The sequence below is a fragment of the Ichthyophthirius multifiliis genome, assembly GCF_000220395.1.
Source record: "Ichthyophthirius multifiliis unplaced genomic scaffold scaff_1120509251269, whole genome shotgun sequence".
NCBI classification, from domain to species: Eukaryota; Ciliophora; class Oligohymenophorea; order Hymenostomatida; genus Ichthyophthirius; species Ichthyophthirius multifiliis.
The window spans coordinates 3445-75175 of NW_004086039.1; the positions used below are offsets into that span (position 1 = coordinate 3445).

The window sequence follows — 71731 nt, forward strand, 5'->3', positions numbered from 1 at the left end:
TTATTGTGCTTTCTCCTACTTTGCATTTTATTTAACTTAATAAGCTGTTATAATAGTCTTTATTTTCATTTAATTCTTCTCCTATTTTGTTTATTATGGTTCTTCTTTCACCATCTATTTGATTGTATACGCCTTCAAGGTAAATTAAAAATTTATACCATTGTTCTTTTGTTTCGCCTTTGTATAAACCTATGGAAGGAAAACGGGAAAGCTCTTCTAGTATTTATTATTTGTATACTGGTTAATTTTTTATGATTTCTTTTAGTTCTTCTGACATATCGGCTGATTCCATTTTTTTTATTTTTTATATTTTTAATAAATGGAAATTTTATTTAATTTTGGTTTTATAATATTATAATTTATAAATATTAATTACAAAAATATAAAAAAAAACTATAATAATTAATAAGATATAAATTATATTTATATTTTATTTGAATGATATTTATTTATAATAATATATTTTATAATGACTATTTTCATAATGTGTTTATTATGAAAACAAAAAAAATATTGTTTTATTTGTTATATAAAAAAGAATGTTTTTTTTTTATATTTTAAATTATTTTCTTTGTTTTTTTATTATCTATAACATTAATTCATATATATGGTTTTTTATTTTTAGGATAGTATTTAAATTAATTATTAACTTATTTATTTTAATTATATTCAAAATTCTTTCTTAAATATTTATTTTTATTTTATTTTACATAAAAATTAAAAAATAATTTAATTATTTTTGAAACTCTATAATATCTATTTTCAAATATTTTAAAAAGGATTTATTTTTTCTTTTGGTTACTTTTTTTAGTTAATCAAACAAATTTAATTATTATAATATTTTCCTTTTATTATCTTTAATTTTTTATTCTGTTTATTCAAACTATGGACTTTATTTTTCATTGTTAAATATTGGAGAAATTTATTATAAAGTAGTTTTTTTTATTTACAAGATAAACTTTTATAAAATACTTTATTTTATTCACAATAATTTGATGCTTTTTTAAAAAATATCTAATAAAAAATTAAATTTATATGCATTTATACCTAATATTAAAGGATCTTCTTTACAAATTGGGCATAATTTTTGTTATGAATATTCTTCTACACATTGCTTATGATATAAATGCTTACAATTAAAAATAATAAAATCTAATTAATCATTATTATGATGTCCACAATATTAACAAATTTATAATTCAGGCAATTATTAGCAATTAATTCCTTAATTCTTTTTTTATATGAAAAATAATTATTTATATAAAAAAAAATTACTAATTGTTTAACATATTTTTAATGTTCTTTTTAAATTTCAATTTAAAGAATTAATTTAAGCGATTAATTAGAAAACTAATAAAAATCATTTTTTTATCCATACATCTATATTGTAGAATTAAAAGCTTTTAAAGGAAAATAATTATAATCGTCATTAATTTTCTATATTATCAAAATATTTTAATAAATTGATATTATTAATTTATATAATAATTTTTACGTCTATAAAGTAATCTAAATCTATATTCAAAGAAATATTTTAAATTATTATAGATGTAATCTCAGTTGCAATAACTTATAAAGATTTAAATTTTTTTAAGTTAAAGTTTCTATTTTAATTTCATTTAAAATAATTTAATCTAACATATAAATCCATAAACCCTTTAATTATTTATTTTAGTAAAAGTTAATAAATTTTTTACTTAATAACAAAAATTTTGAATTAAATATATAATTATTTACTTCAGGACATTCTTCATTTTTTTAACTTTCTTCACAAATTTAAATTGACTATTATAAATTTTTTATTAAATTTTCGTATAATTACTAACTTATAGATCCATTATTATTCATTACATAATTAACACTTTATTTCCATATATTAGTAAAAATTAATATCCGATTTTCTAAAGCTTCTTAAAAAGATCCACTTCTTACTTACAAGAAAACTAATCCATCTAAAATATTATTTTCTTTGAAAATTTTAATTGTTTCATCCAATGGATATTCATATTTTTATAAATTTTAAACAATACTTTCAGGATTATAACTACATAAAAGTTTTATATGTAAGAGTTTACTTGTATCATTCACTTTTTTTTGTAATTTTTTGTTAAATTGTTAAAATAATTTTGTTTTTAAAATTTTACTTTTGTCAAAATCAGATATAAGTTTTTGTAAAATACTTAATTAAATTTAAGGATATTATTCTAATTATTTCATTATTATATTTTGTTCATTAAATAAGTAATTTGAAATTAATGTATATGTTTAAAGTTGATCTAGTTAAATAAGTGCATATATATTTGATATAGTATATTATTTTATATCTTTAAAAAAATTAGAATTAGGATTTTATATTTAAAAAAATTATTTAGCCATTAAAATATTAAAACTTTAATATAAATATTTTAGCAATTTATATATAATTCAAAACATCTACTGTAATTTTTCAAGAAATTATGTAAATAACAGCACAATAACGCGCTTTTATAAAAATATAAAATAAAATAAATATTGTTGTTTTAAGTACAATTCTTTTTCTGAAGCTTTTTAAATAATTTAATCTATTTTTTAAGCCTCGTTGATTTCTTCAATTATAGGATCTATTAAATTTATCAAAGCAATGTTTTACAATAATTATGTTTAATTAATATCATTAGTTATTTCATGATTATTAGATAAAATGTTTAAATTTTCAATTAAAAAATAAAAGTTATCAATCTAGATTTATATAGTAAATGGAAATAACTTTAATGTTAAAACTCTACTAAAAAAATAATTAAAATCGTTAGATATTTCTTAGTTTATATTATTTTATATTTCTTTTTATTCAATATATTTTAAAAGTGATAAAATTTTCAAATATACACTATATTAAGGTATTATTTATTCTTTTTTGAATATTTACTATTCATATTATTAAGCTTTTTCATTTGCTTCTATTCTTATTTAGTTGTAATTATTTATTATTATCTCATAATTATATCTTTTAAATAACTCAAATAAAGTATCAAGAAACTTTTTTTTATCAATTTCAAATAATGTTAGAAAAATATCAACTTTGAAAATAAATAAACTTATATTAGAAATCATTTATACTTAATATTTATAATCAATTTTATTTTTATCTAATAAAATTCCTTGAAAACATTTATTTATATACCTTTTTTTAATAAAATATAAAAAGATTTTATGATAAATATATTAAATACCATAATATTTTATATCCAATATTAATATTTTTCTATTTATCTTATATATATAATCCATATAATTTCATTAAAGGGGTTAAAAAATCTCCTGTTTTTGTACAAATATAAATCAATGCATCATGTAATTAAAAATCTAAACAATTAACAAGAAGAGGAGAAACATCAGTATTTTACAAATTCAAATTAATAATTAAAGTTGACATAATTTAATTATTATTTTTATAATATTCAATAAGTTTTCTCAAAAAATTATTTGGAATATAGCTCAACTTTTTATGTAAAATGAATTTTTCAAGAACTTAAAAAAATTGATTTTCATATCCAAATCTGTTTATCCCATTTTACATAATCCCAAATAAATATTCTTCATTTTCAGTTTATAATAAAAATTCGGTTCCAAGCATAAGTATATCTTTAATCTTTTTATATTAATATAAATATTTTTTTGTTTTTAAAAAGTTACTTTTTATTCTTCTATTTACTCTTCTGAAACAAGACTTAATTATACATATGTAAGAGTTAAAGTTTGTATAAATTATTTCATTTGTTTTTTTCTTTCTTCTTTATTGTCGTCAATCCCACCCAAAAATTTTAAATTATCTAAAAAAAATATATAAATATATTTTTTTTTGTTAAATAACTTTATAAAATCATTAATGAATATTTCATAATTTAGAGCCACTCCCCTTTTCTGGTCAAAAGATCAAAATATTATTACCACTTTAACAATTTTACTTAAATAAATTAATTATCCTCACTCATAAAGCAAAAAGTGCAATCAAAAAATCCCCAAAATTTCATATTTTTACAAAACTAGATTTCCTAAATATAGTCCAACATTAAAAACTCACAAAAACTTTAATTTTCGTTTTCGTTTATTTAACCAAGAACAAACTAACTAGTATGAATTAACCCACATTCATTATTTTCAAAAATAATAAAAATAATACTATTACTAATAAACTTACATTAAGTAATATTTTTTTAAACAAAAGCATGAGCACTTTCGAAAAATTCAACACAATCATCAATTAATTAAGTTTTTATAAGACAAATGCAATTATCTTAACTTATACAAAGTAATCCAAAATTACTATTTGTCCCTTTAAAATAACCACATCCCCAACTAATTGAACTAAATTTGCACTGTTTTTATTAATTAAGTTGGAATTTATATCTTATTTAAATATTTTTTTAAGTAATAGTTAATATATAAACATATTCTTATAATAAAAAAGCTACTATTTTTAATTATATATTAAATAATTTTTATGTTTAAAAAGTATCTAAATACGAAATTTATTTTATTATTTGATTTTAAATTGCTTGCTTTTCTAAACTTGTTTAAGGGGATAAATATAGAGTATTTAAGATTTTTTCTTTAAATGAAATATCAGGTTTTTCTTAAAGATTATAATTAATAATATAAACATCTTCTATATAATTCAAATTTATTATTTCTTTATTTACACTTGTAAAATAGGTGTCCAAAATACATTTAATCCAAACTGAAATTCTTAAATTTATTCCATATTCGTCAATACTTAATATTTCAAATCTTTTATTTTTTTTATATTTTATTTATATAATTCTATACATATTTACTATTCTAAAGAATTTTTTTCTTCTGAAATAAATTAAAGACAAATAATCTTTCCTTCGTGATATTTTTTTAAATGCTATATCTTTTAATGGGGATATTTGTTTTCAAATAAACAAATATCGCCATTTTCATAACCTAATTTTTTGTTTTTTTTTTTAAAAACAAAAAAAACTAAAAAAAATAATAAATATACCAACTGCTATTATTTTTTCATCAAAACTAATTTGTAATGCCGTTACATTCCCTAAATTTTTCAAATCATTTGGCCCTAAAATATAAAATTATTTTTCTTTTTGCTTGTTGAACAAATAAACAATTGAATGCATAGAACCTACTACATAAAATTACTTTGATTCATTTATTATTGTCGGTTCTCCAAATACTAAATGGCTTTCAAAAATTCTCTCGTTTATATATTGAAGGTTTGTCATTACAAATTAATTTAATTATTTTTCATCAATTTAAGAATTTGTATTTGAAAGCTAAAAAAAATCTGTTTAATCAATTATTGGCTTATTTATGAATTATTGTAGTATTTCTTAATCTATTTATTAATATTAATCAAGTGGTTCTTATTACATTTCAAAAGTTCTTATATTATTATTATATTTATTTAATATTAAAAAAAAAAAAATATTTTATAATATATAAAATAAATATCTATGTATATTTTAAATAAAATTATATATTATTTTCATTAAATAATGTATTAATATATATATTAATATTTATATTTAATATATATAATTATTTTAAAAATTTATTTTTATATTTTTAATAATTTTATTTTCTAATATTTTTAAGGTTAACAATAAACAATCGATTTAAAGTTAAAAATAATAAAAAAATACATTTTATTTGATTAATTAAATAATTAAACAAATGTTAAAATAAAATTCAAATATTTTTTTTTTTTTTAGATTTTAATAATTTATCTTCCAACTTTATATTTAGAGATTAATTTTTATCTTAAAACATACTATTTTTCAACTCAATTAAATTTATTTTACTAGTCTAAGTCATTGAGAGTAATAAATTATTAATTTAATTTGATTTATTAATATTATCTACCATTATATTTGAATTTCTAATTTATTCTTTTACTTTACTATGTCTTAACTATTCAGAAGCATAACTTTCTTTTATATCTGTACGATTTTTAAAAGAACAAAATTAACAGCCTTATTATTATTAAATTTATATATTTTCTAATTCTTGAATTATATAGGCTTATTTTTCTTTATGCTTATTAGTTTGACTTATTTGATATTTCAAATTTTCCTTAATTTATTCAAGTCTTTTTTTTTTTTAAACTATTTCTTTTGCACTTAAACTTTATTAATTTATTAATTATTTAAGATAATCTGCATTAGAATTATATTAATCTTCATATATATATTATTGAACTTATTAAATATATATTTCTTCAGTAACTTATATATATTATTCTAATAAATCTTGCAAATTTACATTTTTAACAATATTGCAAACTCTTTTTTTTTATTAAAAATTAGAATTTAAAAAATGAAAAAAAGCATAAAATAATTTAAATGATAAATGAAATAAAAAAAGATAAATGTGTCTAAAATATAAAAATAAATTTATATGTAAATAAAAGAAAACCTTAATACAATAGCTTAGTATTATTCTTTAATTTTCTTAGAAATTTCGCATTCGGCTTAACATTTTACAAAATTTTAATATTAATTTTATTAAATTTTATTTTCAACCTGTGATTAAAGCTAAGCATTTAAAAACTAAATTTAATTTTTTAAAAGAAGAATTTCTTAATATTATTAATCTTCATTTTTTAAATTATTTTAAATAATTTCTTTATCTTCTGAATAATTCTTTTTAACTAATTCAATTTCTTATATTAAAGTAGCCTCTTTATCCTTAAAAACATTCAATTATATATTAAAATCATTATTTTATTTATTTATCAATTTTATTTAATTATTTAAAGCTTCTTTTTCTTCTTCCATTTAAATTAAATAATTTGTTTAATATTCTATCTATTAAAATAATACAATTACCCACTTTTCAATATATTCGAGTGCTTAAATTTCATTTTTTTAAAATCCAAAGAAAAGTTTCCTAAAAGTAATCCAAAATCCTCACAAACAAAGGATTTTAAATTTTAAATTTTGGAAACTTTTGAAAAATCACATATAAACTAACATACAATTTAAAATGATTCGCCTATAATATCTTTAATTTATATAAACCTATTTCTTTCTTATAAAAGTTTATCCCTTTATTAATTAAACTATTAAACCTCACTTTCATATTAAAGTTAAAGATGTTCTAAATTTGTCTCAAGAGCCTTTTTTTCGATTTCTAAATAATTAATTTTCCCTTCCAAACTTCCCTAAATCTATTCTCTGGACTACAAACACAACTAAATTTCGTTTAATTATTCTTCCAATTTATTAATTTTTTCATTCAAAGAAATATTGTTTTCTTAAATTTCATTTAATGTTTTATCTTTTTATTCTAACATATTTTCCATTTCATTTAAAAGATTTTCCTAATAATTTAATTTTTATTCTAAATTATTAGTTTCATATTTTAATTGAGTTTCACTTGCTGTTAAATCTATTATTTTTAATTTCAAATCTTCTTCACCATAATCTTTTTCGCCATCATTATTTTATTTTTATTCAAGCTTTAATTTTTATATTTATATTTCTTTAAAAGCTTTTTATAAATCTTTGTTTTTTTGTTCTAATTATTATTTTAATTCATTACAATATTAAAGGATTCCATCTTTTTCGTTTTTTTGTAGAATTGAAGATTTTCTCATGTTTGAATCTAAAATTATACTATTTGATAGTTTAGGGTTTTATAGCTATTTTATTTAAATTTTTATTTAATTTTTATTTTGTTTTTTTTTAAAAATAAACTCTTTGTAAAGCTTCAGTTCGATATTTTTTCATTTTTTGGTTTTTTAATTTAAATTTTTATAATTTTTTTTTTTTAATAAATTAATAAATAAAAATATTTTTTTTTTTGTTATAATAATAATAATAATATATATAAAAAAAAATATAAAAATGATATAATCAATTTTCAATTTAATTTATATTTTCGTTTTCAGCTGAATTATTAGAATTTGTTTTTTATTTATTAATTTAAATCTAATAAGTATCATTGTTATCCTAAATTTTATCTTTTTATTCTAAAATATGATTTTTATTTAAATTAATTTCCGTATTAGATTCTAAATCAGTAGCAAATTTAGATTTTTTATGTAGAGAAGCAACTGTATTAATATTATTATTATTATTAATATTACTATTAATATTCTTAACATTATTATTACTAATATTATTATTACTAATATTGTTATTACTAATATTGTTATTAGTAACATTATTATTACTATCATTATTATTCTTTGAATTATTTGCTTATTATTTTTCAAATATATTATTTTACCTATTTTTATTAATATGGCTTTTTATAATACTATCATTTAACTAAAAAGTGTCTATATCAGAAAAAAAAGGATGTTTCAACATATTTTCACAACTAATTCTTTTAGAAGGCATGAATTTAAAAATAGATAATCTTAATTATTAAAAATTTTTTAGAAATATACAAATTTTTTTTTAAAAAAAATATACAATAAATTAATTGCCTCATTTGATGCCTAAGGTATTATTTATTCTAATTTTATCCCTTTTTCTTATGGAATACTAATTTTCATTTAAGTTGCATAAGAATAAACCTCAGGCCATTCCTACATAAGTGGAGTGCCAAAAATTTTAATAATTTTAATCAACTAATCTTATTCACTGATTCCATTAAAAACAGGTCCAAGTAAACTAAAGAAAAATACATAAATTTAAAAAAATATTATATATAAAATTTATTTTTACAATAGTTCCATCATAACACATCCTATAGCCCAAATATCTACTTATTAATTATAATTTTAAGAATGAATGAGTTATTCAGGAGCCCTATACCATCTTGTAGTAATATAATCTGTGAATTAATTATTTTATTTTTGGTTATTTTCTCTAGTAACGAAAAACGAAGATATTTTTGCTTGAATATATGTATTATCTTCATTAGCAGTTACACATATATTTTCAGGACAAATGTCTCTATGTAAATATTTTTAGGAGTGTAGGTATTAAACCCCTTATATTATTTGGAACATTATTTATTTAATGATCTATTCGCTTATTTATTCACCTGATTCTCTAATTTATTAGTAATAATCAAATAAAGAAGACTCATAAAATTCGTATACACAATACACTTCTTCCCTTAATTTAATTATTTCCTTTATTTTTAATAATTGGGGGTGATATAAAACTGTTAAAACTTTTATTTCTCGTATTTTCATACATTCTTCCCATGTATAAAACTTCCTTTTTAACATTTTAATTATTACTAATTCTCGTGTTTCGCTGTTTTAAGCTTTTGCTATTGTACTATGGCCTAAATCACTAATCGTTTCTAAAATTACGTATTTTTGCATTATAATTTTATTTATAAATATAAATTTAATTTTTTAATATATTTGTAGTTAAATAAAATTATATTAATAATAAATAGTAACATATAATAAAATGAATTTTTAAATAATTAATTACTTTTAATAGAAAATATATATTAAAAGAAAATAATAATATAAATAAAAAAAATAATATAAATCAAAAATATGTGAGTAATTTGTAAATATTATAAAATAAAATTTTACTTGTGTAAAAATTAATAAGTTTAATAAATAAAAAATATATAAAAATATGTTAAATTAATTTGATAAAAATATATAAATATATTATTATAGAAAAAATTAAAAATATGTATATATATATATATATATATATATATATATATATATATATATTTATATATATTTATATATTTTATAAATATTTTTTTTTTAATTTTTTTTTGTTTCTTATCTTGTGTTTTTATTTTAAATATATTTTTTTTAATAGTGATATATACAATTTTTCATTTTTTATAAACTATCATTTTAACATTTTATTTAATAATATTAATCATTTTTCATCTTATTAATCATTTACATTCTTTATTATATAACTCTTTTCATTTTTTTTTTATCTTATTTTTCTTTTATTTCAAAATATCAATTGAAATTTATTTTAATTTCCTTATATATATTTTATCATTATCATCTTTTTTTTTTATTTATAAATTAACTTTCATTCTATTTTTTTAATCCATGCATTTCATTTGATACCTATTACTCTTCACAATCTTTTCTTTATTTCCATTTATATAATCAAAATACTTTTATATAATTATTATGAAAATCTTCTTCATAAACCGACTTTTATACAAAAATAAAACTTTTTTTTCTTATTATTTCCATCTAAAATTTTCCTTCATATCTGTTTCCGTCTTGGCGAAGTTTCTATTCCTAATCCAATCTTTTGATTTCTAAAATAAATCTTTTTTTATTAAAAATATAACTTTTTTATCCTTTTTTCATTCTTCTTTATATTTTTCATCATTTTTATGGTAGTAAATACCTTTCACATTAATTTTGTCATTAACTTAATGCCTTCCAAATACATCTGCTGTAGGGTAAGTTAAATTCTATATTCCATATATTATTTTTCTAATATCTCTCATTTTTTAATCATTTAACGATTTCTAGATTCTATAACTATTTTGTTTGCCTTAATACCGATTTTTTTCATATATTTTGCCTTTATCTAAAATTATAAGAAGTAATTTTAGCCTTTATTGAGTATTTTTTTTTGCTTTTTGGTTAATATTATTGGAATACTTGTTAATGTAAACAATGCAAACATTAAAAACAGTGATTTTTATAGTTTATATCATCTTAATATTGAATTATTTTGTTGGATTTTTTATATTCCATGGTTTTATGTAGTTATTTGGCAATTTTTAATATTTTTTTATTGCACTAAATTAAACCTGTGCTTTTAATTTGACATTATGACTTGTAAATACATAATTCCCAATAAAAAAAAACTCTATTTATTTATATAAGTATAATAAAAAAATTAAATTTAATTATTTTTTTTTATTTTTTTTAATAGTTATATTTTATTTTATTTTTTTTAAAAATAAACATTTTTTTTTGATAATTTTATATATTTCATTTGTATGTTTGTTTTTTTTTTAAAAAAAAATTTTAATTATTTCTTAAAATTATTATTATTATTATATTTATAATTTAATAAATTTACTTTTTAAATAAATATTATCAATAATTAATATATAATGATAAATAAAAATTAACTTTATCTATTATATTAATTAAAATAAATATTCAAAAATATTTTTTTAATTTTTACTAATATATTTTAATAAATTTATTAAATTATATATATATTTAATATTGCCACGTAATGTAAATATTTTCTTTAAAAGCTAAAAAAAATATTTTATATTTTTTTTTAATTTTAATATATACAAAATACAAATAAAAATTTCGTTTTTATAAAAAAAATAATTTAAAATAAATAATTAAAGAAAAAAAAAAAATGTCTAACAAAAAATCCGAAACCCCATAACTTCCTGAAGAAACTATTAAAAAAGAAGATACAAGAACTGACAAAAAAAGAGGTGACAAAACAAACCAACAAAAAACCCAAAATAAAGGAGACCGTGCTGACACTACAGGCTACAAAAAGCACCCTCATGGATAAAACTAAAGAAAAGGATCTGACTCAAGAAACATTAAACAAGATTTAGATGGAAATTTTGAAAAATATGAAAACAACGATTAAAGAAAACGCACAGACAGAGTTAAAACTGAAAAAGTAAGCATTTATAACTGGGATAAGTCTAAAATTACCCTCGAAACTCCACTTCCTGAAAAACCTAAAGAAAAAGAATTAATAAAAGAACCAAAGAGGGAAGAACTCAACAAGAAAGTCGATGAAGTCGAAAAACAAATGGAAAACTACAAACACAAGAAGAACTAAAAAATTTTGGATATTATTAGCAAAGACAAATCTTTAAAGACCAACCTTAATGAAAAATCTACTCCTTTATAATAATTGTTAAAAGAAGCTTTTGACGAATTAAAAGTTAGAAAAGAAGAATTCTTAAAATATAAAAATGAACATGAAGAAAAAGATTAATAAGTTTAAGCTTTGGTAAATATATATAAATTTTATATTTATATTTATTTATCTTTTTAAAAATTTATATTAGTTTAAGAAATAATAAGAATTAAGAAATAAAATGAAAAAATGTTCTAATGAAAAAGATATAATTACAGATTTAAATAATCTATAGAAAAAATTCAATAATGAATAATTAACTAATTAAGAAGAAAAAAGAGTTGTTGCTTAAATTGAAGAATTAAAACTTTCTCTACCTTTTGCAAAGTAAAAAAATATAAATTTATATAATATAATAATTATTAAAAAAGACCTCTTTAAGAACTTGAAGAATAAAAATAAGAAATCGAAAAAGTATCTAAAGCTTTAAAAGGAAAGATGGGTGCTGCTTATAAAAACATGAAATTAATATAAGAAAAGATCGACGAATATAAAAAAGACTTAGATGAAATTAAAAAAATAAGATTAGAAGGAGACGAAAAGAGTAACCCTGAAATCGCTTAAATAAAAGAAGAATACTAAAAACATATTGAAGAATTAAAAAAGAAGAAACATTAAGTTTACTATGACTATGATGTTTAATATAAGGCTTTTAAAGATTAATAAGAATTAATAAGATATCATGAATTTGTCAAAAGACAACATGATTATTTAAGAAGAATAGAAAAAGCTAAAAAATTTGAAGAAGAAAAAAAGAAAAGAGAAGAAGAAGATAAATAAAAAGAAGAAGAAAAAAAAAAAAACAAATATTTAGAATTCGTTGAATTAGCTGAAACCTTGATTAAATACTTAGAAAGATTATAAGGAAAAAATGAATAAGAACAAACACAATAAGAATAATAATAAGAAGAAGTTAAGTAAATAAATAATGAAGATATCGAAAAACTTGTAAAAGCAGAAAAAATGACTGTCTTAGTAAGCAAAAAAGATAGATAGATAAATACTGGATGTCAAAATACTAAAGGAAAAAATAATAAATAAAAATAATAATAGTAATAATAATAATTACCTGAAAAATCTAAAGAAATTAAAACTATTCACCACTCTTTTGATATCCTTTAAGGATTCGAAAAATTATCTGTTTCAGTCCCTATTTTCAAATAAAATATTGATACTGCTATTTAATAACTTAATGAAAAGAAAAAATATTTCGAAGAATTACCTAATAATGAATAAGGAGAAAGTTAAGTAGAAGAACACAAGGAAAAATAAGTTCATAACGTTAAGAACAAAAAGAAATAAGATATTGACTTCGATGAAACATCATTCCCTACTATTAATTGACCTTTGGTGAGGGGATGATCCTTTTTAATATATGGATATTATTTTATTTTATTACATCCATATATTATTCATTAATATATAAAAATAACTATAGAAATAATTATTATTTATTATTCAATTTTTTATTAAATAAAAAATTGTTTATAAATTTAATTTATTTTTATATATATTTTTATATATTATATTTTTTTAAAGAAGAGGGAGATTTTATTTGAGCCAGGGTGAAGAAAAATGCTATTTTTATAAAATAACAACAAAAAACATAAATTATTTAAATAAACGGTTTATTTTTTTACTAATTAAAAAATTAAATCTTTTATTTTTATAAATTACATTTTTCTTCGAAATTATTTTTTTATGTTTTTCCATTCTTTATTATTTAAACGTACAAAAATTTATCTATTTATTAATTATTAATTTTTTATTTAAAAATATATATATATAAATTATCAATTTTTTTATAACAAATAATTATATATTGCTTATTCTTTACTACTAGATAGCAAAAATAAGGTTAATAATTATTTTATTTTTTTCGTTCACAAAACTAAATATTTTAAAAAAGTATATATTAAAATTTACTTTTAAATAATTTATTATTAATAATTATAATCTTAATTAAATGTGCTAATACAAAATATTTATTAAAAGATTTTTTTTATAATTAATTAAATATTTATTTCTAAATAAAAATATTCAAATTTATATTATATTATAATATTTAAATAATTTTGAAAATTTATTGCTAATTACATTCATATAATTTAATTTTGAATATTTTGAAAATGTATAAGGAATTAGATTTGATTTTTTTTAATATTCAAAAAAGTTAAATTTATTTTATTTTTTTAATATAAACTTAAAAAAAATTATTTTGTATAAATTATAATATCAGGATATATTATGGAACCTAAAAAAAATAAATATTTTAATTCGCTTAAATTAAGATATTTTTGAAATAGAAAATTAAGAAATTAAAAAAAAAATATCACTAAAATTTAATTAAATATTTTTTTTTAGAATCTTAAAATATTATATATTTTTATATATTCCCCAAATAATTAAAATATCTTTATTAACTATAATATATAGAATATAATAATAATATATAAAATATAGAATATTATAATAATATATAAAATACAAAAAAAAAATACAGATGGGATAATGTTAAAGCGAAGTTAAATAATAATTACTAAATTAAAACTAAGCAGCTAATCTGCCTTAAGAAAGAAAAGAAATAATAACATAAACTTAATCTATTATATAGGATTCTTAAAAAAAATCTTAAGTTACTTATTAAAGAAACGATCCATCAATTAATTTAGATTAGAAGATTTAATAAAGCTAAGATTAATTAAGTCTTTTAAACTTTAATAATATGAATTAACAAAATAATTAATATTATAAATAATTTATATTATAATAATAAAAATTATAGACTATAAATAATTAAAGATAATAAACTAATACTTATTTATAATAGAAAAAAAATCAAGAATAAAAAGAACATAATATAAGAAAAAATTAATAAATTAATAAATATTCTTCTGATGATAGTTTTGAAAGCATTTAAGAAGATTAATATAGAAATAATAATAAAATTAATATAACTTAATAAAATGTTAATAAAAATTATATTATAGATACATCTAAAGAACTAGATGATTATAATGCTAAAAACATGATTTTTATTAAGCCAAAAAAATATTAACAATACAATGCAGGTTAAATATATGCTTAAGAATTTCTTTAATAAGACATTATAGAAAATTAAAAATTAGATAAAAATGAAAAAAGTAATTAATAAAAAATCGAAGAAGAAAAAGACATTAGAAAATATTAAATGGCAAAAAAATAATAAATGATATAAGAAAAAATACAAAAAAAAATAGAAGAATAAAAAGAATAAGAACCTCAAGGAAAAAATTGTATTTTTTTTTTTTAAAAAAAAAATACGTATATTTTTATAATATTTTTGTTAATAAAAAAAAGTTAATAAATATGTCAAACAATAATAATAACAAGAAGAAAAAAAAAAATCTTTAAAAGAACACTAAGAATTTCAAGAAAAAACTGAAAAAAAATACACTCAATAATACATTGAATAAAAAGATACTATTGATAAAAAAAAAAGAGAAAAATCCATAAAACTAAACAATCTATACTATGAAAAAATTAAATATTAAACAAAAATTTAAATTGCTTTAAAAGTATTAGAGAACAAAGTCCTTAAGGAAATGAAAATATGTTTAAGTGATAAAGAAAAAGAGATAGTTTTAACAAACAAAGATTAAATAGTTTTGGGCAGATCAGGAACAGGAAAAACAACTTCTTATGCAATAAGACTATCAATAATGTAAGCATTATTTAATTAAGAAAAAAATAAGTAGGAAAACTATAATTTAGATTTAGACTTAAAAATATGCTTCACAACCCTTTCTTAATTATTAAGTTAATAAGTTTAATAGTTTTATATTGGAATTACTAAAGATTAGAAATAGACTATTTTATAAAATGTATATAGTCTTAGTTAGGTTTAAACTTTTCCATTTTTTACTGATTTTAAATCTCTTATAAAATTAATTGATGGGAATTTAGTTGTTCCATTTTTTTAAAGAAAAAAAGATGGAAGAATTGAAGAAAATGAAAATATTGGAATTAATTTTGATGAAAAATATACAGGAAAAACTTACTTTAGTTAAGACTTTAGTTTTAGTGAGATTAATATTGATGATTTTTAAGGGAAATTTTGGAATTATCTAAATTAATATTATAAAAAAATAACAGAAAATATAAATCCTATTTCAGCTTATTCGGAAATTAGTTCTTATATCTCAGGTTTTTTTTTTTAATTTTTTTTTTTTATATATATAAAAAGGACATTAAGCAAGTTTTAAATATAAAGATTTTTTACTTCCTGAAAATTAATATATTAATATAGTAGGAAAAAATAAATAGTTTTTGTAATATGAATAGAAAGAAAGAATATATTTAATAGCTTAATAATATGTTTAATGGAAGAAATAAAATCGCTATTTTGATAATAATGATATAACAAATTATATTTTAAGCAAAATAACTTAAGTAAATTAATAAAAAAAAAGTTTAAATATATTTTTATAAATTCATTTTTTATAGGGTCATTATAATTTCGAAAAAGGATAATTCGATTATACTTTTGTAGATGAAGTTTAGGATTTAAATTATGCAAATATTTATTTAATATGTCTTTTAACAGAATAAGGTATATTCTTAGGTGGAGATACTGCTTAGACTATAAATAAAGAATGTAAATTTCGTTTTAAGGAATTAATAAAAATATTCGATTAAGAACAAAATGAAAAAAATGAGATAAAATTAGATTTTAAAATGCCTTAACTAATTTAACTAAATAAAAATTTTAGATCACACGGTTAAATAATAGAATTTAACAATATAATAGTAAGATTACTAGAAATATTTTTTCCAACATAAATTGATAAAATTCCTTTAGAACATTCTTTAAGAAAAGGACCTAAACCAATACTTATTAAATAAATTGAGGAAATTATAAATTTATTTAAACACAAAAAAAAATAAAAAGTAAAAGATTACTTTGGTAGACTGTAAATTGTTTTGGTTAAAAACAATGAATAAAAATATTAATTATAAAAAATTTTAGAGAAATTAAATAATAATGACATTAGAATTTTAACTATAGGGGAATGTAAAGGATTGGAGTTTTAAGATGTTATATTATATAATTTATTTGATATTACTTATAAAAATTGTTAATCTCTTGAACTGATAAATTATTTAATAATCGATAGTAAATATATATAAATTCATATATATATATATATAAATATATATATATATATATATATATATATATATATTTTTTTATTTTAGTTATTATTTTCATCATATTAATATTTACATATAATAAGTTATATAATTTAAATAATTTTTTTATTAAATAAAAAAATATATTTAATATTTTTATATATATTTATATTTTTTTAATTTTTTTATCTTAAAAATCTATTTTCTTTCTAGAATAATTAAATTAATTTAATGAAAATTATGGAAACGCATAAGCATATTAATTAAATAATAATTAAGATATCAAATATTAAATAGAATATAAATATCATAAAGATTTTGAATTATTATGTGGAAATTTAAAGGAAATTTATGTTGCAGTTAGTCGTTCGAGATCCAGAATATTTATATATGAAGATAATTAGTAAATTTATAGAAATCCTATGATTAATTTACTTTTTAAGATGGATATTATAGATAAAAGAGATTTTAATGACAATGAAATTTATAAATAAATTATAGTAATTTTTTTTAAAATCCACTTAATAATTTTTTTTTTTTTAGAAAGAACATTTGCATTATATATCAGAATTTGAACCTATTTAGAATAACAAGGATGATTTTATGAAATTAGCCAATTAATTAAAAGATAATAAAAATTATTTAGAAGCGGCTTAATTTTATAAAAAAATAGGAGAAGAAGATAAATATCAAGAGTAATTATATTTTTTTTATTTTGTTAAAAAAAAAACTTATATTTATATATAAATAGATGTTTAGTATTCATAAATTTAAAAAAAGCCCAAAATTTAATTGATTTAAATAAAGAAAAATATAAACAATAATATGAATTTTAATTCAAATAAAATTAATAGTAAGACAAGGAATTAACTATTTATAAATAAGTTTAAGATACTTTATAATTAGCAATTAACTTTTATAAACAAAATGCAAATTATTTAGAATTATGTAAGATATATAACACTTTAGGCTAATATAGTTAAAGTTTAGAATTTTTATAAAAAATAATAATTACGTAATAAAATAAAGAACAAACAAATTAATTCGAAAGAAGAACTTTGCTTACTTACGCTTATTATTTAGAAAAACATAAAAACGAGGAAAAACTAAAAAATCTTTATTTATAAATACTTAGATTTTATGAAAACTCAAACTTAATCGATAGCAAATATATTTTGTTTGTTTATTATAGATTGAATAATATTGAAAATTTATAAATAAAATTAAATGAATATAAAATAAATAATAAAATTAATTAAAAAGAATTAATTAAAACTCTAAATTATTATTATCCTTAAATATTATAAATGATTCTTTCCAAAATTGATAAAGAATTTTAAACTAAAAGGAAAAGTTTAGGAAAAAATTTAAATATAAAAAAAACTGAAATAAAAATAGATCTAGCTTAAAATATAATCAATTTAATTTAACAATTGATTATTCCTTTTAAAGAAGAATTCTTAAAAATAGCAATGAGTAGATAAAGTATTGAATATTTTTAAATATAGTTAAACAGATTTACTACTATATGCAATATTTCAGAATTTAAACATGTAGATAAAAATAAAAATTTAGATAGTTATAATCTAATGTTTGTATATATTATGTTAATTCATTTTGATTTTACTTAATTTTTAAAACGATTTTTTGAAATTGTAGGCTGGCATTAATAAATGAATTTGTTACTAATAGAATAACTACATTCTTAAAAAATTTCAAAAGAAGATTTATTTAAATAAATATAGACTGATGATATGTAATGGATGTTAGATGATAACAGAAAATTAAATGATAAAGATGCCTTGGTTTATTATTCGTTATTAGGTTGTTATAAATAAATGATTTAATAAAAATTATGTAATCAAAATTCTTATTATGAATATTAATTGGGTATTATTGAGGATGATTAATAACATTAGTATTATGATTTAAATAATTTTTATAAAAGTATTTGCAATTATAATCCTTAGGATTTCTCTAGAAATTATTAATAAATAAATAAATTTAAAAATGTGAATAGATTAACTGAATTATAAAAATAATACCAATAAAATTAAAATAATTATAAATCTTAATATGAAAGTTTTTAATAAAATTAATCTAAATACTTTGATCTTTTTAAAGAAAATATTAAATTTTTTAATGAAATATTTACTAAAGGATATATAAAATAATCAGATAATCTTTAAAATACTATAATTTAATTATTAGATTCTTTATTTTTTTTCAAATTAAACATTGAGTTTGTTTGTACTTAAACAAAACCTTTTAGGAATTTTTTTTATAGTTTGAATTGTAAAATAAAAGAAGACTTTTTTAAAATTATGAATAATATAATTAATTTTAACTAAACATTTAATTTACAAAAAAAAACGTAATAACATTAAATGATAATAAATTAATAAGTGATTGTATTTGTTAAATTTTTGGGTAAGAAAAAAATATTTAATATATAAAAATTTATATTTTATAATAAATAAAATAGGTTTATCCCACTAAATATAGATAATAATGAAAATTCAAATAATTAAGATAATAAAAATAATTCAAAATAATATTAAGATTTTTGGATGCATTACGGACAAGAATATTATTTAATATATATTAATAATAATATATTTTAAAAATATAGATAATAAATGTAAAATATTTCATTAAATTGCATATATTCAAATGATTAAATAAAATTAGTTGATAGAAAGTTTTGTCTTTCTTTGTGTCAAATGGAATTAGTAAATAGATATATATATATATATATAGATATATATATATATATATATTTATATTTATATATATATAAATATATTTTATACATATAATTTTTTTTTTTTATTTTTTACATATTTATTTTATATATTTAATTATTTTAGGCAAATCTTTTAAAATAATTTATTTCAAACATTGGTTATATTACAAAAAAAAAATTATAAGAATTTAAAACAGATAACATTTCTCTAGAATTGAAATTATAGTTAGTCTAATAATCTCTTGAAATACTTTATTTTGATAATTAAATATAAGAAATTATTTAAAAACAAGATTAAGTAAGCCATTTATTGACATAAAGAATACCTTAGATTAATTCCCTAAAATATTAAATATGCTAATTTAATCAAAAAATATAACAATAAAAACTTTATAAACATATTAAAAATGAAGAAAATGAATATTTATAAAAATAAAAAAATTTAAACACGTATTTACATTAAAAATAAAATGAATTACTAAAAATAAAACTAAATTCAATTAATATAAATAAAAAAACGCTATTATCGCCAGAAGATTATAAATTTTTTATAACAAATATTTATAAATATGGAATTTTCATATAAGCACATAAATATAGATACATTGCTTTTCTTAATAAAAATAACAATATTAAATAAGATGAAAAACAAAACAGCATATCTCCATTATAAAGCTATATTTTAAATTTGGCAAGAATTTTACTTAGATCAGTAACAAGAAATAAAATTGAATTGTGTAAAGATTTTACTGAATACGATAAAATATTTTTAGGATGTGTACTTTTAAATTTGATTGAAAATACAACTTTTGGAGAAGTATTACTTAAAAATGAATAGGAACAATAATAAAACTAAATATAATAAAATAATCTATTATTTAATGTTTTAAACTTCTTTAAATATAGAAATAAAAATTAAAAGGGATATGTTATTGAAAGTATATTAAAAATCTTAGAAATTACAAAAGAAAATTAAATAAAATAAAAAATAAGAGTAATAATATTTATAAATTTAGTGTAATTATATATATTTTTAAAATTAGGAAAGTTTAATAGAATATGGTTTTTTTGAAATTTATTTAGAATACTTTATTTAAAATTAAAAAAAATAAAAAGAAATGATATTAATTCCATAATTATATAAAAAGTTTATAGATGATTCTGATATAAAAATAAAGAAAACATATTATTAATAATAATAATAATAATAATAATAATAATAATAATAATAATAATAATAATAATAATAATATCTAAAAATTTATAAATATGAAAATTACAATAGTAATGTTTTAAGTAATTTGAATTAATAAAGTCAATTTATTTTCTTTATACTATTAAATTCAAAAAATATATAATTTGATTAAAGTATTCAATTAGTATCATTTATTATTATTATAGTACTTTAATTAATTACAAAGAATGATTCTAAAGTTTATATGCGAAAAGAAATTCATAATTTTCTTAATTAATATTTAATCAAAGATTAAAAAGATTTAATTATTTATTAAGAAAAACAAAACAATAAATTAATTTATATAGAAAAAGATCAATAAAATGTTGATAATTAATAATAAGAATAAATTAGTATATTAAATTAAAAAATTATAGAAATTCTGACTAATTTAATTCAAAATTAAGAATATCATACGAATAATTCTTAAATATCTATAATAAATTGCATTTAAAATATATAAATTGAACTAATTATTTAATAAATATAATTTATTTATTAAAATCATACAATTTTTAACATAATATATGAAAAATTCTAACTTTCGGACAATATAGAAATATTTTAAATGGATAATATGCAAAAATAATTTCTTTAAAAAATAAATAAATTAAAATTTAATCAATTATATAGATTATACTAATTAAATAAATAATCTTAAGAAATAATATATTACAAAAACGATTTCATAAATTTTATAAAACAGAACTTTTCTTGTGATTACTATAATCATATTTATAAAAGATTTACTTAATTTTATTAGATATATTTAGAATGTTATATAATCACTTAAAATATTAGATAAGCTTTTATTGAAGAAATGCATAAAAAATAAATAACTAGTGAAAATTTTATATACATTTTATTGAATCTTAAATAAGTTTATAATAGTGAATATATTTTTTAAAGAGATTTTAGAGACGTGATTAAGAATATTAATAATAATTATGAATTAAAAGATTTATATAATATAAAAGATTAATATTAAGAGAAATTAGATATTTTATTTAATAAGTATATTGATTATTTAACAGATCCTAAAATTGAAATAGAAAAAATTGAATAGATTGAACCAGAATAATTCTTGTAGGAATTTGAAAATAGTTGAAAAAAATAAATATTGGATATTCTATTTTTATATATAACATTGATTTTTTTTTTAATTATTTTAATATATTATATATTTATTAATTATATATATGAAGTTTAAAAATTTATTTTTTTAATAATTTATCTATTATTATATATTAAATATATTAGAATTATTTTTATATAAAATATATTTTTTATATATATTTAATATTTGCTGTATATTAATATAAAAATAGTTAATAATTTTTCATTTAAAAACACTATCACACTAAATAAAATTCAATTTAATTATTCTTAAATAAAGTTTTTTTTTAATATAAAAGTTTATAATAATATATAGAAATATAAAATTTTAAATTTCATTTAATTTTTTGAGAAACTAATTATTATATTTATTTAATTTTTTATTAATTATTTAATAAATTCCATTCTAATCTATTTATAAAAATAACTTAATAACCAATTTTTTCCAAACAATTAATTTTTGTTTACTTCATTCCACTTTCAAACATAATAACAACTGCAATTTAAATTTAATTATTTACATACAAGAAAAAATCTATATTAAAAATATCAATATTATAATTAAATTTTATATTCGGAAAATAATTTTTTTAAATATCTTTCAATTATAAATAATTTTCTTAAGAATACTCCTTAAATCTTAAAAAAGGTTAAAAAAAGGAATCTATATCTTCATTTGAATTAAAAACTTTTTACGAATAAATAAACAAACTTAAAGGTATTGTAATATCAATTGAATTGTTTTTTATTTTTTTTATATTTTAAAGGAAAGAATTATGCAAATGTTTTGTTTTTTAAAAAGAAAGTGCAAAAAAGAATAAAATTTAATATGAAAATTAAAAAATAGTTGAATTAAAATACTACATATAGGCTTTTTAATTAAATTTATTTTCCAAAATTTGGACAAAAATATTTTCCAAATTTTCATTTAAAAAATTAAATTTTGTAAAATAATTCAAATATATCATTTAAGTTTTAAATTCTAAATTTTTTTCTTATAAAAATTTTTTTTCAATTTATTCTAAAAAATTCTTGTTTATATTAAATTAATATTTTTCTAATAAATCAAAAACCAAATCTTATGGAATTATATCCATTTTTTTTATAAAAAAATCCATTAAAATCTTCTAATATTTTTAAGTTTATTTAGTTTCTAAAAAATAATCAAATATAAGTTTTATTTAATTCTCATTTATTATTTTTTCTTAATCGAAATTAACCAAAAAATCTAAAATAGCGTTTTCTTTCATATTACATTTATTTAATATATGTATACAATCAAATATTTGGTCACTTTTTACATCAAGATTTTATATTATTTTTTCAATTAGATCAGATTCTTAGATGGCTTTTATTAAATCTGGATTTTTTTAGATGTGAATGTCTACTTATTAGAAATATTCAGGAGTAAACTAAAAAATTTCTTGTTTAATTTGGGATAAATTATAAGTTGTAAATATGCTTTTTAACGATTTTGCTTTTTATAGTTTATTTTGCAAATATAATATTTATTTTATTATCATTTTTATATTTATAAATTATTAAAAATATTTATTTTATACTTTTATTTATTTAGTTTTTTTTATTTTATTTTTTTGTTAATTAATTTATAAAGAAATAAAAAATGAAAGTTAATTTATTAAAAATAAAAAATAAAAAAAATAAAAATAAATAATAAAAATTTATAATTAAATATAAAATAATACTAATTAAAATAATTTAAAAAAAATTAATTTTTTTTTATATTGATATAATAAATGTTTATATATTGTTATAATATTTTTTTATTTAAATTAATATATGACTTAATAACGATTGGATAAAAAATACCTAAAATTAATAAAAAAAATATTGCTGTTTTTATATTAAATAATATAATTAATAATTTTTTATTTTACTATTATTATCTAATGATGATTTTACAAAAGTAAAAAATAAATTAAAGTAAACTTAATTTTAATTATTAATTAATTTTTTTAAAAAAAATATAATAAAAAATATATATTATATTTATTTTTGCTATTTTATAATTTAAATATTATAGTATAATTTCTTTTTTTTGACTTCATTTACTAATTAATTTATTTGAAAATATTATACAAAAAAAGCATACATTTTTATTAAAAACAAAATAAAAAAAAATAACAAAATAATTTTTTTTTTTTTTTTTTTTTTTTAATAACAAAAATAAGAAAAAAAAAAAAAAAAAAAATATATATATATATATATTAAGTATAAATTTTATATTAATATATACCATTTTATTTAGAAATAAAAAAATTCAGACATTATCATTTAATTAATTATTCTTATTATCTACAACAATAATTGGAAATTACTAAATAGCTGTTTATTATTTTAATTATTATATATTTTCAATTTATGAATATTATTATAGAAGCGCATTACTATCTAACCCATATTCTTTTTTAATAGATAATTATTATACCATCGGGTTAAAAAAAAGGTTATTTTTTTATATTTAGGAAAGTAAGAATAAATCTTCACTTTAAAGTTTTTGCAATTATTATTATTTTTATTTTTTTTTAGCCTCTCTATCTGTTCTTTAGCAAGGCGCAAAAGGATGGGATCTTGCTTTATGTCCTCCTAACTATTACCTTGTAGCGAATTATTTACTACATACAAAACATGAATAAGATTTAGATTATTTAGGTTCACTTGTTTAAATATTATTATTAATAATATCTGGATTTGCCTCAATTTTAATTTTACTCTCTTCTAATGATTATTAATTTGTAATATCCTAAGCCTCAGTTTTAATGTTATTAATTTCAGGACAATCTAAAATTTTGCTAATATTATTAGTTTCAGCGCTTTCAATAATTTCCTTTTATTAATTTTTATCATTCGAAACATCCTATTGTATCCCGCCATTTTTAATGCTCTAACTATCTTCGATTGCAGATTTGAGTTTTTATAAGGAAGTTTTATATTTTTTTGGTTTATTTTTCTTCAATATATTATTAATGTTTAATTTAGGGTCAGATATTTGCTACTTTAACGTCTCTATTTATTAAGCTAAAGTTAATTTGTATTATTCTTGTTAGTGAAGTAATTAGTTTATATTATTAATTTATGTCATATAATAGTTTATTAATGCATCTGCTTCGTATTACATTTATTATAATTCTTGTATTCGGTTTATTATTTAGATATTATTTTTTATCTAATTCTCGAATTCGGTTTAGGGAAGATTTTGGGAAGTTTATTAACTAGGTTAAGACGGGGGTTATTATGGAGTTGTTTGTGGTTATTATTATATTTCTTACATATTTTGTTTTAATTTTTTTGTTTTTTTTTTTTTATATTTTCTCTATTTTTTTTTATTTTATTTTTTTCTCTTTTAATTTTTTTTTTTTTTTTTTTTTTTTTTTTTTTTTTTTCGTTGTTTTTTTTTTTTTATTTTTTTTTATTAAAATTAAGTATATCATATTTTTTTATGTATTTTATACAAAATCAAATCTAAATTTGTATTTTTTTTAGTAAAATCCTAATTTTTACTATATAATTTTAATTTTTTTTTTGTATAAAAATTAAAATTTATCAAAAATATAAAATATAATAAGTTATATAAAATTATAAATAGCATTTATCTATAAAAATTATGCTAATTATTTATAAACTCTATTGTTTCATATTTTCTTTTTTTTAAAAAAAAATAGTATAATTATATATTTAGAAATATTTCAAATATTATTTTTAAATATCTAATGTTTTTTTTTAAAAAAAAAAAAAAATTTTTTGTCATTATTAAATTATAATTAATTATAATTTATTTAAAATATAATAAAAAATTATAAAAATGAGTGGTTTTTAACCTTTTTTATAATCATTTATAAATATTTTTAAAAAATTTAGATTTATTATAATTCGTTATAAAAAAATATGATTAAGTTTATAAAAAATTTATAATATTTAAAAATATTATTTTTATAAAGATATTTAATATTAATTTTATTAAAATATTGTTTCATTATTTATATTATTCAGTTAGTAAATAAGTTTATTTGAAATTAAGTCTTTTTTATAAATATAATATTTCTAATTATCCTTTCCGATTTTTTAAAAATAAATTAATAAATCTAATAAAAATGTTATTTTATTTTAAATTTGTCAATTTTTTTACTTATTTAAATAATTTTTTCGGATAAAAAGTTTACTAAAAATAAAACAATTTATAAACTTTATGTTTTTTCATTAAATTATATATATATATATTTATTAAATAATTAATTTTTTATTTAAAAAATATTCTAACATAATATAAATTTTTTCTTTTTATACTTTAGTGTATAATTATTACTTTTTTTATTTTTATTTATTTTAGATAAAAACTCACTTTATATCTCCACATATTTTCTTATATTCCTTTTCAAGTTTTTTTTAGTATTTTTCTATTTTTCTTTAATAAGCTTCCTATAATTTTTTAATGCCATCACAATGTACATCATTTACTATATAATCTTTAGAATTCTAACTCTAGTATTATCCTTTGTAACTAGGAACTTAATAAATGTAAGACTTTTTAATTATATTTTTGATAAATAATATATTAATTTAAAATATAAAATTATATATTTACTGCTGGTTTCGATGACTATTCTACTTTAGGAATTTATTCAACCAAATAGTTAAATTTATAATTAGTATCATTAAATTTAGCCAATCTAGGAAAAGGACTTTAGTCTTTCGGTTTTTCAGATTTAATTTTGTCAACTTTTTAAAAAAAATGATAATCTTCTTTTGCTCTTGAATTTCCTTATAATTTAATCCCATCAATTATTGTCTTAAAATTATTCTAAGGAATTTTACCACCCATTTTAGCTTCCCAATCAACATAATTATGCTAAAAAAATATATAACAAAAAATATCATATATATATATATAAACTTTATAAGTAGATTTTCCAAAAAATGGCAAAGAAGTAACTTTTTATAATTTATTTTGAAAAACATAATCAGAACTAGATGGAGATTTATAATCGTTCTTTTTAATATTTTTTATTTAAAATAAAAATATATATAAATTAAAATAAATATAAATAATTTATAAATAAATATATTTATATATATATATATATATTTTATATATTTTTTTTTATTTTTATACATATATATATATGTATATTTCAATTTTTTTATATAACTTTTTTCAATAAATTATTTAAAAAAAAACAACTATGAAATAATGTAATATTGTTTTTTTTTTATGATTTAATATTTTAAAATTAAATTAATAAAAAAATTAGATGTTTTTTATAATAATATATGTATATATAATACTTTTTAAGTTGAAATATATTCTTAAGTTTATTCATTTTACGGTATATAGGATTTTCTGACAACTTTTAAATTATTTTACTCAAAAAAATTCGAATCTTAAAGTTTACATTAATTATAACTCCTTTGATAAAGCGATGCCCATTTAACATCTAAATAATTAGGCCTTCTTATTTACTATATACATTTATTCATACATTTTCCACATCTACATTATCCACAGGCACAATTTCCTGCCAAATGTTCATAATATTCTTGATTTTCTTCCATTATAGACTCTAATTTAATTTTATGACTGTTCAATTTAGAATTTAATTAAGATTTTAAAGTCTATTGAAAAATATCTTCTGGATTTTTTTCTGATATATTTATTTAACTATCTTCTTCAATTTTATCTTCTTCTGATTTTTCTTCGTTTTCTAATTATGAAATAACAGAATCTGTATCTTCGTATGATTTATTATTTTGATAAAAAGTAGAACTAACTAAAGAACTTTTCTCATTTTATAAATGATCTTATAATAATTTTTATTTCTATTCGTCAACTTAACCGTCTTATTTTTATATTAAAGGAATTATTTTTTCCATTTCTTGTAATTAATTTATCTTTTATTTTAATTTTTCTAGTCGCTTTAATTTCTTTAATTTCCTTTCTATTTTTTTTTTCTTTTTCTTTTAAATTTTCTCCTTAGATTTCTTTTTAGATATTTATTTAATCTTGTTTTTCTTCTTCTTTTTTTTATTTTCTTAATTTTTTTTTATTGCTAATAATCTTAATTATATACAGATTTAAAAATATCATCAAGGGCGGGAATATTAGACTATTATAAAACCAATATGTCCTTTTTTCCTTAATTTTCAATTATTTTTCCATTTTTATCTTTCATATAAAAAACTTTCTTAAAATTCAGCTTTTCATTTTCAATATGTTTATCTTAATTACTTTTTTAATTGAAAAAAGTGTTTTTGGAATGTGTGGATACTTATAATAAATTATTTTTAAATTCATCTAATTTTTTTTTTTATGAATTTTCGTTTTATTATTAATTTTTTGTTGTTGACAATAAAGTAGATTAGGTTCGTTATAATTAAGTTTTTCCTTTATATTGGTTTTTTATTATGGGGTTGTATTATTGAATTTTTTAAATTTTCTTGTCTTTTTAATAATAATTTCTTAACTTCGTTTTTTATATTTAAACCTTTTTTCATGCGTTTTTTTTTTTTTTTTAATTATTTTATAAATAAATATATAATAAATTTTTATTATATTTTTATTAATTTTTATTTTTTTTTACGATAAAATAATATATTTAATTTTATTATAAATAAAACTGAAAAAAAAAAAATATAATATAATAATATGTTTATTTTTATTTATTAGATTTTCTTGTTTTTTCATAAGTATTTTCTTTTTATTTTCTAAAAAATAAAAATATATAATTAAAAAAATTATATTTTTTTTATATTTTTATAAAAAAAAAATATAAACGAATTTTTATTTTTTATATATATTATTTTATATTATTCTATTTAAATATTTTTAGAAGAAAAAAAAAAAAATATCAAAAAATTTAAATTATAAATATTTAAATTAAAGTTTCTATTATTTAAAATAACTTTTTTTTTTTGTTAAACTAGTAATTAAATATACAATGATAATTAAAAAAAATATATATATAAATTTTTCATTCTGAAACAATCATCAATCTCATAGATTCGAAAAAGTTAATTATATCAGATTATATTTCTGGCTTATAGTTAAGATCTTAAACCGTTAAAACAATTAATTCTTTAAAATTATCGAAATCTTTATTACTAAAATCCATTTTTTAATGAAAATCTCTCACATTTTCACCATTATATCTAAATAAAAAAAATTAAAAAAATATTAAAAATAATTATAACAAAAAAATACTTTTTTCCATGTCCACCCATCCCCATCCCAAGAAATTCTTTAAAATGAATTTTCAATTTTTTAAGATCAACATTAATAAAATAATGTTTAATTTTTTTTTCAGCCATAACCCTTGTAAAGAATGTTTCTGTAAATATATTCAACTATTCTTCTCCACCCATTTTTTCGAATAAAGAAGGTGATTTTCCTCCCATTACTTCTATTTTAATAGTTTCTAACAAATTAATGAATTCCAAAATAGCTTATTTATTTTTACATTCAGCCTCCAAGCATTCTTTTAATAAGTTTTTATAAACTTCAAATTAGAGATATGTTATATAAAATTTTTAATGTGCGTCCTTTACATTTTTTCCATTATATCTATAAACATAAATATATATATATATATTTATATATATATATATTATATTATATATTATAATAAAAATCCTACTAATAAGGTCCTCCAGTAATCATAGTATAGAAATCGCACATTTTTTAAGCCAATTACTACCTATTAACACTTTTAAAAAAATCTTTTATTTTTTCATTTTCTGGAATTTTTTAATTATATAGCATGTTCATAGAATTTTAGAAAACAGCATTTCCTCCCAACCTATCAAAAAGTGTATTATTCTTTTTCGGTATTTCACTTCTTAAACATTCTAAAAGTCTTCCGATTTCATTCGCAGAACTTACATCTGTTCCATTATCTTTAAATGCTTATTAAATTTATAAAATACAATAAGAAAATAATTTATCATGTATATGGTATGGAGTATGTACTGTTTTCAATTATTTTCCGGTATATCTATTTTATACATTAAATAAATAATATTTATTCTATTAAAATTATTAATTATAAATAATATATATAAATTTATATATATTTTTTATTTAAAATTCAATAAAAAAATAAATTATAGAAACGTAAAATGGATAATGCAAATTTTTTAATTGAAAAAAAATTATAAATATAAGATATACTTAAAAAAAAAAAAATATACATATATAAATATATTTATATAATAAATATTAATATATATAATTAATTTACTAATTATCACTTACTTTTATTATCCTCCAAATGACAATGCTAAATATTAAACGTAATTCTCTTTAGTTTGTTCCATATCAGTTTTATTAAAATATTGCTTTATTTCGTTTATACTTAATATTTTATCAAAATAACTATTTACAGCTTTTTTTATACTTTATTCACCTCCTACCCTTATAAATAAAGAATTTTTCGGTATTTAAACTATTTAGGATCTTAAAGGTTCTATATAGCATAATGTTTCTTAAATTACAGAATGATTAATATTTTATTCTTTTAAAATTTTTTTAAAATAATCAATAAATTTATTAAAATGATCATCATTTAATTATAAATTTTAATGAGCTTCTTTCATATTTTTACCAATATATCTATTTTTTTTTATTTTTATGAATTGATTTTAATTTATATTATTACTATTCTGTTCCTCCAAAATAAGTTATTAAAAAAGAATTCAAAATTAATCTATGTTAATTTTAGCTAACATTATTTTTAAAAAAATTCTTAAATAAAGGATCTTTAAATAATTAAGTAACTAAATTTTCTGATATTTCTTATATTTTTAATACTCCACCTAATCTATCAAATAGTGTTTAACTATTTTATTAAAAATTTTTTGTTTATTTTTTCTTAGTGCTTTAATTATTATTATTATTATTATTGGTGTCGGCTTTATTTTGTTATTTAAAAATTTTTTATTTTTTTAATTAATAATTTTTTTTTAGAACATTTTTAATTTTTCTAATATTTTGAAAAAGTATCGATTTCTGGATAACTTTTAGCATTATTTTAATATGGACAGCCGGAAATAATAGGTAAATTAGCATAATTATCATTATCATTTTATTAAAAAATTTCAACTAATCTACATATTTCAATTGGGTTTACACAAATAGAAATATCATTTATACTCATATGTCGAAGAATTAAATTTTAATCAATAATAAATGTAGATCGAAAGCTCGAACCTAAAAAAACGTTAATAATTATATATTTAAACATATATTAATAAATTTAATATATAAAAATAAATTTTAATATTTATATATATATATAAATATATATAAATATATATATATATATATATATATATATATTTATATTTATATATAATTTTTTTTTTTATATACCTTATTCTTCTTAATTACCATCTTCAATAATAACGCCATAACAAGTTGAAATATATTTATCGAAATCTGATAATAAAGGAAAATTTAATTCTCCCAAGCCATTATCATCTATTGATTTTTAGCAATAATTCATATGAACAAATTAACTGTCGGATGAACAACCAATTATTTGGCAATTTATTTATTAAAATTTATGATATTAATTTTAAAATTCAAGAATAAATTCTCGACATATTTATTAAGTAACAGAAGGAAAAAAAAACAATACAATATACTTATCTTTAAAGTCTTTTAAACTAATCTTTTAAAATTAATTTTAATAGCTTATTCCTGTAAAATTTGGGGCAGGCCTGCGTATAAATGTATATGGACTATCATATTAACTCTAAAAACTTGATTTTTTTCTGTTTATTTAACTAATTGCTATATAATATGTATATATATATATATATATATATATATATATATATATGTATATATATATTTTATAAAATTTTTTTTTTATATTTACATTATGCAGTTTTGGAATTGTTTTCTTTTTAATCTGGCTCTGTATTTATTGTAAATTTCGAATCTTCCTTAATATGTTAATTAATATTTTATTATTTTTGACAATTACCCATTTATATTAATAAATTAAAAAATTTATAATAAATATTTTATTTAATTTTTTTATATTTAAAATTAATATAAATATAGTAAAATATTTAAATTATTAATTATAAAAATATAAATAATTAAATTATTTAATATTTTATATAAAATATATTTTAATATAAATAAATAATTTGTAAATAATATATATTTTTTTATTTAAAATTATAAATATTTAATAATTTTGATACAAAAAATATATAATATTAATGACTTTTTTTATTATAATTTCATTAAATAATGCCTTATTCAAAATATGCTTTGTATTTATTTGCTTCCTCTTACATTTCTTCTTAACCTCTCGGTTGCCTTGCTATATTTGAATATTTTTTAATTAAAAATAATTAATATATATATATAAATTTATTTATTTATATATTTATTTTTTTAACTTAAATTATATAAATACTTTTCATCATCATTTAAAAATAATTAATTATTATTTGGGTTTTTAGGAATAATATTTATATGTGCATGTTCTATTTATTATCCTTTAAAGACATAAATAATAAAATTTACAATAATTTATTTAATTATATTAACCTGCATTTTATCCGTCTGCAACAATAACAAAACATTAAGTTTTATGAATTTATTCTAAAACTTTTGTTACTTATTGAACAGTTGTCCAAATGTCAAGTGTTTCTATTTCTGTTAATTCATATAATCTTTTAGTCTATCTTCTTGGTATTATTAATATATGCCCTTCTAAAACTGGTTTTGAATGAACTGCTGCATATACATTCTTTCTTTAAATAAAAATTTACTAAGAAGGAATCTAATACTTTCCAAATTATGATGCTTAATTTGTTAAAACAGTATTATTCATTGTTATGAATATTTTTTTTATTTTAAATAAATATATAATAAAAGAATTAAATAGAAAAAGAAAAAATTAAATTTAAAATAATAAATGATATATTTTTATAATATTAAAATGAATTTAGTATTATTATTTAAATAATATAGTAATATTTATAATTCTTTTAATATTATTAATATTTTTTATTTATATTAAAATATAATATATATATAGATTTTTTTTTATAATTATATATTTTTTCATTTTTGAAATTAATGTTTTTTCTATATATATAAAATAATTATTATGAAATTATATATTATAAATTATTTGAATCAAATTAGCTAAAATATTATTAAATAATAATTAAATAAATAATTAAGTATGATTAAAAAATAATTATTAAAAATTATATAAAATATATATAGTAAAAAATACCTATAATATATATGTATATATCTAAAATGTAAATATATATATATATATATATATATATATATATATATATATATATATTATTTATTAATTAATAATAATAATAAATAAATAAATAAAGTAAAAATAAAAGTAAAATTAAATAATAATAGTATATATTATATATATATATATATATATTAATTATAATATAGTTATTAATTATTTACTTTATTATTATTATTTATTTTATTTAATTAATAATAATATATATATATTTAGTTTATTTAATTAATTATTTATTTTATTTTACTTTTATTTAAATTAATAATTTAGTTTACTTATATATAATAATAATATATATATATATATATAATATATANATATATAATAAATAATAATAAATAATAATAATAATAATAATATATAATAAATAATAATAATAATAATAATATATATAATAAATAATAATATATATATATATATATATACTATATATATATATATATATATATATATATATATATATATATATATATTTATTTATTTTTGTAATTATGTATATTTAATTAACTTATTATTAATTTTAATATCTTAATTTTTTCTTAAATATAAATTATTTATGTCAGTTTTTATTTCAATGTTTGCGTTTATTTATTTTTATGTATAAAAATAAATTATATATTTTTTATTAATATATAAAATTTATATAATTTTTTTATTTAACTGAAAAAATGTTTTCTATAAAGGAATTTTTTTTTATTTTATTTTAAAATAGAGAATTATTTTAATTTTATTTTATTTTAATATTAAAATCTATTTTTAAAAATTTGAATTCAATTATTATATTTATTTAACATTTTTATAAATAAAGAAAATCACTTTATATATTTTTTTTTTTAAAAAAAAAAAATAATATAAAAAATTATTTTTTAATTTAATATTATTATAAATACTTATTTTATTTAATTTATAAACACACATTTTATAAAATATTAATAATATTTTCTTTAATTATCATATTAATTACACTAACATTTATAAAAAAAAATTGTGTTTAATAATTATATATATTTTTTTTTTAAATAAAAAAATTATTAAAAATTATTAAATTGAATTTATAATAATAAATATAAATTAAGCCTAATGAATATATGACTATAAAATTTATATCTTTATATAGTATATATTTAATAAAATAAATAGTTACAATTAATATTTAAATAACATAACAGAATTAAGTTTTTTGTAATTTAGAAATTATATTAAAAAAAAATAAAAACCAAAAAAACAATATAATTAAAAAAAAAATATTTTTTAAATAAAAATATAAATGTAAATATTATTTTTTCTATTGAAAAAAAGAAAAAAAACTAATTTCATAAAAAAAAAAACTATAAATAATTTTTAAACAAAAAAAAAAGTAAAAGAAATATACTTAAAAAATATAATTACTCTAAATATACAAATATGAGTGGAGTATTTTAATAAAAAACTATATTTGACATTACAGAAGCCGAAACTCCTTCTTTGAATACAAACGCAATAAAAGTCTAAATGGAATCCTTCATTAAAAGAAGAAAATTAAAAGACCACCAATCTAAAAGTTCTAAATTTTCTATGATTCATTAGCAAAATATTATTAGTTCACCTAAAAATATATTCGGACATTAGTAAAGACTATCAAATGAATCATTTAGTATATTAAAAATTTTAAAAATTATAAAATAAAATAAAAAAAAATAGTGTCAGACTTTTACCATGATAGTAAAAAAATATACTTTCAAATTTTATATATTATATTTGATATATATAAGGCGATAGTGGAACAAGTTCTTTTATAAAAACGGAAGTTTTAATAGTAATTTATGTAATTCATTTAGTTCTAAAAGTGGTAAAAAATTAAATATAACTATATATATAAATATATATATTTTTTATATTATATTTATAAAAATTCATTTTTATTATATAAATATATTAATATATTTCTACATTAATATTTTTTTATATATTCATATATGTAACTATTTTATAAAATAGAAAAAATGCTTTCTGAAATAAATTTAAGCCCCTAAATATCTAAATTTTCAGATAATAATAATATGGATAGAATATCGAATTCTACTACATAATCTCAATAATCTTTATTAATTGAAAAAGATTAATTATCTATTTCTTTATAATAAATTAGTAATTTAATTGGTACATAAATTTTTATTTTAAATTATATGATTTTTCTTTCTTTTTTATTTATATATATTATAGAATTAGATGTTGATATATTAAATAGTTAAATGAAAATATTTTTATAATAAATGGTTTAAAGAAGTAATAATATAAATAAATTTTACTAAAACTTACTTTTTTTTTTCCAAAACGATTCCGAATTTATTCCTTTCTTTACAGATTCTTTTTCTCATTAATAAGATTAATTTATTTAGAGTAATAATTCTTTCCTAAATCATACATAATTGTCTAATACTAACATTTTTAACCTCTCTACGAATTTGAATAATAATATATTTTTTAATTCAATACATTGTAATAATAATTATACAGAAAATATGATGTTCAATGAGTAATAAGATAATGAATTCTAAATTTTTTCAGGTAATTATTCTTATATGGGATTAAATGTCGTTACTGCCTTATCTTCTATAGTTTTTAAAATTAAACCAAGAAACTTTAGGATTAGTATTATATTAACTTTCGATTATTATATGACTCCTTTAACTTTTTTATTATTTATTATGAGATGTGTAATATCATATATATAATTAAAAAAATAAAAAAATATAATATAATAATAGTATTATATTCCGTTTCCTTTAGGAATGACAGAAAGTGAAAAAGATGAGTTTTTGAAAAGAAAAGAGGAAATAAGTGTAAATATATGGTAAATAATAAGAGATTACATAGAACTTAGAGGAAACGAATTTCTATAAAATAATTTAACAAGCCTTTTATTATTAAATTTTTTTAAATAAGTTTCCACAAGTAATTCTAAAAATAAGGGAATTCGATAATATGATGCTCTACTCGAAAAAGTTAAAATAAAATACACTTAATATGAAATAAGTAAATTTTCAAATAAGAAAAATGAAAGTTCATCTCAAAAAGAAGAAGAATAATTAAATACTAAAAGCATTTAAAGAAAAAAACTAGATATGCTTATTTTAGAACCTAAAAGCATACTTTTATATGAAGATTCGGTTATTATTGAAATTTTAACTAATATCGAATGTAAATACTTTATTAGATTAAACCTTACTAATTTATTATAAACAAAAAAAACAATAAAACAAAAGAACACTTTTGTATAAAAATACTCTAATAGATTTAATTATATAGTTTATTGGTTAGTAAACCAAGTAATTTAATAAAAGCAAATGGATCTAAGAACAAGTTATATAATAAAATACTTAGATTTGATACGAATATGCCATGAAAAATTAAATTTTGCAACTCTTCATGTTATATAAACTGCGGTTTCCAAAATAAAAATATTTGTCCCAAATACATGGAAAAATTAGAAAAAGAAATATTGAGTAAAGAATAGTCTTTTTGTAAATTAGAACTTAAATTTTATGATTATGTTTTTAATGATAAATATGATGGATATCAAAAAGAAGTTGCCAAACTTCAAAATTAAAGAATATATAGTTATATCCCTTGTATAAATCCTTACTTATAAGATATTAATATATATGAAAATAAACTTTAATAATACCAAAAAAAAAATAACTCATAAAATTAGAACGTTGTTTTAAACAATATAAATTCACCTACTAAATAATACCAATAATAATAATAGTCTATTTTACCATGGGTTATATATGAAAAAATAAGTGAATGCTTATATAAATTATATTTAGTATAAAAAGGATGTGAAAAATAATATACCAATGTTAATATTGTTAAAGATTATAAAGATTTTAACAATGATAAACTATAAATCTATACTTTATTTAAAAAAAAATGTTTTTTAGATATTAATTAATTACTTAATGTAAGCAATATCAATATTAATTAAATAGAACATCATTTTTTAGATTAAGCTAGGTTAATTGATTTTTGAAAAAAATTTTTCATTTTAAGTTTTTCCAAAAATAAAATACTTTTTATTATATATTAGGTAGAGTTTTATTATAATAAAATTTGCTTGAATAGATATATAAAAATAAGTTTAAAATTAAATAAATTCATATTAATCAAATTTTCGAAATTAAATAAAATATTTAATATAATATATAAAGTATTATAAATTATATAAAAGTATAAATGTATATATATTGTTGTTTTTTAATCTTACTTTATATAAATATTAATTTTTCTTTAATAATATTTTATTTTATATGTTAAAATTATTATTATATATTTATTTTTTAAAAATTATTAATTAATATAATTTTTCTTATTTTTTAATTTATATATAATATAATTTCTTACATATATTATATATTAAAAAACATATAATAATAGTTTAATTTGATAGTTAAACTTAAAATGATAACTAAAAAAAATTATATTTAGTTTCATTTTATTTATTATATATTTAAATTAATAAATATCCTGATATTATAAATAAATAATTTTTTTTTAATAAACATAAAATTAAGTTAAGCAAAAAAAAAAAAGGATATAAATATTTTATATAATATATAAATTTAAATAGTAAAATTTTTTATTTATGTAATATATATTTTTTTTAAAAAAATATTATATATTATGTATAATCATTAATTAATTTTTAAAAAATAAGATATTCAATAAATAAAATTTTTTAATTCTATCTCAATATTAAAAAAATAAATAATTATATATGTATGAAATAAAATAAAAATATAAGCATTCAACTAATAATTTCATTTTCGAATTTTTTTTAATTTTTCTTGAGATAATTTTGTGTTTTTTTAAACAATTTTTCTTACATAAATTTCCAATCAAAAAACTATTATTTTTATTCATCTGTATAATTATCTTAAATAGTTTTTATGAACTAATTTCTATTAGCAATACACAAAATATTAATAAAATGTAATATATTTTTGCACTAATTTTTCAGACTAGCAAACTAGCTTAAAGACCCCAATAAAGCAATAATAATAATTTTCACTTTTTATTAATTTGCTTCAAACCATTGACATTATTCTATTATCAACTACTCATGTTCCGGCTAAAGTACATGGAAAGTTATGATAACATATTATTTAAATTCCATTTACTATTATTTATAAATCGAAAAGAAATCAAATAAAGACAAAGCTTAAACATCATTAGGTTAAGCATTATTCATCTAAGCTAATTTTTCCCATAAAACTATTGCATGTTTAAGATATTCTTTAAAAATACCCTTTGATTTTTTATAAGTAAATTCTTCAGTCAATCTCACAAAAGTGGTATGAATATCTCTTTTCATAACATCACTTTTAGGAAAAACCATACATTTTTAAAAAGACAAATCTTCAGTTAAAGAATAGCCCTGTTTATTTTTTATTTTTTAAAAAAACATATATAAATATATAGATTACTTCTTTTTTATTATTAATATTCATAATACTATGTTCAAAAGACTCTACTACATCTCCATCAAAAACAATTGATTTTTTTATAGTCTTTTTGTACATTCCAATTTATTTTGCTTTAGCTTTCAAATGCTAAACAATAAATTAAACTGAAACCATATTATTTCTACTTCCAGGGACTATCATATCCGCACAATTCATAGTAGGCTTAATGTATTCATCAAAAGATCTTTTTATAAATCTATTATATTAAAAAAGTACGCCTTCGACATCTCTTCCTCTTTCATTTATATCTCTAACAATTCTTCTACAAAGTCTTATATCATCATCACAGTGCATAAAAATCTTATATTACATCAAATCACATATCCTTGGGTCATATAGGGAAAGAATTCCCTCAAAAAGAATTACGTCAGTAGGCTCTACCTTATCCTTTTATTCTTCAGGGTAATGTGTGCAAAAATTATATCTAGGAATTTCAGTAGGCTAACCATTTAATAGAGCCAATAAACAATTATAAGCTTAGTTAAAATCTAAAGCATCTGGGTGATCAAAATTATAATCTCGAGCATCGGTTTTCGTTTTGTCTACACCCTTATAAAAACAATCTAAGGGAACTATTAGAACATTAAATTCGCCATCATATGTCATCTCTTTTCTTATGTTATTGCATAATGTAGTTTTACCAGCGGCTGACCCACCTGCTACTCCGACTAGAATACGTTTAATTTCTAATGATTCTTTTCTTCCTAAATTTAATGACATTATAATTTAATAGGTTTTTTTTTATATTTATATTTATTTGTATGTATAAATAAAAAAATTTTTTGATATATATATATTTATATATATATATATATATATATATATATTTGGGTAATTAATTTATTTTTAATAAATATTTTTTTTTATTATGTATATATATATTTGTTTATATTTAAATTTATTATATTTTTTATTTAATTTTTTATACTTCAATATATTTTTAATAATAATTTAAAAATTATTATTAAAAATAACTTATAATCATAACTAAATAGACTCAGTAATTTATTTTCTTAACATTAAGCAATAATAGGACCCACTTTTTTTTATTTTTCTTTAATAATTTCCTATTTTTATCCTTACTAAGCTAACTCTTATTATTTCTTAAAAAAACTACTACTAATTAATAATAATCATTAAAGTATAAATCTTCTTAAACCTCTAACTCTATTAATAATTATAATTTCTAAAAGGAAACTGCCTTATATCTTCATTTTAAATAAATTTATTAACAATGTTTTGTAAATATTCAGTGCTTTTTTTATAATTTAAATATGAAATAAAAGTTACATAATTAAATTTATTATGTTCCTTTTCTATATGACATTTAAACGCTCCTTTATTTACATTTATATCTTTTTTTCATTTATTCAATATTCTGCCAACAATTTAAATAACTTATTAGATATCATATTCCCTTTTTTCTTTTTATTCCCTGTTTTAATTAAATTGATCAATAATGACTCCTGAAAGAATTATATAAGAAATCAAAATTATTAAAAAAATTAATATGCGAAATCAGCCAAAATTCTTGAATCAAATTCCCAATTTTCCATATAATCTATTTCGAAAAATTCCCAAATTCCCCATTAGATATAAAAATTAAATCCAATATTATGCAAAAGCATTTAAAAAGAGACTCATATTTATGTTGTCCGTATCTGTATAAAAATTAAAACAATAAAAGAGTGTGAAATAATGAGTCAAAATCACATAAAAAACCATTACCCAATTTTTTTTATTATTTAAAAAGTTTTATTTTAACTTCTTTTTAAGAAAATAATTATTAATTGAGTAAGATATTTTAAAAATACTCTTTAACAATAGAAGCTAAAATTTTTTGATTCATTTAATAATAAATATTAAATATATATTTAAGATAAATTACTTTGAATTTCTAGTAATAATATCATTTAAATTAAAAAAAAAATGATTTTGTTTACTTGAATTTCTTTAATAATTTATAAATTTTATAAAAACAACTAAACAATGTTTTCTTATTTCTTACTAGAAATCTTCAAAATAGATATTTTCATTTCTTTTTTATTAAAAAATTCAACATCAAGAGTATGAATTATTTTTCAAAAAAATCACTATTTATTAATCAATTATATCTAATATTACTTTAATTATTCATTTTTTAAACTTATTTAATTGTTTTCTTATTTTCTAATTTAAAATATGTTTCTTATTAATATAATGGATCAATAATAAATGGATTTTCCTCTACAAACAGGGCTTTAAATATAAATAAACATTATCTATTATTGAATATAAATGCGCTATAATACAATAATTTTAATTGATCATTTATATATTTAATACTTTACAAAGCCTGTTATTAATTTATGCATTAATAATTTCTTCCTAAAAATAATATAGAATATAATTTAAATTATAATTGCAAAAAAAGGCTTATATTTTTCACATATATTTTTAAAAAAATTATTCCAATTATCCATATTTGAAATCTATGATAATATCATATGACTATGTATTGATATATAAAAATAAAATAATACAAATAATGTTTATTTATATATAAATTTTCGATCATTATTAATAATTTAAATTAATTGAAATTAAATAATTTTCAATTTGAAAAATTAAATCAGATAGCTAATTAACATTATTATTAGACATTATGTATTTATTATATAGTGAAATAATATTAAAAAAAAGAATTGACAATATCATATTTATTATTAATATTTAAAATATATTTTTAAAATAAAATAATACACCAATTTATATTTAGAAACAATATATATAAAATTATATATTCTGAAAAGATATTTGACAATATATACATATAATTTTGAAGATAAGACTCTACAATATTAAAGATTATATAAAAAAAATTTGTCATAATTTAAATTGTAAAAAAAAAAAAATTCATTAAAAGAAAATTAATTAAAAATACTTTAGATTTTATATACATATACTTATAAAAAAATTATAATGTACAAAAATAATTTGCTATAAGATTAACAATAATGAAGTAAAAAAGAGTAAATTATAAAAATATTAATAAATATATATGACATAGATTGATAAAAAAATATATATATAATTTTAAAAATTAGATAATATTATTTGAAATATATAAATATATTAATTGTAAATCTTTATAGAAGGATATTTATTAAAAATATAAAAATATAAAAATATAAAAATATAAAAATATATAAATATATAAATATAATAAATATATATATTTATATATATTTTAATTTATGTATTTTTGCATTTTTTTTCTCATATAAAAAATATCACAACATAAATATTTAAGATTAATCTAATATTTAAATTTACATAATAATTATTTACATATTTAAATTAATTTCGAAAACTTTACTTCTTAAAAAATCTTAATTATTTTCATAAAATATATTATTTTATTCTTTATTTTTATGGCTTAAATTACACATTTTTTTTTATTATTAATATGCAAACCTATATTATTTTTATTTTATAATTTATTATTTCTTATTTCGATATAATTTATAATCGCTTTTTAAATAATTGTTTTATAGTTAATTAAAAATGAGATTATTAGAATTTCTAAAAACATTATTAAATTTTATCCTCTAAAACTTATATTTTTATAATTATTATTTTCATATTATAAATCCGTAAAAAATGAGCTTTGAAGAAGATTTTATTTTTTAAAAAAATATATATACAATTTTGTTTATTTTAAAACTTTCTAGAAATTGATATATTTCCCTTTCTATAAAACAATTCAATTATTTAAAATTATTAAATTTAACACATTTCAATTAATAATATTAACGCCTTAAAGCATCATTTGTTTTAAATAAAGTATTTTATAAAGGAAAATCTTATAATTTTAGTATTATATATTTCAAAAATTAATAATATTAAATATCAAATACTTAGCAAAAATAATTTTTTGTTTTTTAATTTTAATTTTTTTTTTAAAAAAAAAAATATTTTAAATTTATTTTAATTTTTTTTTCTTTATCTTTTTTTTGATAAAAATTTATTTGCTGGGAGTATTACTAAAAATAAACTTAAAATCAGCATTATTTGTTGAAAATTATTACATTTTATTAATATTTTATTAGACTATCTGAATATATGAGAAAATCCTTCTTTTTTGTTGACATATATTGATTTTAAAATGACATTATGAATTTATTATTTCTTGAATATTAACATTGTTTTTTATTTTAAAAGTAAGTTAATATTATATAAATATTATTTATTATTCGAAATTCTTTATTATATATATTTTTTTCTAGTTTAAAAAAAATATTATATTTATTTTTTTAAAAAAAAGCTAAAAATAATTTTTTAAAATAAACTTTTTTAAAATAAAAAAAAAAAAAATATATATATATACATATAAATAAATAAGTTTTATAAAAACTAAAGATTTAAAATAAATAAAAAAAAGGAAATATTTAAACAAAAAAAATCATTTAGACATACTCCTTTTATATTTTTATCGTTTAATTTTAAAATCCAAAAAATTAATAATTTCTGTATTATTATAATCCTTAAAATTCTTAATTTATCTACTATCACAAAAAATCATCATTTACATTTCTTTATTAATGTTATTAGTATTATTATAGTTTTTTCTATCAAATAAATTAATAAAATAGCTATCTCCTCCTAAAGCCGATTTAGATAAGTCATTTTCTTCACATTAATATTCCGAATAGGAAAAATATTATTAAACAGGTGAAGTTGTAGTATCGTCTTTTTGTTAAAAACTTGGACAAAAGATTCTTGAATCTTTAATATAGTTTTTATAAAAGTTTTGAGGGTTATTAAATTCATTTGTTTTTTAATTTATCATAAAAGGAATGAATTATTAAGAAACAATTTCATACTAAAGTAGTTTATCCAAATATCGATTTGCTTAGTTATTATTTATTTAAAAAGTAGGTATAGGTAGTATTTATTGCATGTACTTATATATATTTTTAAAAAAAGAATTATTTAATTAATCAATATATAAATTTTCTTAAGAATCGAATATTTAAAGGGATAATAATTAAACAAAACTATAGTTTCTTTCCAAAAAATGCATTAAAATATACTACAATTGATTATTTTTGTTTATAATTAATTCGAAAGTTAAATTAAATAAAAGCTAGTTTATTTTTTTATTTGACATTATATAAACATCTATTAGTATTTCCATAATTTAATCGATTTTAGTAAATTTAGGAAAAACGAAAAAAACCTTATTTAAATTATTCAAAAAAGAGAAAAATAAATATTCCAAATATTTCCTATACCATATTTATAAAGAAAAATCTTCCTAAAAATACAATTTTTCAATCTTTATTTCAAATGTAAAAATTAACATTTTATCAAAAAAATTACCCTATATCTATATAAAATTCAGGTCTTAAATTTGCAAAAATTCAAAATTTTTAAAATAAGAAAAACTTTCTTAATCTGTTAAATTATTTAAAACACCAAAAACAATAAATTTTCCGATTTTATCGATGTTTTCATCTTCAAATAAACTTAAGTCTAAACTTATCTATTGAATATATAATAAGTTACTCTATAAATTTTCCTTTAATGAACAATAGTTTTTTTTATATTTTTACAGGAACTTTTATATAATTCTTTATTAAAATTTCGTTTATTTAATCAATTTTATAATTTAATGAATCATATATATCTAAAGGTTCTTAATTTACTTGAGTATCATAATTTATATATCGAATATCAGATAGATATGTATTTCTATGATTGTTTTTTTCATTTGAATAGCTTTTTTCGCTTGAGTCTAAACATCCGAAACAAAGAATTCCTTTATTATAGTTATTACCCATTTATTATTTTTATTTTTATTTTTATTTTTATTTTATTTTTTTTTTGGATAAAAATAATTATAATATATAATTATTTTTTGTTGGATAAAAATATAATTTTTTTTTTTCAATAATTCATGCTCAATTCATATTTTTTTAATAAAATAAAAAATAAAATATTTTTGATTATTAGATTTTTTTTTTTTTTAATAACTATAAAAATAATAAATAAATAATATTATTTAAAAGTAATTAAAAAAAATAATTTTTAATATTTTTTATTTTTTTTTATTTTTAAAAAAAATTAATGGCCTCTGTTAAATTTTCGAAAATAGGCGAAAGCATATTAAAAAAAATAATTAAAAAAAGCCCGAATAATCTATAAAAATAGAAGAAAAACTCCAAAAATAAATCATCTAAAAGGAACAAAAAACCCAATAGTCTTAAATATAAACAAATTAAAATCAAAAAGAAATATAATAAAAAGATATTATAAATTAACCCAAAAAAATTATTGAAAAATAACCCAAAAAAAGTATTGAAAAATAAACACTAAAAAGTATTGAAAAATAAACGTAAAAAAAATTTGAAAAACAAATATAAAAAAATATTGTAAAATCTTCCCAAAATAATTACTAAACATTAGAAAATAAAGACTAATATAAAAATTAATTTAATCCTTCTAATGAACTTAAAAGGACATTTAATATAAATAATAAAAGCAGTTAAAATTTAACCAATAACTTTTCCTAATTTTTTCATAAAGAAAACTAATCTTAAAAAGATGTTTTCGAATAAAAAAGACAAAGAGAAGAATTACAAAAGCATCTAGAAGAGTAAATATTATTTAAGAAAAAAAAAGAAGAAATATAAAAATAATAATAACAACTTGAAGATCTTTTATTAACAGAGAAAATAAAGTAATAATAAAACAATGAAAAAGTGTCTTTTTATAATAAAAATACAAAAAATGATACAATAAAATCTTTACATAATTAATTTTTATAAAGAAAACAAAAAATCTAAAAAGAAATTAAAAATGAATAAAATGAATTATCAGAAACAGGATTCTAATTGCCAAGAACTCCTCCCCCTAATATTTCATAAAAAATTAATTTCTAATACCAAGAATAAAATATATAGGAAAATAATAAGGAAATTATTATATCTTAATAAAATATAGACCTTAATTATATGAAAGATTATTATGAATTGTAAAATAAGGTTTTTAATAGATAATTACAAAATTTATAAAAAGATGTAAAAAATATAAATATATATTTATTTTTAATAAAAATAATTTAAAATAAATACATAATTATAGGTTTATATATCTCAATATTCGAACGTACCAGACTTTTTATTATAAAATGAGATATAAAATTTTAATTAAAGTCCATATTAATATAAAAGTTCATAAAAAAATACGATTTTAATATGTATTATGAATAAAAAATGAATTAATTTTAGTAAGAAATTTATTAATTTAGTTATTTTAAAGAAAAACCTTAAAATAAATTTGAAAAAATATAAATAGGAAAAAAATACAAAGAAGTAAATTAAAAAGAAAGACCAAAATCATTCCAAGAAAAAAATTCAAAAAATGAAAAATTTCTTTAAAAATGTAAAAGTTAAGATAAAATTGAAATTGACATTAAAGCTTTTTAAGAAACTTTTTTAAAAAATAAAAAAATCAAATTTTTTTAACCAATAAAAAGTACATTGGATAAATATATATGTGATATACTAAGTGAAAATAGTGATTAAGAAAATAATAATAAAAATTTAGATAAATCAATAGACAATATATTAAATGATATAGAAGATATGGTTTCTTAATAAACATAAAATAAAGAAATTAAAAAAAAATGCGAAATTTAATTATATGAAGAAAGCATTCAAAAAGAATGTATTTTTAATTTAAAATAAAATTAATTATAAGAAATAATTAAAAAGGATCTTATTTAAGAAAAAAAGAATATTACAGATAAGTTTTAAAATTAAAATATTATCCTTAATAATTAAGATTATGATTAAATTTTTTAAGAATGCTTAGATAAACTAAATTTTTTAGTTAATCATTATACTGATACTAGTAGATTTATAAAAGTATGATTAAGTTACAAAACAAATTAATAATATAATTTAATATTGTTAATATCTAACAAATACAAATAAATAATAGATTTTAAATTTAATATAAAAATTGTTTAATTATTTATTAAATAAAAAGAAAAAATAATATTAATGTTATTTTTAAAATATGTATGTATATATAAAATAAATAATTTTATTTTTTAAATAAAAAATAAATATATATATATATATAATTAAATATAATTATTTTAAATTTTACTTTTTTTATTAAATAAAAACTAAAAATATCAATTATTATTTATTATAAAATTATTGAGTTATTAATTTTATTATTATTAAAATTTTTAATATATTCATTTAAGTATTAATCATTTATTATTATTATTTTTAATTTTAATTAACGTCAAATTTTTTCCATTTAATTAAGTCTTTCCAAAATCTATTGAAAATCAGGTCTATTATTAGGATTTTATTCCCAGCAATCTTTCATTAGTTAAATTAACTATATTTATTTTATAAATATCCCAAAAAATAAATATAAAAAAAAATACAGCTTCAGGACATTCATGAGGAATTTAATCAAATTAAGGTCTTTTTCCTTCTGTTACGGTCTTCATGATATCTATAGTACTCATTTTTTAATAAGGAGTTTTTCTAAAACAAATTTCATAAAGAACAATCTATTTATTTTATAAAAAATACATATATATATATAGAAATATAAATATATATATATATATATATATATATATATATAAATATATATTTATATATATATTTATATATAAATTATCATCAATATTTTATACTCCATATGAATACACATCAGCTTTTGTTGTATATTGTTTTTTTTCAAAAACTTCAGGAGCCATCCAATGCTTATTTTTAATAAAAAAATTAAAATAAAAAAACAAAGCAATTAATTTACAAATGTTCCCAATACAGAAGTCATAGGATCTTAAGATTAAGTTCTCGAAAGTCCGAAATCAGCAATTTTAATATTATAATTAAAAGAGTCTTCATTAAAAGGAACATCCAAAAGTAAACTATGTATATAATAAATAATACGAAAATAAAAAAATAATATACTTTAAAGATTTTAAATCTCTATGTATTATAGGAGGAGTTAAATTATGAAGATAAATCATTCCATTTGCTATATCTTTTGACATTTTAATTCTATGCAGCCATTATATATTTTTGTCTAATTGTTTATGTAATAATTAAAACATAGAACCCCCATTACACAATTCAGTAATTATATAAAAGTTGTCTACTTTTTATGTCACTCCTATTAAAGATACTAGATTTATTTATGGCTGAATTTTATTAAAGCTTATATTTCTCTTTGAAATTCTTTTTAATTCCTTTCATTCATTGAATTTACATTAATTTCTTTTATTGCTACTTCTAGTTAATTAAATAAACCTTTATATACTTTAGCTGAATGTCCTATTTTTTAATTAAAAAAAGAAATATATAAATGATAATAAAAATTTAAATACCTGATCCAATTTATTTGCCAAAAGTTAATCTATTGAAATTGATAATAATATTTTTAGGATCTTTAAATTATAAATATCATAAAAATTAAATATATAAATAAAAATAAAAAAAAATATATAAAAATATAATTGTATTTAATATATATATAATAAAAAATAATTAATACTATGCTATACTCGGTTTATTATAAATTATTTTAACTCTTGAATACTTTCACTATTATAAGAAGAAGTAGAATTATGATTATCTAATTCATTATCTTAATTATTATTATTATTGAATTCTTAAATATTTTCATTTTATTTAAAATTTTACCAATTATTTTATTATTGTTATAATTAATTAAAGTTTTATTACCATTAATTTTATTATATTTTCTCTTAAAAATTTTATTATTTATTATTATTATTATTCATTTAATTTTAGTTTTATTAATAATCGAAATTTTAAAATTTAAATTCTTAAAAAATATCGTTTTATTATTAATTTTTCATTTGAATAGTTTTTTCTATATTATTATTATTAAAATTTAATTAATATTTAAATTATTATTATTATTAGTTATATTATTAATTTTCATTTTTTTATTATTTTTGAGTATTTACATTACTAAAGTTCCAAAAATCAAAATTTTGATTTGTAGCTTAATTACTCATAGATTTTTAATTTTTTAAAGCACTAAAATTATCAAATAATTCAAAATCATTTTATTATTGATTTATTTTTTATTAATCATTAAAATAAAAATTTATAGCCGACTAACTTTTCTAATTATGGAATTATTAACTATTTTAAATATTATTCCCAATAACATCAGAAAAATCCCAAAAGTTAATATTTTTATATTATTCACTATTTAATATTTATTCATTATTAAATTATTATTAATTTAAAGTTTAATGAGCAAATGTTAATTTGTTATTTTATTCATTTTCTTCATCATAGGATTCATTCATCATACTTTTTTCTTCTTCTTTATATAAACTTTTCTTACTATTGTTTGTTTTTTTGCTATTTTCGAATTTTTTTTCTTAATTTTACTTGTCTTATAATAAATGTTAATTTTTGTTTTCTATTTCTATTTATTCATATTAATTTGCTAAATTGAAATCTTCTTAGTCTTAATCAACTAAAAGTATTCCCTAATTTTATTTTTTATTTGTTTTATTGTTTTTCTTTTCAAAACTATTAGATATACTATTTTATTTTAATTCATCTAAAAAACAAAAAAAATTCATAAAAAAAATATAAAAAATTAATATATAGATATTTAAAAAATTATATTTTAGAAAAAATACCATTTTTTAACTCTTTTTTCTTTCCTGAAAATTTAATATCTTTTTTTAAATCATCTTATATAGAAGGAATAGTAACTCCATAACTTAAAGGCAAATACAATCCAAAAATAGACTTATTATAATTTAGAAACGAAAAAATATTAAACTCTTCATTTTAAAATGATTTTAACCCCAAAACAAACTCCAAAACCTTATGATCTACTAAAATACTAACAAAGTTTTTAAAATGAGAAAATTTTTTAAAAAACTATAAACACTAATCGAATAAATTCTCATAAGAATTCTTAAATTCTTAAATTTTTCCTTCAAAAAAACACTTACTTTAATTTTATTCTAAAAAAACACTTGATTTTATAAAACAAACAAGTAAAAATGTCAGTGTACACAAAAGACAATACATTTCATCTACTAATTAGACATAAACACTCATTTGAATTTCCATTATAATATTCTAACTTAAAATCTCATTTGAAAAAACCACTAATTAATTCATATAATTTAATAAATCTTCAATTAATTACCATTTCAAAAGGTTATTATTATTATTATTATTATTTTTTCCAACATTATCTAAAAATGGTTTTAACGAGAAATTACCTTCCAAAAAACCAGAATACTAATTAGCCAAATTAATTTTTTATCTTAATCTTTATGCATACATATTAATAAGTTTAGTAGTAAAAATGGATCTAATTTTATCCTAAGAATTATCCTTAGGGTCTATATTTTACCAAACTGAAATAATTTAATTTAAAATATCATTCGATGACCCTTTTTTTTATCCATTATTTTTAAAAACTGTCTCCAAAGGGCCTTTTTTTACATAATTGTGTAATAAAATTAACGATTTTAAGCAAATTATAGTATTTTGGGTATTTTATATTGTCATAAATTATAAAAACATCTCATAAAATTTTTAGATTTTTTCTTTTTTTTACCATGCCTTAATAATTAATTTCTGAATAAAATTTTAATTTGGTTCTTCTTAATTTTCCTATAGAGTAGCCAAAAGCCATCCTTTAGTACTTTTATTATACATAAATATCATCAATTTAGAAATCGTATTTTATTTAATTTCTATTTCTTATATATTCTTGAATATATTATTATCTAATAATCCTGTATTAGTTTAAGGTATTTTCAAGTCTTGCCAACAACTCAATATGAACTATAACAAAACTAGAGGTTTTGGTCTAAAAAATGGATTAGGAGTTAAAAGTTTTTGAATTAAAGTTTATAAGTTTTTACTATATTTCGGAAAATCCGGTAATTCGATTTATTTATTGCAATTTTCCACACTATAGACATTAAAAGGGTTCTTATTATAACATAAAATATATAAAATTACTCCCACAGCATATACATCGACCATCTCATTTATTGGATAACCTAAGTTTAAATAAAGTTATTCAGGAGCACGGAAACCTTCGCTGGAATTCTTGGATATTTCTTAATCTACAGAGGCAAATTCATCACTGGAAATCGATTAATATTAATGTGTAGTTACGTTTTGGAAATTTCCTATTTTATAATTGTTATCTTCCCCAAATAATATATTTTTCATGTTTATATTACGATGGATTAAAGGGTTGGGTCGAGTTTATAAAAAGTAAAGGCCTTATAGAATATCACGACCTATTCTGATTATTTGAATTTCCTTCATGGCGTATTAAGGTAATTTATCAAATATTTACTATAATGAACCTTTTGGACAATATTCTAATATTAATACACATAATTCGTTATCTTTTATTTATTAACGAAAAGCTGCTTTTGTTTCTAATAGGTTTGGATGATAATTTTCACTTTTTTTTTTATTTATAATTATTAATTTATTTATTTATTTATTTTACTTTTGTTTTAATAATGGTATTAATGTTTTTTCTTCTTTTATTTTTGTCCATGCAAATACTTCTTATTGGTAATATTAATTCATTAATTCAATGTTTGAGTCTGATAATTTCACTACTATTTAGGGACTTTCTATTACTGTGTAAAAATAGCAGTTCAGTTACGATTCGAAGTATTAGACTTCCTCTTTTAATGTATATTTTATATTATATATTTAACTTTTTATTATTTGCTTTTTGAATTTATTTTGTTTCATTATTTTTTTTTTTTTAAAGTTGAGTTATTTTTATTTTATATATTTATTAATTTTTTTTTTTTGCTTCTTTTTTTTTTTTTTTCGACTTAAATTGAAAATAATACACTAAATAAATAATTTTATGCTTTTTTTTTTTAATAATTAAAAATAATTTTTTATAAAAATTTCAATGAATTATATATAAAAATTGTTTTTTTAAATATAATTTTTTTTTAAAAAAAAAAAAAATATTAATCAAAACTAATTCTAAAGAAAATATTGATAAAATTAAAAAATAAAAAAATATTAATATAAAAAATAAAAATATGTACTTATTTATAGATATAATATTATTTAAATCTAAAAATTATAAAAAATATGAATAAATTATATAAATAGTGTATAAAATTATCAATTTTATATATATATTTTTGTTGTTGCAATAATTAATCGTACTATTATAGTTAAAAACTAAAATACTTATAATTTTAAAATATAAATGAATTAAAAAAAAAAAAGCAAATATATTTTATAAAATAAATAATATTATTTAATAAAAAATATAAACAAAATTATCATTTTTTATTTCCTTAAAAATATAATCAAATATATATAAAGGAATATATATAAATAAAAAATAAAATAATTTTTTTTTTAAAATTAGCCAAGCAAAAGGAAGTAAATAATAAATTATAAATGAAAAATATTTAAAAGCGATTATTATTATATAAATATAGTATATAAATAAAAAATTATTTTTTATAAAAAAACAACAAAAATAGTAATTATTATGTTTATAAATCTAATATGAATAATATAATATAAGTTATTAAAAATTAATTATATATAAAAATTGTATGTAATTTAAAAAATTAAATAAACATCAATTTAACATTTATAATATTTATATTAAAAAAATAAGTATATATTTATAAATATATAATATATGTAATTTTAAAAATAAAAAATAAAATAAAATAAAATATATTTATTATAAAATATTTATTAAATAAATGTAAAAAAATATATAAATAAAAAAATAAAACTTATATTATAGTATTTAATATAATTAGTTAAATTTTTTTATTTTATCTATAAAAATAAAGATAAATCATATGTTTCTTCTAAGACAATAAAGATTAGTATCTCTATGTAAACTTTAAATAGATATATATTTTTCTTAATATTCACTATCTAATTAAAAATAAATAAAAAAAATTATATAAATTTATTACTATTTTTCAAATTTTAATCTTAATCAAATAATTTTTTCCCTTAAAAGCTAATGTTATTAGTCATAAATCCAGAAATATTTGTTTTTTAATTAACTATAATAGGATCATTATTAAAATAAGGTTTATTATTATTTTAAAATTAAATATTATTAAAAAATGACTAATAAATAGTTTTGTTTTATTAAGACTATTTATTATATAATATATATTATTTAAAATAATAAATATAAAATAAAAAAATATATATTATATATTATATATTATATATATATATATATATAATTTTATAATTTTATATATTTTATATATTTATATAATTTATAATATACATTAATAGAAGGGTGATTTTAAGGCATTGTTTATGCTCCATATTTATGTGTAGTCGCATTCAAACTTTTATCAATAAATTCTTTAAAATATTTTTTTATTATAAAATTAATTTTTTTTCTTTTTTACTATGTTTTTTATAATTATGTCCAGTAGAACTTAATTTATATGGATTTTCTTTTCCATAATTTTCATTTAAAACTACTTGCGCAGATCTTGCAAATGTTTATCCGAAAATATTATTTGATTTTATTTGAGGAATAAAACCTTAATAGCCTTGAATACATTATTTAGATTCATTTTGCTTTTATATATATATTTAATATAAAGTTATACTTTTTTAAATTTTTTTTACATTTTATTTAGTCTATTCATTTATTTTTTTATATTAATAATCTTTTGACCAACTGTAGAATTTTTCTGGAGCAATATTTTGCATTTTTTTTGTATTTTTTTTTGTATTATAAAATTTATTAAAATTATATTTTTATTTAATATAATTTTTATATTATTTTTTCTTTTAATATTTTATTATTTACCATTAAAAGTTATTTATTTTTAAAAATAAAATTTATTTTCATATTTTTATTAAAAATTATTTTTAATTAAATTTTTTATACAATTTATTAATTATAAATAAATAGGAAATCAATTATTTTATATTTTTAGAATTATTAATTTAATTATCTCTTTAATTATTTAAATTATTTTTTTTATTTTTTGAAGATATTATAATTAAGTTATCATCAATATTTTTTTTTTTGAATTATTTTTCTTAATTACTTAATCTTATTACAATTTCTCAGTTTAAATACTTTAAGATGATTTTGTTCTTTATTTTTCTATTTAAATTATATAAAATTTATTAAATTTTATGTTTATTAGATTCCTTGAGTAACTGTGCTTATAAAATCTAAATTACTATTTTTATTTATTAAATTTTAAATATTTTAAAGGACAAATACAGGTTTTAAGTTATTTTCTTTAGAGAAATTATAAATTATTTAGTAGCTTTTATTTTTTTAGTTTATATCTAAAATTTATATTAGACTATCAAGTTTTGTCCTGAATAAATTTTGTTCGTGATTTTATAAAAATTATAGTATGTTCATTAAGAAAAAAATTCCATTTATTTTTTTATTTATAATATTTTAAATAAAAAATTTATTTTATTTAAAAATTTCTATCAATTTTTAGTTAAAATTTTAATCGAAAAATTAATTAAATTAAATTTCGTTTATAATAAACTCAATATCTAAAATATTTTAATTATTTTTTAAAACTTCATATTAAAAACTAACCAAAAAATTCTAAAATTAATATAGAATTCTTAAATTTTTATAACTAGGATTTTAATAATTTAAAATACCAAATAAATATGCAAAATACTAACAAAATAATGTATTATTAGACTTTAAAACTTCAATTATTTATATCAAATTTTAAGCACTTTTATTTATGTCAAATTAATTTTTTTTAAACAGATAATTTATTAATTATTCACTTGGATTTTCACTTTTTAAATTTAAATTTAAAATCTAATTATAAAAATAAGATAACTCTTCGTATGTTTCTTTTTCATTTATTTAATCTTTTTACATTAAAAAGTTTTTTTAGCTACTTAAAAAAAAACTAAAAGGATGTGAGCCTAATAATCTAATATTATATATATATAATTATATATATATATAATATATATATATATATATATATATATATATATTATACTTTTAAATATACTATTATATATATAAACATTTTTTAAATACCTTAAATCAAAATTTATTTTTTTAATTTCATGAAATTAATTATTTTTTGAATAAATTTAATATGGACTTAAATTATATGTAAAATTATCAATTAATGTATTAGAAATATTAATTAATTATTATTAATTTAATTTAATATTTTATAAGGTTGCAAATTCTTATTTTTTAATATAATTTTTAAACTCAATAGTTTTATCTGTTAAATTTTTTAATAATAAAGGCTGATTTTCATGACTTTAAAAATCTTTTATATATTATATTTATTCATTTAGACTATGTTTTAATCCATTTATTTCTTCTATTTTTTATTAAATGTTTTATTTTAATTTATTCTATATAAGTTTATTTAATTATTATTATTAAATATTTTATTTTTTTATATATAGTATTTTAATTCTTAATTATTTAATTGTATTAATAGATTCGTCTTATCTAAGTAAACTTTCATATTAGATTTTATTTTTTATTCTTAAATCGATTTAGTCCATGAAAAAAATGAAAAACTTTTAAAGTCCTTCACAAAAAAAGGCCAAATTATTATCAAATTTATTCATTTTTCGAATTATCGATGGCATCATTTCAACTATAATTTTTACGCTTTTTATTATAAGTGAATCATGAAAATTATTTTCTAATATAGGATTAATAATTTCTTAATCTAATTTATTTAAAATCCCAAAAAGTACCTATATTGTCTCATTGTTTAATAAATTAGAAAATTACATTTAATCTTTTTGTAAGTTATTTTATATTAAAAGTACTTCCATAAATTACTTAATATCTGGGTTTACAAAATTTAATTATTTTATAATTTTTTCGTGGTTTTTTATTAAATTATTATTTTTTATATAATCACATAAATATATATTTTATTACTATTATTAGGGTATATTGGTAAATTAATGTTTAGAATTTATTAATCTGGTACTACATTCAGCCTATATTTACTATATTATGGCTTTTTTAGGATCATAAAATGAAGATTGAACACTTTTTGTGGTATATATAGCCCTTTTTTCCCTTTATTCTGCTATTTTTTTTTACTTTATTAGTTATCGGGAAGGTTTAATGAAGGAATTCTTTTGATTTTTATAAGCTTTTAGCTCATTTTAAATTTTTATTGTTTGGTTTTTAATTTTTTTGTTTCCTTTTTTTGTTTTAATTTTTAAGTTATAAAAAATTAAAATGTAAATATTAACCAACAAAATGTTTTTTTTTAAAAAATGATATATATATTTATACTATTTTTAATTTTTATTTACAGAATTTTCATTAAAATCATAAATTAAATATTAATATTTTTTATTAATTTCTTAAAACAATATATTTATTATTATAAACTATAAATTTTTATAAAAAAACTTAATATTAAATATAACGCATTATATTAATTAAATAATAATAATTATAAAAAAATAATATAATATCCTTAATAAGAAAACAAGAGTAATCATTCTTTTTATAAATATCTATATTATCATTTTTTATGTATTCCCAAAAAAAGAAGTTTAATATTATATTAATTCTTTCTTATTTTTGTTAAATTCTTATATTAATATGGTTTAAGGTTAATTTTTATTTTAATATAATACTCGAAAAAAAAGAAATAAAGGAAAATTTCTATATAAATGAATATATTACTAGTTCAAAAACAATAAACCTGGGTTATCACAGTTAATATTAACTATCAAATAGTCCGAAAATATAAAAATAATACATTTAATTACTGTTATTTGATTATATAAAAAACCATTACAACTAATGATTTTATAAATATTTTAGTTATTTCCTAATAATATGTGTTTGATTTATATTCTCCGGTGTACAAAATTCCAAATAATACTTTACTCTAAAGTTTTGTATTTATTTTTATATATTATATTTAAGTAAAACGAAAGAATTATAAACTACAAGTACTATTAGAATAAGCTAAATAAAACTTAGCGACTATCTAATTTAGCTTTATGTAGGACAGAAATAAAATCTTTTTATTTAATAAGTCTATTAATTATTTTTTATGTATAAATCGGCTTAAAAATAAGTTTATTAGAGTAGACGGAGTATATATAAAAAATATAAATAAGAGATATTTTAAATATATAATTATTTGAATTTTTGTTTTTTAGATTTAAGTATTTATAAAAATAAAAACTAAAATAGGAATAAGGAGTTCCTATATTATTCTAAAGTATAAAAATCAATATTTCCAGAATATATCAAATGAGCAAAAAATCAAAATTATAGTTTACGAAATAAGTTATCCAAAGTTGCTTAAAAGCAGAAGATGTTTACAATTTATTTATGTAGCTAAAGCAAATTAATTAAATTCAAGATATAAATATCTATATTATAACTCAAAGTTTTTGTTTATTATTAGTTTATAATATAAAATAAAAAATCATAGAAAAAAAAAAAACTCCAATTTATCTTCTTAAATAAAAATTACTTACTAATTTATACTTTAAAAAGACTTTTTTATAAATTCAAATATGTTGCTTCTTCTTAACCAAATTAATTATCAATATTTTATGAATTTATATTTGTTAATTTTTGTTTATTTAATATCGCCATATAATGCTATTTAATTAAATTTTATTTAAATGAATGAATTTTTTTATTATAAAAAAAATGGTTTATTAAATTAAAATTATATTTTTTTTTTAATAAATATTCCAAAATATAAGATTTTTATATAATTATATTTATTAAAATAAATTACATATTTACATCTAACTGAAGCAGTGATAAAAATATTATAATCAAAAAATTACAAAGACAAATTTACAGAGTTTAAGAAATATATATATAATTTAATAGATTAAGCAAAAGATATAAAAATTTAAAAGAAAATTAATTATAAATTTAAGATGTCAATTAGTGTGTATAATCTATATTAAAAGCTTTAACAAGAAAACAAGAATCCTTAATTTTAAAAATGACAATATCATTTAAAATAAAATTAAATGTTATATATAAAATAATTACTATAGAATATATAATTATAAAATTATACATATAAAAAAAAGAAGTGGATTATTTTGGTATGAAAACATAATATGAAAAAAATATTTATAAATAAATATAGAAAATAATAAAAATATATATATAATATAAAGGAAAAAAAAATTGTAAATATAAAGAAAAAATATTTTTTTAATAAATATTGAAAATTAAAGTAATGTAAAAAATTAATGTATAAATATAAAAGAAGATATATGAAATTTTATTTATAATAATAATAATAATAATAATAATAATAATAAAAATAATAATAATAATAATAATAATAATAATAATATTTCTTTATATTTAATTTTAGTTTTTTATATATATATTTAAAAATTACAAAAACTATATTTTTTTTTAAATTATAAATTAAAATATGAATTATTCTTTTGAATTTAATAATTCTAAAAAATATGCTAAAGAAATAATAAATACCTTCATCAAAACCGAAAAAGAATCTTAGCAAATCAAATCTCGTTTTAATTTTTAAAAAGCTCCTTAATAAATAAAATAATATAGACTAGAAAACAGTTTAGAACGAAAAGAAAGTTCAAATGAAATACAATATTTAAAAAATAAAAGAGAAAAATTAAAAGAATAAACATAATAAATGGAACAATAATTAAAATAAAATTTAAAAAAAAATCTTTTTTAATATTAAGACATCCAGAGAAACAACTCATTAACATAAACATTAAATAATTTATAAAAAGAGGCTAATGAAAGTAGAAATAAATATAACTAATTTCGATTAAATAAGATTTTAAAAGCTTTCGATTTTGCATTTTTAAGATATAGAAAAGAAAATACTTTTTAATTTTTTTAAGTTTTAAAAAATGAATGGAAAAATTATAAAAATTTGTATAATTAAGTATATTTTTTATATATATATATATTTTTTATTTTTTTTTAAAAAAAAAACAAGGTTTTTAAAAAAATGGATTTTTATAAAAAATAAGTAATATTAAAAAAATGGCAAGTTTATGTATAAAATAAAAAAAAAGAATAAAATTATTAAATTTTCATGTAATTAAAAATGAATGAAAATGCATTTTTAGAAAAAGCAAAAAAATATTCAGAAAAAAAACTTTAAAGATAAACTTTTATTTATTGGAAAAAATATATAAAAAATATTATATAATCTAAAAATATTGAAAAAGAAAAAAGTTGTTTAAAATATAAAATAAAAGATTTAATCCAAAACATTAAAAAATCAGTATAAGACTAAGAAGAAGAAGAATAAAAATAATTAAATTAAATTGAAAAAAAAGTATAAAAAATCAACTTTTAATATAATAAAGAAATATTACCTTAATAATAAGATGAAGAAGAACAAATAATTTTTTAAGAAGAAAAAGATTTTTTAATAGAAAAAAAATTTTAAGAAGAAAAAAATTTTTAAGAAGAAAAAAAAAATTAAAAGAAAAAAATTTTTAAGAATAAAAAAAAATTTAAAACGAAAAAAAAAATTAAGAAGAATAAAAAATATAAAACGAAAAAAAAAATGAAAATATACATTATAAAGAATTTGCTTTTTAGAAATAAATGCAATATAGTCCTTAAAATAATGAAGATGATTATAATATAATAAATACTTTATAAGAATAATAAGAAAATAAATCTACTTTAAATTTGTTTGAGAATAATTATATAGAAGAATAAGGAAATGAATAGGAGTTAATTTAAGTAACTTTTAGATAATAAGAAAATAATAATAGTAATAACAATATAGTTTAAAAATAAGGAAAAAATTTGAAAAAAATTATTGAATAAAGATGCGATTAAAGGAAAAAAAATGCGGAAGAAATAAAAAAAAAACACGAAGAATTAAGATAAATAAAAATTTTGGAATAAAAAAAAAAAGAAGAAATGGCTTTGGAAGCTGAAAGGCTTAAAAAGAAAGAAGAATTTGAAAATTTCTAAAAAAAAAATGCAAGAAAAATTAAAAAGAAAATCATTATAAGAAAAAAAATATATATAGGAATAATTTAATAAAGCTGATTAATTTAGAGTTTATTTATAAATGGTAAAATTTTATTATTTATATATATATATTATTTTAATTTTAATTTTTTTTAGAAATATTATGGTTTTATTTAAATTTAATAAGTTTTATAAAATTAAAACTAAAAAATAATAATTGCGAATAAATTTAATTAAAAAAGACTACAATTTGATACTTTTTAAAAATTTAAACAAGCATTATAAACTATTCTTCAAGAAAAAAACAAAATTTTTTAATAAAAAATAAATAAACTTAATTTATTTAAATAAAAGTAAAACTTTTATAAATATACAAAAAAAAATATATATATATAGATTATATTTCTAAAAAATTAAATTTTTTTTAAAAAACTCCTAAGAAAAAAGCCTTTAATTTCATTAACATAGAATTTATTTTTTAAAAAGAATGTCTTTTTTTAAATGGTATTAAATTTTAAATGAATTAAATCAAGAAAATATATAATATGAAAAATAATATTAATAAATTATTAATTAGTTTACTAAAGTAGATATATTCAATTAAAAAAAATATATATTTTTTATAAAGGTTGTATTAGAAGAAAGATCATTTAGAGCTTGGAAAATATATTATTAAGAAGAAAAAGAAGAAAGATTAAAAAAAGAACATAAAGAAAAAATGTGGGATAAAGTAAATAATTGGATGGAAGAAATAAAAAAAAATTAAGAAAATGTAAATATTAGTGTAAATGATTTAGAATGAAAAAGCATAAAAAAAAAATAAAAATAATAAAATTAAATTATATAATATATAATATATATATATATATTTACATATAAATATTTTTATATTTTACTCATATTTTTTATTTTTATATTATATAAATTTTATTAATATTATTCTATAATTATATTATATATATATTAAATGAGTATATCTTAATAAATTTTTTCCCAATAAGAAATAATAGATGATTTAGACTCTTTTAATTATTCTATAAATTAAATGAACTTATAATTTAAAACTTTAAAAAAGAACAATATAATAATATTTATACTAACAATATTAATAATTATATTATACATAGCATTTTAATGTTTCCTATTATAAAATGACAATTTTCTTTTGTCCTAAATAAATTTCTAAAAAAGATTAAAATCATAATATTTAACATATTATTTCATATTTATCTCGATTCTTGTAAATCCAATTATCACTATTTTTATATTTCTCCTTGTATTTTTAACACAAAAAAAAAAGCCTTTAATAACTAATTTTCTATCATATTATATATTCTGTTCTTACATAAATTCCTAATTAAAAATCCTTTCCGGAGACCCTCGTCCTTTCTGGATTTCTTTAGAATTAGAAAATTTAGAGATTAATTGCAATTAAGAATTTGGAAATCCTTCTGGACATTGCTTAAGTGGACCTTTATTTTATTTTTTTATACTAAATTAATTTATTTTACAATAAAAAGATTTTAATAAAATATATAAAGTATTCTTTATTTCTATATTTTTGTTTTTTTTAGTCTCTATGCCTTTATGTAGGATTTATTTAGGAGTTCATTCTATTTAATAGGCAATCTTGGGAATTTTTTTTAGTTTTTATTTTATAATTTTATATTATTATTTTTTTAAGGAATTTATTTAATTTTTAATTTGTTACAACCTGGAAATTGCGAAAAATACTTGTTTAAAATATAAAATTAAGAAAGCATTAATTTAAATGATTTTTTATATATTTTTTATAGTAATTTTAATAATAAATACTATTATATGTAATCAAAGATTTTCTTAAACTAAAGAAATAAGTGATTGGGAAGAAAACATAAAAAAATAATGCAAAATCATCTAATTAAGTAATTTGAAATTTCTATATAAGAAACCGTTTGTGGATTCTAGTATAATTTTAGTCCCCTTTGTGATTTTTATCTTAATTATTTTTGGATAAAAAAATGAATTTTTTTAAGGACAATATTAATTTGAAAAAAATATACTTTTAATTTTTTTATTTTAAATTTTATTTGGAGGAAGTTTAGGAGCTATTATATATTTTTTTAATTTATTTTAAATTTTTTATATTAAGTTTATTGTCAATTCTATTGCCTTTTTTATGCTTTGTTTTGGATTTTTATATCTTAATCAGATTTTGCTTTAAAAATTTAAATTAATAAAAATTTAAGAAAAATGATAGACAATATTTAATAAAAAGAGATAAAATTATTTAATTTAATATAATAGGCAATTTTTTATAAACAAAAAAATTATTTAAACAATTTTTCATAATTTTATTTACAAGTAATTAATAAATAAAAATGTTTTATAATAAATTAAAAATTATAATATATTATAAATATTTATAATATATATATTTATTTTTATATATATTTAATAGGATTTTATTAAATATATTTTTTTATTATATATTTATTTTTTATATATAATTTTATTTTAATTAAAATAAATAATTTATTAAATTTAAAGTTATTATATTTTTTATTTATATTTTTCATATATTCTAATTTTTTTATTTTAAATTTATTTTTCCAAACTTTCTAATTATTTATTTATTTTTGTTTTTTTTTTTAAATCTGCTCCAGATTTCCATTTTACATTTTCTATTTTATTAAGTTCATTTTCAAGCTTAATAAAAAAAATTTAAATAAAACAAAACCAAAAACAATCAAAAAATTTACTTTTATTTTATTTTACATTAATTATTATAAACTAATTATTTTATCTTCATTTTCTTTATTTCCATTTTAAAAACTATCTTAAGATTTTTATTTTATTTCATTTTCTAAATTATCATTATTATTTTATTATAATTCTTAAAAAATTCCATTATCTTTTGGCCTAATAATATCTTATTTTTTATTTTAATATAAATCATTTTCATTATTATTTTATTTTTAATAAAAGCCTTATTATTATGTGCCAAAAATATTATGATCAACAGGTTTATTTTAAAACCTTTTAGTTTAATTTAAAGGACTTTCATTTATTTTTTAAATTTAAGTACTCCTTTAATATTCAATAACTTGATTTTTATTTCCATTAAAACTTACAGTTTTAACATTATCATTTTTTTTTAATTTTCATCTATAAAATTTTATTTTTTTTAATTATCTTCTTATTTCTATATTTAATCTTATTATTAACTTTATTAATAATCACATATAGATTTTAATTCTTCTTTTTATTTTTTTTCATATAAAGCATTTATATCATTTATATTTTTTATTAAAAGATTATTATTTTCTTTTAATTACTTTTTTTATTATTTATTTATTTATTTAATAATAAAAAACTAATTAATATTACAATTTTTATTTTATTTTTACTATTAGTTCTTTAATTTAATTAGATGAAGTAATTTTTAAATGGTGAATTTCAAAATTTGCTTTATCAATAGTTAATTGTAAAACATTTTCTTTTTATATTTTTTCTTAAAAAAGTTATTTTTAATTATAAAGTTCATTCTATATTATTTATTATTAAAATTCAGAATCATGTAATTATTTAGTAATATTATAATTTTCAGTTTTTAATCTTTCGTTTTCGATTTAAAGAAGATTATATTTTTATTAAAAATCATTTATTGTTCTCAAATTTTATTCATGTTCTTGGTATTAATAATATTATTAGCGTTTATTTTCATTAAATTTTTCATTATATATTTCCGAGGTTATATTTAATGAATATATTTTTTATTTTTATTATTCTAATTATGAATTAATGTCTGATATTATATTATTTTTATGTATTATTTATTTTTCTAACACACTTTTTTATTTTATATAAAATAATATTTTTTTGTTACTTTTTTCATCAATAATTTAATTAATTTTAATGTTTAATTATCTAATTTAATCTTCATATTTTTTCTTTAAATTTCTTCTTCAGATACCTTTTATTTTAATTTTTAATTTTCCGAATTTTTATTTTCATTATTTTTTTCAAAATCATTATTTTTATTTTTCAATTAATAAATTATTTAGTTATTTTCTTATAAAATTTTATTATATTTCTCGTTTTCCATTTAAATTTTATTATTTAAAACTTTTTTTTGTTAAAAAAAAAAAAAAAAACACATATATAATATGTATATAAAAAACAAAAAAATTACGTATTTTTTCATTTTCTAAAAATTCGATTTTCTTTTTTAAATTATCTGAAAATTCTTCATTTTATTTAAATTAAATTTATTTATTATTAAAATTATTTTAAATTTCATTCATTTATTTCTGAATGCTTTACAATTCATTTTTTAAATTCTCGTTTATTTTTTTTTCTTATAAAATTTCATTTCTATACTTTTCCACATTTAATTTTAATTCTAAATCAAGTCTTTTATTTACTTCTCTTATTTATTTATCATAATAATTTAAATTTTATTAAATTAATTCTTATTAAGGAAACATATCAATTAATTATTATGAAATTTAATATTACTATGGAAATTAATATTATTATGGAATTTAATGTTATAATGGAATTTCAGATTATTACGCTAGTTAATTTTATGTTAATGGAGTTTAATATTATGGTAATTATTATTAATTATAAGGTTAATATATAATATTTGTATTATTATATTGTTCGTTTTATTCAATATAATCTTCTTTAAATTTATTTTCTATTAAACAAGCAGGAGGATTAAAATAAAATCTTTCAGGAGAAAATCTCTTTTTTCTAGACTATTTAATACTTATTAAGATATATTTAAATTTTATTCATTTATATTTCTTTACAAAGGACTAAAATATTAATATATTGATGTCTTTTATAATTATTAATCATCATTTCTTTTTAAATTTTATGCTTTTTATATTGATTATTATTCATTTTTATTTGCACTTTGTAATATACTTTATTAACTTTGTTCTGTTTCGATGAATTTTTTAAATAGTTTACTTGATTTTATATTATTTATATTTGCTATATTTTATATACTCTTGTCCATTTAAATAATTTATTTATTTTATCAGTTTATTTTTAAATATTTTTATATTAAAATATATATATTTATTATATTTTTTATATTTTATTGAAAAAACAACTTATAAGTTTTATTTAATTAAGAAAATTATTTTTATATATATGATATGTTAATTTTTTTTATTTTATATTTTAAAAATAATATATTTATTATTTTAGATATATTTTTATTTAAATAATTATTTTTTCGAAATATCTTTATTTATAGCCTTTATGCTTTTTATATAAAAATACATAAAAAAACTAAATTAGAAATTTTATATTATATATAATTTATATTTTTTTTATAAAAAGCTTTTTATTTATTTAAATTTACAATATAAACTTATATGTTTATTTTATATTATAGCATTTAAATTTTAGAGAATATATATAAAATAATATTTAAATCATCATTTAATGTAAATAATTTAATTTGTCTTAAATTAATATTTCTTTGTTATATTAATGTTTAGAAAATCTTATATCTTTTTATTTATTTAGTCATTTATTTTTTAACTTAAATATTAAGTTAAGAAATTCGAAAATTATTATTTAATTTTTGAATATAATTTTAATTTTTTTTTTTTCGTTAAAAAATTAAAAAGGCAGAATTTTTATTATTTACCTATTTTTAATTTAATTTAAAAAAAAAAAAAATTACAATAATAAATTAAAAAAAAAAAAAAGAAAAAAAAAAAAAAAACACTATTATTGAAAAAAATAAATAAAAAATGGATAAAAAATAAGTAAATAAAAAAATAAATATTATACTTATATTTACTTTTATTTAAAAAAACAACTATAAAAAACAGTAAAAATAAGATTGTCGATTTATTCCAAATCGCAAATGTACAAATACAATATATTCCCAATATTTTTTAAAAGAGAATATAAATCCCCAAACTTGTCAAATCTAACCCCCAAATCAACAGATAATAGACATATCTGACTAATCAATACTCTCTACATAATCCTAAAACATAATAAACGCAAACAATTAAAAATACGTTCAATTAATCGAAGATTCAATCCTAAATGATTAAAAATAATAATAATAACTAAACACTTCTTAATAAAATTCCTAGCGTTTATTATAATTTAAAAGCGAATAATCATAAAATTAATCATAATAAACCTATATATAATAATAATAATAAAATCCTTAATTAATATAAAAGAAAAATCAATAAAAAAATCGATTTCAATAAATAAGCTGTTTACCTGAAAAAATACTTGATGCTCCAAATTTAGAAGATGATTTTTACCTAAATATAATGGATTGGGGAAAATAAAATCTCGCAATAATTCTTAGTGATGAAATTTTTCTTTGGAACGACGGAAATATAGTAAATCTTTTAAAGTCTTCCGAAAATAAGCCTACTTCATTATAATTCTTACCCTCTAAACCAAATATATTAGCCATAGGATTTTCCGATTCTTCTATATAATTATGGGATACTGAAAAAGGCCAATAATTTAGGACAATGAAGGGTCACTTTTCAAGAGTAGGCTCCCTTTCTTGGAATCCATAGACCTCTTATATCCTTTCGAGTGGTAGTAGGGACAGCTAAATAATAAACCATGACATAAGACAACAAAAAATATCATATCTACCCTATAAGGACACGAATAGGAAGTTTGTGGATTAAAATGGTCTCCAGATGGTCTTAAAATAGCCTCTGGAAGTAACGATAACTCCCTAAGAATCTGGGACTTACACAAAAACATGGAAAACCTGCACCAACATAAAGCCGCTGTAAAAGCTATTTCGTGGTGTCCTTGGCAGAGGAATATTTTAGCGACTGGAGGTGGTGTAAACGATAAAAGTATAAAAATCTGGAACATAAATAATGGAGAAAAAACGACATGTATAAACTCAGTTTTTGTAGACAGCTAAGTGTGTAGTATTTTATGGAATCCAAACGATTTCGAATTAATCACTTCTCATGGTTTTAAGGAAAACTAAATTGTATTATGGAATTATAATAAAATAGGAGGTAAAATTTAATAAATAAATTCCTTTTATGGGCATACAAATAGAGTTTTACATCTAAATTTGGGACCTGATGAGGAAATGGTATGTTCTGCTTCGGCTGATGAAACATTAAGGTTTTGGAAAATTTTCGGAGGGAAAGATGATTTTGATGGCTATTAAAAAAAAAATAGTTAGGAGGAGTTTGTAGAGAATTTTTATATTAGATGATTACTCTTTCTTATTTTATTTAAAATTATTTATTTTTGTTTTTATTGTAATATATGTAATTTTTTTTATGGTTTTATGTATTTTTTTTAAAAAAATATATATAATATTTTTATTATTTTTTTTAATCAAATTAGTATTTTTTTTTTTTTTTTGGTAAAAAATGAAAGATTTTAGAAATAATTTTTTTTATTCAATTTTAAAATAAGGTTAAGGTTTTGAAAAGAGAATATTCCTTTTAAATCATAAATAATAAAAAATATCATTTTGGCATGATATATAATTATTCCCAGACTCAAAAAATCCAAATATATGTATAGAAATTCCCTAGCATACACTATCTAAATTAGAAGTTTGTAAATAAGAACTTAATAATCCCATAAAACAAGATACTAGGCAAAATAAATTCAACAAATAAGAAAAAGAATTAAGATTTTATGCCCAATTTCCATTATTTAATTATGGATATTTTCCTTAAACATGGGAAAGTACATTAATTTCAACAAAAGAAGGTTTTTTTGTAAAAAAAAAAATATATATAAAAAAAAAATGTTTATATAAAAAAAGGGAGATGATGATCCTTTAGATATAGTAGATTTAAGTTTACCAGATAAAAAAACTGGCGATATTTATTAAGTGAATATTTTAGGTTGTTTCTGTCTTATTGATTAAGGCGAAGTTGATTGGAAAATAATAACAATAAATAAATAAGAAGCACTTTAAAACAAAGTAATTATAAATATATATATATATATATATATATATATATATATATATTTATATTTATATTTATTAAAATAAATAAGATTGAAAGTTTAAAAGATATAGAATATCATTAACCTGGAAGAATTAAATCAATTAAAAATTGGTTTAAATTTATTAAAGTTTATGATGGGAAAAAACCTAATATTATACATTATAATGAATAGATTTTTGATTAAGATAGAGCTTTAGAGGTTATTCATGAAAATCATATTTTTTGGAAATAATTATTCGATAAAAATTTAAATAGTGAAAAATTAATTTAAAAAAGAAAAGAATTTAATATTTAATATTGAAAAAAAATATTTAAATTATAGAAAAAAAATTAATTTTAGTAAAAAGCTTAAATTATTTTAATAAATTTTCTTTTTGTATTAAAATTTATATTTGTTATATTTTTTTATTTTCTTTTTTCTTTTTTATTAATTTTTATACGTTTTTATTTTATTTTTTTAATGAAATAAAACAAAAATAAAAAACAATAAAACGGTAATTTTAAATGCAGTTTTTAAAAATAAGTAAAATATCATTAATAATTACTAAAAATAAAAGTAAAAATTATTATTATTTATTAATAATTAATTAATATATCATTAACAAATAATATACTTTTATTTTTTTAAATAAAGGAAAAAAATAAAAAATATTATTAATATATCATTAAATAATAATAAAAAAAAATGAAAAATTTTATATTTTTAACAATAATATTGTCATTAACATTATAACCTATAGTTTCACTATCTTCATTACCAAAATAAAGCAAATTATTACACACTTCACTAAAATTAGAAACAACACATTTAGGTAGGGCTTTACTTTCTATGGTACAATTAGGAAGTAATGTATCTTACGAATATGAAGATTTATTCAATGCAATAAATGATTTAAAAAACTCTTTGTATGAATCAAGAAATATCGAAAAAGATTTATATGAAAAGCAAGAAATAACACATAATAATATAATATATTAATTCTAGGCAAAGATATAAGAATTAAATGAAGAAGTAAATAAAAATATGAATTTATATTTATAAAATAAAATACATAAATTTATTATAATAAAGTTAAATAAATTAAATATTACTTTAAACCACAAATTAGATGAATAGGAAAACGAAAATAAAAATTTAGAAAAATAAAAAATAATGCATACAGACACATTAAATTAAATAGATTCTATTAAATTATAAATTGATTAGCTTAACTAAAAATTCAATGATGATTAAAACAATTTATAAACTTCTATAGAAGCTTTAGAATAAGCAATTGTTTTATTAAGATAATCTTAAATGTATTTTAAATATATAAATAAAAAAATATATATATATAAATAAATATATATATTTATATATGCTTATACATATATATATTTATAATATTTTTTTCTTTTTTTTTACTAATTTTATTTAAATAAATTTATTTGTTAATTAAAAAAAATTTATCAATTTATCGTTTAGTTTTATTAATTAACTATATAAAATATAAAAAAAAATATTTTATTAATATTTATATATTTTTTTATTTTAAAATTAGACATTTAGAAAATTCTTAATTATCAGGATTAGTTTAAATTAGAAAATAATATTAAGATTTAAGCTAAAAACTTACTTAAGTTGTTAAAAATTTTAGTAAGGATGTTCTTTTAATTGCAAAACCTGCTCTTTCTGTTTTGGCTTAATTAAATTCTGAAACTGAATAATCAACTATTTTATTAGCTATATCAGTCCTTGTTGATGTTTCTTAATATTTGAATTAAGGACATAATTAACTTAAAGTTACCTATTAAGATAAAATTTAATTTTTAACGAATGAATTAACTTCTTAATAAAAAATTGAAGAAAATTTAAGAACTGTTATAATTCCTAATATTGAAAGTATACTTAATTCGCTTTAATGTAATTTTTTTTTTTTTTTTCTATTTTTTTTTTTTTTTTTTTTTTCTTAAGTGGAAATTATTAGTCTTTTAGATTTAGTTGACTCTTTAAATGTTTAAATTAAAGAAACTTAAAATAATTTAGATGAAGAAAATAGATTATGGGATTTAAGAACAGAAAGACATAATATTTTGATTAAGAAATTTAATTAAGAGTATATTTTTTTTAATTTTTTTTTATTTTTATTTTTTTTCAGAATTGAAATTGTTGAATAAGCTATTGATGTACTTACAGATGCTTATAAAAGAAATTTATCTGAAAATTGATTTTTTTTATATATATTTTATTTTATAAAATAAAATTATTATTCTACATTATTATTAGCATTAAAAATTATTTACTTAAAAAACAAAAATTATAATTATAATTTTTTTTTTTTTCTTTACTTTATTAATAAATTATAATTTTTTATTATGAAATATTTTACTAAATTAATATAATGGTTTAATTTTTTTAAAAATAAAAACATGTCTTGATAATATGAAATTTAGTTTATAAATAATAATTTTTCATTTGAATATTCAATTTCTTTTATTTAAACAATATAAAATATAATTTTTTAAAAAAATAAAAAAAAAATTAATTAATAAATAAAATCATTGTATTTGGAAAGGAGAATCAAAATGTAATTAATATATATATTTTTTTTCAAATATAAAAATATGATTAATGAAAAAAAAAATACTTAAATTAATTAAATTTTATATATATTAAAATAGATTAAAAAAGATAAGTTTTTATTTTTTTTAAAAAAAAATTAAATAAATGTATTAATTTTTAATAATAATTTAATAATAAACAATAATTAACATTAAAATCTACCTATAAAATATAAAATACTAATTAAATTTATCTTTAAAAATACTTTTATCAAAAAAAAAGTTATAAATAGAATAAATAACTGTATTTTTTTTTTATTTTAACTTGAGTTGTTAAACATTTAATTTATTAATAGATAATATCTTTTTAAATTTTAAATTTAATTATAATAAAATAATTAATATGAAATTTTATAATATATACAATGGTTTGATATATAAAAATATTTTTAAAATCTATAAAATCATTTATTTTAATGTATGCATGATTTAAAGAAATAAGTAAATTTTTTATAATTTTATGTAAATATTTTTTTAAAGAAATATATTTTTATAAAAATATTTCATAAAAAAAAATTATATTATTAAATATTATATATTAATATTCATTAAAATATTAATAATAAATAACAAAAAATATTTATTAAACCGAAACAAATTTATAGATCATAATAATTATAAATAACAATTTTTTAAAAACTTCGAAAATAAAAGTGAATAAAAATAATAATTCAGATAAATTTTATAAATTATATATTTTGATAATTAGATTTATTTTAACAAAAAATTAATAATTTTTGGAAATCTAATAAACTTATTTTTTTTTAATAAAAAATAGGAATAATAGAAGTTTTCCTTGTAAATTAAAATAAAAAAAAAATTATTTGAGGATAAGCTATTATTGTTTTGATATATTAATACAAAATATTAATTTATATTTAAATATAATAAGCAAAATACTAATTAAAAAATAAATATTACAGTTTTATGATCTTGGATAAATAATATATAAAATTAATTATGAAGAGGAGTTGATTTTTAAAATGCTTAAACATATTTAAACTAGAAGTATTTTTTTTTTAAAAATAAAAATATATTTTAATAATTTTATTAATTTTGAAAAAAAATATAGAAAAAATAGATATTTAAATAAATAATAAAAGCTTTGTATGATAAGAAAAAATATAAAAAAAGAGTTTATAATATATAAAATTATTATAT

The 71731-nt window shown here is 15.5% G+C and overlaps 10 protein-coding genes across 10 annotated transcripts in view, besides 106 other annotated features; 4 read left to right on the top strand and 6 right to left on the bottom strand. All coding sequences in view use genetic code 6, as the record gives it.

Moving 5' to 3' along the window:
• The first annotated feature begins 1236 nt into the window (after window positions 1–1236).
• Window positions 1237–1274: a microsatellite.
• A 4288-nt stretch (window positions 1275–5562) lies between these two features.
• Window positions 5563–5615: a microsatellite.
• Window positions 5574–5614: a microsatellite.
• A 2051-nt stretch (window positions 5616–7666) lies between the features above and the next one.
• Window positions 7667–7697: a microsatellite.
• Window positions 7698–8078: 381 nt separating this feature from the next.
• On the bottom strand, window positions 8079–9307 carry IMG5_172870 (male germ cell-associated kinase, putative; the record flags this gene model as incomplete). Its single annotated transcript, XM_004029739.1, has 2 exons — window positions 8079–8385; window positions 8442–9307. Coding segments are annotated over 2 exons (1173 nt in total), but the record flags the coding sequence as incomplete, so codon positions are not given.
• Window positions 8081–8210: a microsatellite.
• Window positions 9308–9448: 141 nt separating the features above from the next.
• Window positions 9449–9491: a microsatellite.
• A 140-nt stretch (window positions 9492–9631) lies between these two features.
• Window positions 9632–9697: a microsatellite.
• A 133-nt stretch (window positions 9698–9830) lies between these two features.
• Window positions 9831–9874: a microsatellite.
• A 69-nt stretch (window positions 9875–9943) lies between these two features.
• Window positions 9944–10700, top strand: IMG5_172880 (hypothetical protein). The gene has a single exon (XM_004029740.1). It carries the CDS (start codon window positions 10106–10108, stop codon window positions 10550–10552), a length of 447 nt encoding a protein of 148 aa, XP_004029788.1. The 5' UTR covers window positions 9944–10105; the 3' UTR covers window positions 10553–10700.
• Window positions 10701–10846: 146 nt separating this feature from the next.
• Window positions 10847–10910: a microsatellite.
• A 405-nt stretch (window positions 10911–11315) lies between these two features.
• Window positions 11316–13534, top strand: IMG5_172890 (hypothetical protein; the record flags this gene model as incomplete). The annotated part of the gene is made up of 3 exons (XM_004029741.1): window positions 11316–11933; window positions 11992–12167; window positions 12212–13534. 3 exons carry the CDS (start codon window positions 11316–11318, stop codon window positions 13182–13184), a joined length of 1767 nt encoding a protein of 588 aa, XP_004029789.1. The 3' UTR covers window positions 13185–13534.
• Window positions 12582–12643: a microsatellite.
• Window positions 12594–12639: a microsatellite.
• Window positions 13340–13364: a microsatellite.
• A 58-nt stretch (window positions 13535–13592) lies between the features above and the next one.
• Window positions 13593–13663: a microsatellite.
• A 601-nt stretch (window positions 13664–14264) lies between these two features.
• Window positions 14265–14323: a microsatellite.
• Window positions 14265–14327: a microsatellite.
• Window positions 14328–14576: 249 nt separating this feature from the next.
• Window positions 14577–14624: a microsatellite.
• Window positions 14610–14655: a microsatellite.
• Window positions 14656–15282: 627 nt separating this feature from the next.
• Window positions 15283–15315: a microsatellite.
• A 1684-nt stretch (window positions 15316–16999) lies between these two features.
• Window positions 17000–17065: a microsatellite.
• Window positions 17066–19515: 2450 nt separating this feature from the next.
• Window positions 19516–19568: a microsatellite.
• A 39-nt stretch (window positions 19569–19607) lies between these two features.
• Window positions 19608–19641: a microsatellite.
• A 111-nt stretch (window positions 19642–19752) lies between these two features.
• Window positions 19753–19818: a microsatellite.
• A 400-nt stretch (window positions 19819–20218) lies between these two features.
• Window positions 20219–20274: a microsatellite.
• Window positions 20275–20948: 674 nt separating this feature from the next.
• Window positions 20949–21010: a microsatellite.
• A 2648-nt stretch (window positions 21011–23658) lies between these two features.
• Window positions 23659–23705: a microsatellite.
• A 44-nt stretch (window positions 23706–23749) lies between these two features.
• Window positions 23750–23780: a microsatellite.
• Window positions 23750–23789: a microsatellite.
• Window positions 23756–23790: a microsatellite.
• Window positions 23791–23840: 50 nt separating this feature from the next.
• Window positions 23841–23896: a microsatellite.
• A 1516-nt stretch (window positions 23897–25412) lies between these two features.
• Window positions 25413–25540: a microsatellite.
• A 509-nt stretch (window positions 25541–26049) lies between these two features.
• Window positions 26050–26096: a microsatellite.
• Window positions 26097–27137: 1041 nt separating this feature from the next.
• Window positions 27138–27175: a microsatellite.
• Window positions 27144–27191: a microsatellite.
• Window positions 27144–27192: a microsatellite.
• Window positions 27168–27208: a microsatellite.
• A 1456-nt stretch (window positions 27209–28664) lies between these two features.
• Window positions 28665–28695: a microsatellite.
• Window positions 28665–28703: a microsatellite.
• Window positions 28704–29094: 391 nt separating this feature from the next.
• Window positions 29095–30436, bottom strand: IMG5_172900 (protozoan cyanobacterial globin family protein, putative; the record flags this gene model as incomplete). Its single annotated transcript, XM_004029742.1, has 4 exons — window positions 29095–29272; window positions 29325–29684; window positions 29758–30114; window positions 30375–30436. 4 exons carry the CDS (start codon window positions 30434–30436, stop codon window positions 29095–29097), a joined length of 957 nt encoding a protein of 318 aa, XP_004029790.1.
• Window positions 29697–29744: a microsatellite.
• Window positions 30311–30351: a microsatellite.
• A 506-nt stretch (window positions 30437–30942) lies between the features above and the next one.
• On the bottom strand, window positions 30943–31623 carry IMG5_172910 (protozoan cyanobacterial globin family protein, putative; the record flags this gene model as incomplete). Its single annotated transcript, XM_004029743.1, has 2 exons — window positions 30943–31328; window positions 31509–31623. 2 exons carry the CDS (start codon window positions 31621–31623, stop codon window positions 30943–30945), a joined length of 501 nt encoding a protein of 166 aa, XP_004029791.1.
• Window positions 31032–31080: a microsatellite.
• Window positions 31341–31468: a microsatellite.
• Window positions 31398–31472: a microsatellite.
• Window positions 31624–31914: 291 nt separating the features above from the next.
• Window positions 31915–31974: a microsatellite.
• A 199-nt stretch (window positions 31975–32173) lies between these two features.
• Window positions 32174–32243: a microsatellite.
• Window positions 32240–32298: a microsatellite.
• A 202-nt stretch (window positions 32299–32500) lies between these two features.
• Window positions 32501–32534: a microsatellite.
• Window positions 32535–33074: 540 nt separating this feature from the next.
• Window positions 33075–33120: a microsatellite.
• A 180-nt stretch (window positions 33121–33300) lies between these two features.
• Window positions 33301–33348: a microsatellite.
• A 37-nt stretch (window positions 33349–33385) lies between these two features.
• Window positions 33386–33462: a microsatellite.
• Window positions 33463–33540: 78 nt separating this feature from the next.
• Window positions 33541–33735: a microsatellite.
• Window positions 33576–33614: a microsatellite.
• Window positions 33703–33899: a microsatellite.
• Window positions 33708–33833: a microsatellite.
• A 2491-nt stretch (window positions 33900–36390) lies between the features above and the next one.
• On the top strand, window positions 36391–36795 carry IMG5_172920 (hypothetical protein; the record flags this gene model as incomplete). Its single annotated transcript, XM_004029744.1, has 1 exon — window positions 36391–36795. The coding sequence occupies one exon, from the start codon at window positions 36391–36393 to the stop codon at window positions 36793–36795; it is 405 nt and encodes a 134-aa protein (XP_004029792.1).
• A 790-nt stretch (window positions 36796–37585) lies between these two features.
• Window positions 37586–37642: a microsatellite.
• A 501-nt stretch (window positions 37643–38143) lies between these two features.
• Window positions 38144–39680, bottom strand: IMG5_172930 (uridine kinase, putative). Its single transcript, XM_004029745.1, has 2 exons — window positions 38895–39680; window positions 38144–38845 (listed from the first exon to the last, which is right to left on the bottom strand). Exons 1-2 carry the CDS (start codon window positions 39651–39653, stop codon window positions 38216–38218), a joined length of 1389 nt encoding a protein of 462 aa, XP_004029793.1. The 5' UTR covers window positions 39654–39680; the 3' UTR covers window positions 38144–38215.
• A 38-nt stretch (window positions 39681–39718) lies between these two features.
• Window positions 39719–39760: a microsatellite.
• Window positions 39761–41818: 2058 nt separating this feature from the next.
• Window positions 41819–41853: a microsatellite.
• A 226-nt stretch (window positions 41854–42079) lies between these two features.
• Window positions 42080–42146: a microsatellite.
• A 1103-nt stretch (window positions 42147–43249) lies between these two features.
• Window positions 43250–43278: a microsatellite.
• Window positions 43279–43303: 25 nt separating this feature from the next.
• Window positions 43304–43350: a microsatellite.
• Window positions 43351–44756: 1406 nt separating this feature from the next.
• Window positions 44757–44803: a microsatellite.
• A 415-nt stretch (window positions 44804–45218) lies between these two features.
• Window positions 45219–45356: a microsatellite.
• Window positions 45242–45356: a microsatellite.
• A 1881-nt stretch (window positions 45357–47237) lies between these two features.
• Window positions 47238–48006, bottom strand: IMG5_172940 (protein kinase domain protein; the record flags this gene model as incomplete). The annotated part of the gene is made up of 5 exons (XM_004029746.1): window positions 47238–47336; window positions 47386–47514; window positions 47644–47712; window positions 47763–47880; window positions 47924–48006. 5 exons carry the CDS (start codon window positions 48004–48006, stop codon window positions 47238–47240), a joined length of 498 nt encoding a protein of 165 aa, XP_004029794.1.
• Window positions 47537–47621: a microsatellite.
• A 113-nt stretch (window positions 48007–48119) lies between the features above and the next one.
• On the bottom strand, window positions 48120–51774 carry IMG5_172950 (protein kinase domain protein; the record flags this gene model as incomplete). Its single annotated transcript, XM_004029747.1, has 6 exons — window positions 48120–48137; window positions 48222–48286; window positions 48340–48399; window positions 48507–49556; window positions 49639–51443; window positions 51492–51774. Coding segments are annotated over 6 exons (3279 nt in total), but the record flags the coding sequence as incomplete, so codon positions are not given.
• Window positions 48404–48444: a microsatellite.
• Window positions 48404–48468: a microsatellite.
• Window positions 49183–49226: a microsatellite.
• Window positions 51775–52634: 860 nt separating the features above from the next.
• Window positions 52635–52694: a microsatellite.
• A 460-nt stretch (window positions 52695–53154) lies between these two features.
• Window positions 53155–53287: a microsatellite.
• Window positions 53158–53212: a microsatellite.
• Window positions 53199–53240: a microsatellite.
• Window positions 53237–53284: a microsatellite.
• A 437-nt stretch (window positions 53288–53724) lies between the features above and the next one.
• Window positions 53725–53749: a microsatellite.
• A 1196-nt stretch (window positions 53750–54945) lies between these two features.
• Window positions 54946–55039: a microsatellite.
• Window positions 54946–55045: a microsatellite.
• A 328-nt stretch (window positions 55046–55373) lies between these two features.
• Window positions 55374–55461: a microsatellite.
• A 701-nt stretch (window positions 55462–56162) lies between these two features.
• Window positions 56163–56208: a microsatellite.
• Window positions 56209–58148: 1940 nt separating this feature from the next.
• Window positions 58149–58204: a microsatellite.
• An 80-nt stretch (window positions 58205–58284) lies between these two features.
• Window positions 58285–58353: a microsatellite.
• Window positions 58354–59383: 1030 nt separating this feature from the next.
• Window positions 59384–59572: a microsatellite.
• Window positions 59387–59546: a microsatellite.
• Window positions 59404–59526: a microsatellite.
• Window positions 59405–59563: a microsatellite.
• Window positions 59425–59565: a microsatellite.
• Window positions 59430–59565: a microsatellite.
• A 907-nt stretch (window positions 59573–60479) lies between the features above and the next one.
• Window positions 60480–60513: a microsatellite.
• A 546-nt stretch (window positions 60514–61059) lies between these two features.
• Window positions 61060–61101: a microsatellite.
• A 1247-nt stretch (window positions 61102–62348) lies between these two features.
• Window positions 62349–62397: a microsatellite.
• Window positions 62350–62397: a microsatellite.
• Window positions 62393–62482: a microsatellite.
• Window positions 62395–62471: a microsatellite.
• Window positions 62395–62483: a microsatellite.
• Window positions 62484–64218: 1735 nt separating this feature from the next.
• Window positions 64219–64262: a microsatellite.
• Window positions 64263–64461: 199 nt separating this feature from the next.
• Window positions 64462–64540: a microsatellite.
• A 610-nt stretch (window positions 64541–65150) lies between these two features.
• Window positions 65151–65217: a microsatellite.
• Window positions 65172–65235: a microsatellite.
• Window positions 65236–65684: 449 nt separating this feature from the next.
• Window positions 65685–65715: a microsatellite.
• A 12-nt stretch (window positions 65716–65727) lies between these two features.
• Window positions 65728–65775: a microsatellite.
• A 511-nt stretch (window positions 65776–66286) lies between these two features.
• IMG5_172960 (inorganic pyrophosphatase family protein, putative) overlaps window positions 66287–71731 on the top strand; it is a gene marked incomplete at both ends in the record, with an annotated part of 5877 nt that continues 432 nt past the window's right edge. The window contains 10 exons of the mRNA XM_004029748.1: window positions 66287–67009; window positions 67780–67941; window positions 68019–68223; window positions 68767–68981; window positions 69042–69268; window positions 69511–69851; window positions 69924–70065; window positions 70108–70135; window positions 70631–70644; window positions 71349–71368. Coding sequence (XP_004029796.1) covers window positions 66287–67009; window positions 67780–67941; window positions 68019–68223; window positions 68767–68981; window positions 69042–69268; window positions 69511–69851; window positions 69924–70065; window positions 70108–70135; window positions 70631–70644; window positions 71349–71368 — 2077 coding nt within the window. The remainder of the gene's footprint in view (window positions 67010–67779; window positions 67942–68018; window positions 68224–68766; window positions 68982–69041; window positions 69269–69510; window positions 69852–69923; window positions 70066–70107; window positions 70136–70630; window positions 70645–71348; window positions 71369–71731) is intronic.
• Window positions 67734–67778: a microsatellite.
• Window positions 67947–68001: a microsatellite.
• Window positions 68227–68306: a microsatellite.
• Window positions 68271–68326: a microsatellite.
• Window positions 69275–69321: a microsatellite.
• Window positions 69278–69328: a microsatellite.
• Window positions 69877–69917: a microsatellite.
• Window positions 71035–71074: a microsatellite.
• Window positions 71089–71139: a microsatellite.